Genomic DNA, 57,116 nt, shown 5'->3' with positions numbered 1-57,116 from the left:
CTTTAAAGTGGTTTGAAAGTTATTTACATAATCGACAGGAATAGAAGGTTTCAAATCGGATTATAAGGTTGTAAAATGTAGAGTCCCTCAAGGTTCCATTCTTGGCCCTCTTCTCTTTTTGATTTACATATAAATGATTTACCAAACTTTTTTGCTGACGATACAAATATTTTTATGCGTAACAATGATCTATCATTATTATTTGACAATATGAATATAGAATTGGAGAAATTAGATGCATGGATGCATCAAATAAGTTAATTTTGAATGCAGGAAAAACTAATTTTATGATATTTGGGACTCGTGAGTGTACTGATAATTTCGTTTTATATTATAATAGTGATATGATCAAACGTGTAACAAATATAAAGTTTTTGGGTGCTATGTTGGATGATAAACTGTCTTGGAATAGCCATGTTAATATGCTCTGCAACACACTGTCGAGAAATATTTGTATATTGCGAAAACTGAAATTTTAACCTAAGCACGTGTTTGTTATATCATTCTTCCATTTCATCTCATTTGAGTTATTGTACTCTCGTCTGGTGCCATTCAACTAAAAAGAATGTTAAACGTATTCATTTGTTGCAAAAGAAAGCTATTCGTATCATAACTCACTCACATTATTTGTCACAAACTTCTGCATGTATATTCCAAAAAAATGAATATATTACCAATTCAAGATATAATCTGCTTCCAAACAGGAATTTTTATGCAACAGTATTTATTTGGTGCATTACCAGCCCCCTTACAACTATGTTTTCATCTCAACAGCAGTATTCATTCTTATAATACAAGAAACCAACAAAATTTTCATCCTACGCTCTACCGAACAGAATTAGCCAAGTCAACAATTTTTTACCAAGGTCCCATTTTGTGGAGTACTTTAGCAAAGGAACTGAAAAATTGCAAATCATTACAGCAGTTCAGAAACAATTTTAGACGCACTTTCCGTATGTAATAGCAACATGGTTTTGTATATTCTGCCAGTATTTTACTCTTTTCTTTTTCCTTCTTCATCCTGCTTTGATTGTGAACCATTTTGTGTCTATATATTTTGTACCTATATGTTGTAAGTTGAGAAAGTCTTGTATTTACTTTTGGGCCTATTCCCAACAAGCCTGAAAGGCTTTAATTGGTCCCCCACAATGAATATGTTTATACTATGACTTGAAATGTAATGATTGTTGTTTTTAATGTGGAAATAAATGAAATGAAATGAAGTGATACCCCTTAGAATTGCATGCTCTTTGTCATCTAGAGTGGTTTCTGAATATATCGCAAAACGTCGACGTTATCAAAAGCTAAATCCTGACCTCAACCAGAACTGTGAACACCCTTTAAAGTGTTGTATGTAAAGCAAGATATCATTGTATCTCTTTCTTTTCTTTCTTTTGAATTCATCTCAATCGAGTTCCCATCAAGGCTTCTGAAAGCTTAAAGAGGAAATCCACCCCCAAAATAACAATCTTTACAAGAATGAGAAAAAAAAAATCTTACAGAACTGTAGTTACAATTACAAAAATCGGATAAGAAATAAGGAAGATATGACATTTCTAAATTTCATTTTTTTTAAACGTTTCTTGACCAGTTCTTATGAATAGGTCCCACTCGAATAAAAAAAAAATGAGCGAGTCGATCAGTAGTGCCCTTACAACTCTTCATGTAGGGCCTATGTTTTATATGAAATTTCGGGGAAAAGGTTATTTTTAGCTAGCACAAATAAATCATAATCCTCTACCAAAATATGTAATCGTTAACATTAGGTTCTTATTCATTTCAGGTGGTTTTGAGGCAAGTTCTGTATCCATTAAACTGAATTGAGATTTTTGTAATTTATGTAGCTATTGACAAAGAAATTGTGACGGCATGACATCGTCAACTTGCTGACTTGAAACATGTATAGGCCTAAACGACAGTATTGATCAAGAAGTGGTTTCCGAAAAGTTTTGATATTTCAGAATGTCATAGCTTCCGACTTTGATCATTTTTGCACCATTACTCTGTGGGTTTTCTTTCTCTCTCTCTCTCTCTCTCTTATGAATTTTTCAAAATTCTGCAGTGTATTTCTTCCTTAAAGCAACAACAACAAAGATTGATTGTATATTATTAGTATGTTCTCACAAACAGAATGACGTAAGGGTCACATGACTAAGTGTTTGACAGCCCCGATCTGTGCTGAGGATGTTAGTTTGTTTACTTTGAAAGACATACGTTGACAGCAGAACGTGAAGGCGGCTTAACTATCAAACACGTGAGTTGAGTGCTCCAAATGCCCCTGCATACACTTGACAGAATGAGATCGGAAGCTCCAGGCCTGATCACGAATTCGCCGTAGGGGGCAGTGTTTCACAGATCCGCGCAGTGCCGGAGGTCATATTTCTTATTTGACTTTTTAACATGTGTTTTTGATGATATTTGTCCCTACATCATATGAGAAATTACACATTCAAGAGTTATAAAGCTTCCCAAAGGAACACTTTTGAAAATCATGCCCTTTGGATTTTTTTTTTTTTCAAAATAAATCTTGCAGTGTTGATCAGTTCTTCATAAGATGAATACATAGATGCAGGCAGTTATCCTTGATTATGGGGGTGTCATCATCACCTTATTGCCTACAAAGTACTTTGAAAGACTTTGTTTTGTCAAACAGACTAACTTTATGTATTTTGAGCTGTTTCAGTGGTAGCCAAAACAAAGAAACACATTAAAATAACACAGTCATTCAAAGTTTGGTGATACTGATGACTGCTATGTACAAAGATCTAGGGCCTAGTACCACAACAACATCATATTAAGAAAACAAAATGTAGTCAAGCAGGGTTGGGGGGGGGGGGTAGATGAGAGGGGTGGGGGGGGGGGGTGGGTAGGAAGGAGAAGGGGGAGGGAGGAAGAGATCTGACACAATAGATCAACATAAACCAGCAGAGCTTGTATGGGATGAATACTTCCCATAGACTTGTGTGCATTGCGTGCATTCTCTATAGGGCTCATACGGGTAAATAATTCCCCATAGAGACGTGTGTTAAAATTCAAATTTCAAAAAATTATGTAAAATGTAAAATTTTCACTAACCTGAATAAGTGAGATACCCTTTCATCCATCAAATTCCAGGGTGGATTCTTCGGCTCAAATTCTGTCCAATGGTCCGCAAAGCCAGACTACGAGTTCTTGTCACTCAAAAAATCACCTATTTTCCGTACACGTACCCAATGAAATATAGTCCCCTCAAATTCCATCAGAAAAGCTTTCATCTTCCAACCAAAATGCAGTATGTAGAGGAATTCATACTCAATATCTACAGCTATTCAGTTTTTTGCCAAACTACATAATTGATTTTAATTATTTTTTTTCTTCATGTATTTTAGTATCTTTGGTACGAATTTGTGTAGGGGTCTGGGACAGTCCATTTTATTTACAGGTGTGAGCCCTATAGTGGAGGTCATATTTCTTATTTGACTTTTTAACATCATAAATGTGTTTTTGATGATATTTGCCCCTACATCAAATGGGAAATTGCACATCCAAGGTTATAAAGCTTCTCAAAGAGATACTTTTGAAAATGATGCCCTTTGGAGTTTTTTTCAAAACTAAATCTTGCAGTTTTGATGAGTTTTTCATAAGATGAATACATGGATGTAGGTAGTTATCCTCATCACCTTATTGCTTACAAAGTCCTGTAAACCACTTTTATTTATCAAACATTAACTTGATGTATTTTCAGCTGTTTCAGTGGTAGCCCAAACAAAGAAATACATTAAGATGACACAATCATTCAAAGTTGTGTGATACTGATGACTATAGTTTCTACCAAGATCTAGCACCATAAGAACATAATAAGAAAACAAATTGTAGTTAAGCAGAGTTGGGGGGGGGGGTAGAAGGGGGGAGGAAGGGATCTGATACAATAGATCAACATAAACCAGCAGAGCTTGTGTTGGATGAATACTTCCCATTGACTTGTGTGCATTGTGTGCATTCTCTATAGGCAGATAGGGCTCACACGGGTAAATAATTCCCCATAAAGACGTGTGTTAAAATTCAAATTTCAAAAAATTATGTAAAATAGCTGGTAGAAATGAGGTGTTTCATCTTCACTAACCTGAATAAGTGAGATATACCCTTTCATCCATCAAATTTCCAAGGCAGGTTCTTCGGCTCAAACTTTGTCCAAGGGTCCGCAAAGCCAGACTACGAGTTCTTTTCACCCAAAAAATCACCTATTTTCTGTACGTGCAGCCAATGAAATATAGTCCCCTCAAATTATATCAGAACAGCTTTCATCTTCCAACCAAAATGCAGTTTGTAGAGGAATTCATACTCAATATCTACAGCTATTCAGTTTTTTGCCAAACTGCATCACTGATTTTTAATTAATTTTTTTCTTCATTTATTTTGGTATCCTTGGTACGAATTTGTGAAGGGGTCTGGGACATTCCATTTTATTTGCAGGTGTGAGACCTATACGGCACTGGAACCGCGCGGCGACGCAGTGCATAAGACCTACGACGTCATAAATATTTTTCACATCTATATTTTCACAGAAACATGAACGAAGGAGATTATCATTATAGGCCTATATAACTGTGTTGAATTCATCAAATCAACTCATACTAAACAAACTTTCCTGTCAGTTCAAATTAGCCTGTTGGAAATAATTGTAGTAGGCTTACTCGTCGCTTGAATATTCAAGGACAAGTCCACCTTTTTAATCATACATGTGGATTGAGTGAAGGCAACTATATTAGCAGAACACATCGCTGAAAGTTTGGGGAAAATCGGACAATCCTTTCAAAAGTTATGATTTGTTTAAGTATCTGCGTAGTCACTGCTGGATGAGAAGACTACTTCAGTGTATGATGTCATAATGTGTACAACGATATAAGGAAAATAAAAAGAGAATTTCACAAAATTTTGCTTCTTAAATAAAGTGCACATTAAGGGTTGTTTTCTTCGACTTGTTACTGACATAATAGGGTAATATCATTCCCCCTGCCTTCTGAAAGAGAGAAGTCGAGTGTTCTTTTGTTATGCGAGAAAAGTGAAAATATGTTGAATTTTCTTTATTCTTTCTTTATATCGTTGTACACATGTGACATCACAAGCCAGGTAGTCTTCTCATCCAGCCGTGACTGAGCAGAAACTTCAAAAATTCATAACTTTTGAACGGATTGTCCCATTTTCCTCAAACTTTCACTGATGTGTTCTACTAATGCTGCTGCATTCACTAAACCCACATGTCATATGAAGGTGAACTTGTCCTTTCACTTAGAATACTTTAACATACATGCCGATTATAACGATGAATACTGTAATAATTCAAAGAAGTTTACCATTGTAATAAACCGATGTTTGCAGTAATTTGCACTCACATCTTTCTTTCTTTTTTATTCATAGGACTACTTGAAATTCTCTGATTTTGCGATAATTTCATTAAGAAATCAATTGGCATTACTTTAATTCAATATTATATAAGTTATCATAATCGTCACTTTTACATAGAAATCAAGTTTTAGTACCAGGTCTGAAACTGCCATAATTATTATCACAATTGAGATCCAGGCTGGAAAATTTCTAAAGCAGCAAGACCTGAATTCAATTATCGGGTGCATGTTGAAGGCTTCTTTTACTCTCTTTTTTTTTTTTTTTAACATAATGCTCATTGGATGTGAATGTGCTGAACAGAAAATTATATTTTGGTGTGATGGAAAAACGTGTGATTGTGCCAGGGACACGTAACACATTATACCCTTACCTTCAATGAAAGCCAAGCAACAAATCGAACATCACCAAGTTAGGCAGGCAATGGAAACTTCGTGTAAGCGCAATTCGTACTTAGGCTATTGAAGTAAAGTAGCTACTAGTATTATGAATTAAAGCAAAATATATGTGACCTTGCATCACAAAACGAACAAGAAGTCGCACCCCTTGATTTTACGTGAGAACTCAAAAAAAGGGTGAAATGGGTCAATCAAGTCAATCTTGAGTTTTACATGTTTTCTGAAAGAGATATCCTTCTACGTTATTCTTAAGTTTGGGATCATAACATGAATGGGAAAGTGTGTTTTCAGCAGTTTTTCTACAACCCCTTTTGGGTGGAGAGTAAAATGATCAGGTATGTCTTAGAGCTACTCCCTTTTCCTTTCTTGAAATCCTTTCCATACTCTTCACTTGCAAGTCTAATAACTTTTGAAAGGATAAAGCTACTGCTTTGAAAGTTGGCATTAATCATGGACAGAATGTGTTGATAGATCATGCTCAATCTTAGCTTAATCTGATAATCCCTTCATTGTTGATGCTCCGGCTGTGTACATCTTGTGTTTTGTTCCATTCATCGCACACAGCCAGCAAGGCTTGGTAAATTAAAGCGCTTGAATAGACCGTATACTTCAGAGCCCCTTTTCTCAGATCAAACGTTTCATGAGTATGTGCTTTCTTTCCAGTATTTAGATAGGTTATGCCCGGGGAGTCCATTTGAGCTGAGTTATACATCATTTTAAAGCTTAGAGTCTGCTCTTTCTGAATCTGCCCTTAATAAAAATCCATGTCTGGTGACTTTTTGTTGGTTTTGATTTTCAAAATGATTTTGAGTATCGATATCGTAATTGGCTGCGGTGAATATTTCAGGAGCTGCTCGACTCAGTGCAAAACAGTGTATTGGAAAGAAGGACAATGGGATGTGTAATTCGTTATCGAAATCTGAAATTATTTTTTGGATCAAAAGTATGTTCTCTATTGTTTATTGAAAGAACTGTTACACGTAAGATCATGCATTTCAGAATGTTGGCATGCTTGACGCTCCATATACTGTTTGTGAAAGGATGTATAACATTGTGCTATAGGTGTTTTGATTGAACAATGTTTAGTTCCGTGCATTTTTTTTTAAAGTATCCATTCGATGTTACATGAATCTAATGTGTTTTTTCAAGTCGTTGTCAAGATATGTCCTCAGTAAAATGTGTGACAGGTCTAAACTTCAATACATTATAAAAATTATGTTGTACAAATAAAAAAAAATGAGATGAATGATTATCTATCATATTTCTTTATTTTTGTTATCTTTATCATTATTTACGTAGAATTGATATTGCGACGATATTATGATCATTATTATTGCTCTCAGTTCTGTATATCATTATCAGCATTATCAATAGTCATTTTCGTATCATTGCTATCATCAGTCCTTACTAATCGGTGCATGCTGCCAGGAGTCGCCTTAAATGTTATTAGGGGTAGTTAATGCAAATAAATATACATGAGTGCAAAAAAAAAAAAAAAAAAAACAGCATTAAAACTTAAGAATAAACACAACTTTAACAAAACACAATTATTATGTCCATCAGAATGTCTACATAATATAACTTTATTTTCTTGTTTATTCAAACACGTGAACCATTTGCTCCTATTTACAATATGAAAGAAACCCCAACATTATATGTATATCATTCGCGCAACATGTATTTCCGATCCCATTGTATACAGACGCAACGGTTGTCCATAGCGCACATAGAGCACACTTACTAGCCCCTTGCTATAAAGGTCAACAAACTCATAGTCGTTACGCTTGAACGTAAATTTAACTGCATTAATCTACAAGCAGACTTTTCAAACGGCCAATCATAGACTTCCCGACCTGATGCACAATATAAGGATACACAGACGGTATGAAATACATGACAGACATTAACGCCTGTATCAGAAGAAAATAATTAACAACAAGAAATGATCATTTTAGTATCATAGGTAAGGTAATCGTGCAAGATAAAAGCGAATACTCTGTTACATTAACGATGTAAAACAATGACTACTTTAACACATTAGTTTACGTCAACAGTGAGCTAGCCATGCAGCGATAATCAAGCCAATATCTTACAGATAATAAAAGTGATATCCCTGCTCATGGCCTTTGTACAATAAAAGTGCATAGATTTCGAAGAAAACGTATTTTTCTTAATATTGACATCTTATTCTTCCGTCTACATAATGCTCTGCGTGATTGCGTTAGGATTAATACTATTATTATATGAGACTTTGCAGCAAGACCAATATTAAACACAGTATGTATTGCACATTAAACATTAATCATCATACTTAGTATCTACAAGCATGCTGTTTGACTGATTGTAATTCAGATATACACCCCATTGTTTTACTAACGACCAAAGGAGACGTACTGGTTTCATACACACAGCACCATGGAGGTATGAAACTACCGGGAAAAAAAAAAGAAAAAACAAAAACAAAAGCAGTACAATCAATGCGATATTATGTTTCCGGCTTAGATCAATGTAGGAGTTTTTGAATAGGCCCTGCAAGGACCACTCTGCAAACAGAGTCATCAAGAATTTTGCTTTTGCCTTCAAAACTATCAACCTTCTGTCAAAGTTAAGTCCCCTCGAAAACAGGGTGTTTGTGAGGCAATGAACTGAATACATGTCGTACTTAATGTCGATTTCTGCCTCGGTCGAACAATCAACTTGCACAGCGCCCTCTACCGTTAAAAAGTGAAAATGCCTGAAAATAATAATGCATAAAGGATTGTGAGGATACAGACAAAGAATCTGACAACACTGATTTAATACAACTCTTTTCAAATTATTAAAGTCTGAAGACTGGTCGTGATATAGCGATTTATGCGTTTGATTTTACGTTGGTATAATAGTTTGTTTTATATTCTGAGAGAGAACAAGGCAGCGCCAAACAATGCGCAGTTATCTCGAAATACCGCGAAGTACAGCTGTATACTGATGCATCATAAGCCTGTCGCAATGTGCCGTGGCATTCCACACTGTTCCTCGATATGCAACACCTCACTTTAACTTGAAATACCATAATCTACCTTGCAATATTACTATGTACCCATGACCAGGATCTATTGTGACGTGTCACAACATAACTTGATGTGATCCCATCGGTGGTCAATATCCGTCTTATACGCACGCGCGTGCATTCTATGATTCAGTGTCGGCAAACGCAGAACCTCGCTACGGCAGTCCGAAGTGCCAGGTCCCTCTTCGCGGTAGTAGGTGAAGACTTATGAATAGTAGGTTTTGGGTTGGACCCCTGGGAGTTGTGTTGACGTCATAAACGGAGGTGCATTAGATCATACAGGGAAACGAAGATGAGGCAGCCGTGTGGTGTATCGAGGGGGAAACCCCGAACTGTGGTCGTAGTTGCACCTGTAGCTGTGAAACAACAATGGACAGAATGAGATGAAAGGCAGTGAGTCGAAAATACAAAAAATTATGACCTCTTTATGCAAATAATATAATGCAATAATGTATTTGCTTTTACATGAACTGCAATTCCACCATTAATCCTTCAATATGTTTGTCTGGTCTGGTTATATATCTTTCCTTATTAAAACTACGTTCAAACAAGTTTTTGTTTTGTTTAAAACTACTTCATTTTTCTGCAATTCATAAAATCAATCAGCAAATCAATATACATAAGGTACATAATCATGAACATGTGGGAAATATACAAAGTGAATTCAGAACAGGGTCGTTTGACTTGCATAAACAAAGATATAAAAGGAAATTAATGATGATACTGTATGCATGTCTATGCAGCGGGGATTACAACAACAATTGTAGTTAAGAAGCGATTATGCAGAGAGCCGCCATTGTAAGCATAGCTTGAAAAGATGGCCGGCCCGAGGAAAAGGTAGGGACGTACTAGATTCGTAACAGTACAAATTCTGCTATGTAATGTGTGTTATCGTAAGCTTATTTTTACTTCATCTTTATCACTTTTGTTTTGGTTTCGTTGTAAACAAAGAAGATAAAGTGATAAAGACACGTGGCACCGGATAGAATGCAGAGGATAGATTAGATTTTATGCCCAAGGAAACAAACAAACAAACAACAACAACAACAACTTACTGGTGTAAAAGACAATTCATTGCAACGAATCGTAATCACAGATGCTAACAATAAACCCTGTACGTATAAAAATTTGTTGCCTGCTCTCTTGTACGAAAACGTAAACGAGCCCGGAACATCATGACCTTGTGTGTAAGGTAAGCAGTAAAGTTGAACACTTGAACAACTGAACAACTTTCTTATTCTGCAGAAAACAGATTTCAGCTTAAAGGGGATGGCTAGTAACTGATCAGTGGGAATCAGTGGGAATGCTGGAGGATGATTGTGCCAATCCTTGTGGGATTCATTTAAGAGTACATTATATATCTACTGTTGTGTGAAAATTATTTGCTTCAGAATGGTCTCATATTCACGTAATGTGCAGTTTAATGTTTCCAGGTTAGCGTGCCTGGTCAGTGACGGGGCATTAATCTGCACATTACTTGAATATGAGACCGTTCTGAAGCAAGTAATTTTCACACAACAGTAGATATATAATGTACTCTTAAATGAATCCCACAAGGATTGGAACAATCATCCCTCAACATTCCCACTGATTCCCATTGATCGGTTACTAGCCATCCCCTTTAAGGCTGTGTAGTCACCTGACCAGTGCCCTTGTTTATCATTACTGCGGCGGATGTTCTCACATTGAAGATTAAAGGGGCATTCCGGACGATTTTCATAATTTCACATCATGTAGTACATAAATCAACAGCTCCATGTATAGATTTGTAGAATTTATTGTGGTTCTTGAGCAGAGAAACAGTACTTTCAAAAACCTTAAACAAATTACACTGAACAAAGATGATGACATAGGAGCCTCACATATCTCAGAAATGTAGCAGTGTCATTCCATTACAATACCGCATGCTTGCAAGCTCACCTGTGTTTAATCTATGCATGCCTTCTTCTTTTGTGCTGCTTCCTTGAGCCACATCTCATGCATTCTTATGGTGAGGCTGCCATGTCATCATCCTTGTTCATTGCAATTTGTTATAAACTTCGAAAACATTCTTATTTTTCATCCCAATCATTATAAATCCTGAAACTCTGTACCCAGTGTAACTCATTTATATATGTTCAAATGTAAAAATTTGAAAATCATCCGGAGGTCTCCTTTAAGATTGATGGCAAAAATCATAAGCTGACTCATTTGACTGCAAATTTCTAGATCCTGATTGATACTCGCATCTGATTGACATTCATTTTGCTTTGATATCCGCTACTATTACTACTGTGGTAAATAGGAGTTATGTGTATACTAAGGTGCAGGTGTCTTAAAGTCCTATAAGTTTACGGGGTCCCCTGGATTCGTTTTCGTTTTCTTTTTCAAGAATATTAGTTTTTGCCATTTTTCTACGAACACAAGTTTTAAAAAGGAAAATACTCATTTTCTTTTCTTTTTTTCAGGAATTAGTTCTTGCTAATTTTTATGAACACAAGTTTTAAAAAGGAAAATACATATTCAGGGATATAAAAGTAAGGGTGAACTTTGATTTGTGATGTAGTGTAACTTAGGCTCCGCTTGTCAAGATCAATGAAAATTATAATTATCGATTGTGTTTTCCGATGTTTTCTTACGTTTGTGCGGTTGATACACACAGCAGAGCTGATAGAAAATGCGGCAACCCTTAAAGAAAATTTAGTCTGTATTCATTTGTAAGCTAAATATAAGAGGTGTTTAAGTGTATTGCGGGGAGGGGAAGGGGGCGAGGCTGGAGATTCGTACATTACTACGGCATTCTGTCTCCGTGATGGGACGGCCTGTGCTCCTTCACACGCATTGGTTCTCGGCTGCCATGGTGACGGTCTGGATGAGGCCCGGGGCCACGCTCCCTCGTGGGGCCTCCTTCTTTGTGTTTCCTCCCGTAGGGTCCGTAGGGGCCCGGGGGCCCCTGTGGCCTCTCGTGTAACTCCTTTCTAGGGGAATCCCCCTTCACCACCGGCGGCTCTATGGCGTCGTGTGCAAAGGGTGGCTCGATGGCATCATGGCCAAAAGGTGGCTCTATGGCGTCATGAGCGTAAGCGGCCGCATTAGGTGGAGGCACTGGGGGTCCAGGAGCGAATGGAGGGGGGCGATTGCCGGGGAAATGGGGGCGGTGTTCTGGAACAGGTGGTGGTGGTGGGGGTGCATCTACACCGATTCGGATGGTTGGATATCTACCAGGGAAGGGTGGTCGTGGGCGAAGTCGCTCAAACAAGTGATTTCTGGAGCCGTGGTGAAAGTCAGGCATCTCTTTTTCAAAGTAGCCACCGACTCGAACCGGAGGCCTGTAGAAATCTGGCGGATAGAGGGCGTCATTGCCATACTGCAAAAGAAGCGCAAAGGAAAAGTTGTTATCAGCACAGGGTTATAACTACAAAGTTGAACGTTTTCCCTCATTAACTGATCTGATGTAGCGGTTATTCAATGATAAAAGTTTAATACAATATCATAATTCGCAATAATACCCAGTTGTTGTTCTCTTTTTTTTTTCGTACTTCCTTTAATCAATAGGATTGACGAGCACAATTTATTTTTCCATTGTCAAAAGAAAAGCGAGCTATTATAATTATTGAGTGATGCGACAATGATGATAAGCAATATCAACACGTAAAAACGATCCATTTTACAATATTGCAATTAATTGCGCTTGGCGCAGGTAACAGACCATTTACGATTATAACTGCAATATCGAATAGATAGACATTTTAGAATTTATGAATGTATGTTTTAACGTAAGAAAATATGCATTAGTCCGCCATTAAGAACGAATACAGTGCAAATAGAAATAATTGCATGTATGTAGGCCTAGGCATCTTAAGCTGAAATGTAATTTATATTATCAGTTAAAGGTTCTCCTTACCGTTGGGAGCAGTAATAAACTTAAGAAATGTTCAAGATATCACATTTGATACATATGTGTAGGTTTGTTGCATCACATAACACCTTACCATAATACAATTTTCACAATAAAGCCTAAAGTATAAGGATATATCACTATTTTTTTCTCTCATTAAACCACAAATGCAGACGGTTTAGTCTGGAAACATTTTTATCATAACTATTGCTCACATTCCATGTCTTTCAATATACTTAATCGATTATATGGATTCAAATTTTTACAGTGGTTGTTTCTATCCCTAACTCACATTTTAGAACTATTTTAAAGCACTAAAGCTGGGTTTTTGTTTCATCTGCAAATGGTAAAATATGCCTTTCAGAGATTTGGCAACACAAAAACAATAACGACAACAGCGACAAAAAAAAAAAAAGGAGCACTAAAAGAGCACTATTAAACAGTACAGAGCCGTAAATACGGCTCTCCAGCTATACAGTATGTTCAATGCCGCCCCCTAGTGGTAGCATCACTCACGGGGTGTCCACCTTCAGCCACGATAAGTGTTGGTTCGTCTCGCTCGCTGAGATGAAGGTAGAGTCCAATTCCTGCTCCGATTACACAGGCTAAGCCGACCAGGATGATGATCAGTGCGCAGGCGCACCTCTGCAAAGTGCACACCTGCGAGTTGGCTGCGATGAGTGGTTCTTCGTCATCAAAGCCTGTCTTATAGGGCGCCACCTGTTGGAGAAAGAGTAACACAGAAAACGAAACCAACCATTACAAAATTAATACTAGTAGTGAAAGCAAAATATCCCCCTTTCCAAATAAACACAGTAGCTGGAGGCACACACACACACACACACATACACATTTTCGGAGTGTTGATTCTCTGTTTATGCACCGAACATTATTATTCAAATTCATGAAATTCTTCCGTCGAGATGTTTTCATTACAACTGATTGACAAATTGCCATACATCGACGTAAATAAACACTGGATTGATCAGTGTTTTAGTAGTAGCCATAAAAAAAAAAAAATCATGTTCGCTCATATTTTTTTTTTTCATCATGGCTATTACTAAAAAACTGATCAATATTATTCAGTGCTTATTTACGTCGATGTAGGTGTACGCCCATTTTTTTTTTTTAAATCATGGCTACTACTAAAACACTAATCAATTCAGTGCTTATTTACGTCAATGTAGGGCAATTTGTCAGTCAGCTGCAACATTATTATTGATTACTAGATATCTGTAATGCTGTTAATTAAATTTCTCTTGTCGAGCTTTAATCTCTGTGTTGTTCTATATGAGTTCGTAAAGGAGTCAGTGAAACTTCCACTAACTCCAGAAAGTAGTGTGTGTACATTACTTGTGAAATTGAATCATAATCCATAATTTGCCATCAACTCAAAAGGGTGTCTGCTGCCCTCCCATACCATGACAGTGTGAGCCGATGGACCTTCCGCGGACACGTCTTGACTGACTTGAGGCGAATCAAAAGGGAGTCGGTGTCGCTCGGTCCTTCTCCATACTTTCGTTTATTTATACACAGACAGCAATTGTGTCTGTAATAATGTTGTATTGGTAAATTCAATAACTTTCTCCCAAGAACTCGCTACAGTAAGCTCGATGGGATCTTTGAAGAGAGAACGAAAATTCACTATGTTTATGTTGACTTTGTGAGAGAGTCACAACCGTCCAAAAAAAACCCAACAACAACAACAACAGAAAACAGAAAATGAATGATCCAGCTTTATTCATGCATTGTACAGAGTAGAGTGCATAATCCGGTGACGTTGTCCGCCCAAACACTTAGAGCCAGACAACAGCGGAGACAAGCTGCTAGTGCAGTTCATGATGAACTATCCAGCCATCTTCTCCGACAGAAAAAATGAAAACATACAAAAAAAAAATAAAAATTAAACAAACTTCAGTGAAAATCCGTGTCATCAAACGCTCAAAATTATTGTGAAAGTTTTTTTTTTTTTTTTTTTTTTTCAAGTTGAACAGAAAAGAAAAGAATGTCTTGGAATCTGAAAGTTTTGTATGCTTACCTCATTTATCATCTCATTAACGCTTTCTATGCCAATGAGACAAATAAACACTAATTTCACACACAATGGACAGGAAAAAAAAAAAAACGTGGGACACAAAGTGTTAATATTTAACCTCATACGTCTTCAAATGCGCCTTACAGATAGGCCAACTCCTTCACAAAAAAAAAGTTGGATTCTGACAAAATGTGACCCGCGACAACGGTTTCAGGCAAAAGTCGGGCATTTTGAAAATTCATTTTTTCACTGAATCACATTGCCCATTTCCTAAGCTTTGCATTGATATAAAACACTTGTATTCTTCGGCACCATAAGTGGGCATGGAAAGCGAAATAAAATGCACTTTTTAATTTGTTAGCCTGACAAAATTGCGAGAAAACGGGCTTTGAAGTTTCACCTCTTACTCAAAGACAATATCCGAGTGGCGATGCGAGGTGAGAATCACCCATCCGTACGATGGTGCCAATCGATGTTAAGCTCCGCCTCTAGCAACCACATCGCCTTCTGATTGGCTCACTGAGAGAGTCAAATTTCCCGGGCACCCTTCCTAGTAGCTCAGCGTATGGAGCCGAAAAACAATGCGGTTCGCTCGGGTTTGTGCAATACCAGTACGTCTTTCAAGATGGCGGATACGATAATTGCACGTATGGTGTACATTGTGTATGGTGCACGCATTACGCAATGGCATCCACACGCCATGACCATGTGCATGTAACAGGAGCGGGTGGCGAATCCATACATTTACAAATCGCGTTTTCATTGTTGTTGATTTGACTTTATCATTGGCGACCCTTTTGAAGGCAGAAAAATGCCAGTGCTGGCAAGGGTCACGATTCCTGTTTGTTTTTCTTTTACAAGCCGTGCATAATAAAGTTGCCTTGTTCGGTGGTGTTGATTATATCAAAACAAACAAACAAACACGTACGACTCGTTAGTTTGGTGCGATCTTGATGTGTAGTATTTGAATATAACTGGTTACATGTGACCTCTCCTTTCCTCTCATCATCCTTCCCTTGAGTCAGTCTGCTGTCATAATTCTTACTACATGTACAAGTAAACTATTTTTTTTTCTTTTCACACGATTATGTCGTGCTACATGATTTTTGTTTCTCTTCCGTTGTCGAACAATGCGGTAGGATAGTTTGGATAGAAAGCCAAACGAAGAGCACGCACTACAGAGCGAGCGTATAAACCACTATAGCAAGAACAATGGAACATGCAATTATGCACGCGTGGACAAAGCATTCCCAAAACGCTGCAACTGGTGTCTCCGAAGGCCGAATTATGTAAATGTGTGCGACGCACCAGCCAATCGCATGCGAGACCCTGCGCCGTAGCAACGCTGGGGATATTGGCGCGGCGTTCGAAAGAAGCTCGAAACTGACGAGTGCGATCCAACATAGGGTGCTTGAAATTCAATTTTCGATAGGAAAAACGTAGTTTTATGCTATGAAATTTAGTGTACATGTAGAGAACATATCAAAGATTTGATTTCTGCAAAAAACCCAAATCGACAAAAATAATGGTAAAGATCTTTGTACCCCGCTTAGGAGGGAATTTGCTTTTGCGACTTTTGCCTGAAACCGTTGTCGCGGGTCACAAATGAATTTGAATACAATCTTTGAATACAATCATATCATTTTTTTTTTAGACTGTCAAAATCTTCCTGTGTTGGTTGTTCCTAAGGAGATATGAGGTACTAAGTTTTCGATGGTTGCCAAATTGAATATGCCATTTGGTAAATTTTGGTTTTTCTATGTTCAAAACAGTTGGAGAATCGAAATAAGTTATTAACGTCATTATGCTTATCAAATTTCCACGAAATGATTATGGTGAATGGTGTACGTTTGTATTTTATGGGAGATTGTTTCTGTCCCTTTCTTAGTGCATGATGATAATACTCATTGACTGTTTTGACACTAATAATTACAGTCACCTTCAACATCAAGTGACTCTGTTATATTGCGTTGTACTTGGTTTGACCTAACTGCATGCGACTGTCACAGACACAAGGCCTGTCATTCTATCCCTGGGAAAGATTGTTTGCCTCTAAGCAGACAGGAGACGGTATACGAGTGTCTCCAGGTGGTGCCAATGGGGCTCGAATCAGGAATCTCTTTTGTCTTTGCCAGGCGATAACCCTTGTCATCGAAAGCAAGGCAACCAGTAAATAGATAAATGAATAAATGAATGAATGAATGAATGAATGAATGAATGAATGAATGAATGAATGAATGAATAAATAAATAAATGAATGAATGAATGAAAAAATGAATGGATAGATAAATGAATAAATAGATATAGATAGATAGATAAATGAGTAAGTGAATAAATAGATAATAAATAAATAAGTGAATAAATGAATAAATACATATATAGATAACTTCGTCTCTTCCTCTTCTCCTCCTCCGTTTCTTCTTTCTTTTTTGTTTTCCTTTTTTTCTTTATAGCATATTTTTTTTTTCAGACAGTCCAGCGTCCTCCATTCTGAAAACAATCGTGTTGTGCTCGCCTCTTCCTTTTTCTTCTTGTTCTTCTCCTTCCTCATTCCTTTGCCTTCTCTTATTTCTCCTTCTCCGCTTCACTCTCTCCTGCTCCTTCTCCCTCTTCATCCTCCCTCTCCTGTAATTTCCTCCACTCCTTCTAATTCTTCTACCTCTTCTTCACTTAGTTCCGAGTCTTTGAAAGCTAGCGATTATCAAAGACGAAGATTATGATGTTCTTACTGTTAGCGATGGGCGTGACACTTCACATCCTGCACAATGCACCGCTGAACTTTTTTCTTCTTTTTTTTTTCTTTTCTTTTTTCCTCATTCTTCCCTCTCTCTGTCTTTATCGCCAGTCAGTGAGTGGTGACTTGAAATATTCTTACTGTGTCGTATTAATTGTTTAGACAATCATTTCTTTCGTTTGCTTATGATGATGGTCTCCTGTATTTCTGTTACATCCAACTTTGGTTAATTTGTTTGCATAAATATATGCATACAATCATGCCTGTTTGTTTTCATTTTGCACCGTTTTAGAAAGAAATATTGGAATTTGAATTAATCATTTATCTGTTTTAAGAAATTATACTGTGCGCAATTGGTTCGTTCAGGTGACTTTGTATTTCACTTTGTATTGTATCGTATTGTATGAAAAAGAAAGTCAGAAATCAAATCAAATCAAATCAAATCAAATCAAATCAAATCAAAATGGGCTGTGATGAACTTTGAAAAAAAAAACCCAACTCATCTTAAACGGAAACGGGCCGAACAGTGCAGTAATAAAGAAATGCGAATTATCATATCCAGAAGGCAAAAAGCAAAGATCAGAGTGACAATCAAGACAAAAACAAAAACACAGACTTATGGTGTTAACATGTTGGAGTCATTAACAGCTTTGTCCAAAGTCATGTCGTCTTGCGACAGATGCAATCTACTTTTAAAATTCAAATTGTCCAAAACTTTGGTTTGAATTTTCAATTTTGTTACCATTTATAACAGTAGAACAGACTACTTAAGAAATTATGACAATAACGATTGCTGATAGTAATGATATAGCTGGTACCAATATTACAATTTTTACCATCATATTAAGTAAGTACTGTACTAAGTATCGTACGTATCTTGGTTTCATGATGTAGCAGTAATGCTAGTATTCGTTTTAGCATAATTATAATGATATGGTCAAAATAATGACTGAAATAATGATTTTTATAGTTTAAATAATGAAGAGCTGAAAAAGTAAAACCAAAAAGAAATGAAATGAAATTGCAAAAAAAAAAAACAAAATTGTATTAGGTCCTAATGATAACAATAATGTAAACTGCGATAAAAAAAATGATTAATCAAAATTGAGATAATAGTGAAAAGAAGAAGCTGCTTAGTGAAAAGGAGAAGAAGAAGAAGAAGAAGAAGAAGAAGAAGAAGAAGAAGAAGAAGAAGTAGAAGTTCAGGACGGGTAGAAGAAACATAAATCTTACAATAGTTTTCCTTTTTCCCCTGCAATTCATTGATTTACTTTAGGCACGACTCTGTCAACACAAGATAGAGGATTTGCTTTATTGCCTGCAATGACAGATATAACGGCTCTTTGGCGGATATTTTGTGAAAGCTTGCCAACGTGAATTGTCCTCATAAGCTTAGTATAAGCGTGCCTCACTGTTACTCGCCCATATAATGAGTAAATTAGGACTGCTTACAGCGTGAAATGTGACGGTGACAGCTACGGTGGGGGGGGGGGGGGAAAGTCGGGGGGGGGGGGAGGTGTCAGAGGAGGGGGAAACGAGGCAGTGCGAAGGAAAGAGAGGCTAATTAGCCAAATCCCGACTTGCTGACTCAACGAGTACCTCGATCAAGATTATTGTTTTGGTTGCCATGGTTACATTGTCAAGAAGACCTCGGTCAGACACCGAGGGGGAATGGTGTGCACGAGCCTGACTCATTCACGGTGTAGGGTGTACGTATAACGGGATCTGGCAAGTTTTACAGTGAGTCCCTGTCATAATGGGGGCTAGTCCGGGATTAACTTTGAGAAATGTTCCTACTGAGAAATCTTTCTCTATCTGATGAAGATTTCATAATGATGAGCTCTTATTAAACATTTATATTGTTTGCAAAGTTTGTTCTTCTGCATAAAGTGTCTTTATCCCTCTATGACATCACCCACTATAAAAGTATAACGAGAGAGGCCATAACGTATTTAAACTTAACCTGTTCCTTACTGGAACCTGGTGACATATGTAATATGTCAATGATGATTTAAGAGTTCAGTATGGAAAGGGTTAATGGAGTTTATCCTGACATCTTGATAAAGAGGTGTGCAATTAAAGTCTGCCTAAAGACTGAATATGATCAATACTACCTAATTTCATTTGATATACATTTAGACATATTTATGTCGGGTAGGCCTGGGACAAGTATTCTCGTCTTGTCGTTTCTATACTGGCAAAGTTTGTTGTAAACGTATACATTTGAATTTATGTAATTAAAGCAGGTTACGTATTATACGCTACTGAGCTACTCGCATGTTGGTGAATTGTAGGGCATGCAAACAGGATTTGTGTTTGTGTGTATGTTTGTTTGTGTGTGTGTGTATGTTATGTGAGTACGTTTTCCACTTCAAACTTGAATCATTCCCAAATTATAGGTCCCTTTAACAAGCCGTAGGCCATCAAAGATTAAGAAAATTCGGGGCTCTTTAAATCCAGTGTAAACGCATTCGACAAAAGCAAGAAAACGAGGAATGAAACAAACCAACAAGGACGAAATGACGTTCTTACGTCTTTCAGCTGGTCATGTGGTTATCTTTGATCTGTAAATCGTGATCTTCTGAACAACTGCGTCGATCTTAACCTATTTCTCCTGCTGTAGATATAATGTAGAGCAGGGAAATAACACTTTGTTTTTCTGAGTGCTTTCCGTATTCTGACATTATTATAATGACGAAATCTGTATTTTTTCCTTTTTTCTTGCTTTGTATCCCAGGATATCATGTGTAATCAGCATTTTTTTTTTTTTTTTTTTTTTGCGAGTCGTCTGGAATAGCACCACTTTGGATGTAAGATACCCTATTGTATCATTTTGTAGGAGTTCTCTTTATATTCATTATCACTATCCCAATATTGAAAATATGCGTGGTTAAAAACAAAGTATGAGAAAAAGATACACGACGAAATGGAAGCGTGATGTCCACTGTATTTAATCACGTAATGTTGAGCGCCTGAAGCCACATTGGAGGAAATGACAATGTATTATTTTGTATTCACGGTGTCTACCCAGACAGGTAAGTTACAACCTGAAGACTGCAAGAGAAGGAATTTACTTAGTAGTTCATTTCGCAAGACTGTCTATTTTGCTTTTTCACCCAAAGATATAAAAATATTAACTAAACACAATGAAGAGGAATAAATACTAGATTCTGGTCATAATTTCGGAGTTGTTTTGACACAACATTGAAGCATTTAGCGAGATACACAAAAAGTGCGTCATAGCCCAAATGACGAGAACATCAGGTTAAAGTACTATAAATAATGTTGTACAATCAGGTTGCCAGTAGCAACAAACAAACAAACAAACTACTTCCTTCATAGTCTTATGTGTGTTAATTATTCAGCAGTGTTTGAGTCTTGCTACCAGGTCGTATGTCAAAATACATCACTCTTGGTTGTGACGTTTGTCTAACAATCATTTTTTTTTTCTAAAACCTTACTTTTCTTACTTGACATAAACGAAAACATCGCATGTTTTTATCAACAGTAAAATGTAATGAGAATATTCAAGGATTCCATCTAACTCCGCACTAGCCAACCTGTGGATTGTTTGTGATAAATTTTGAAACTTTCCTCGTGCTTGACTTGCACTTAGTCGCAGTGAATTCATCTATTCTTTTCGAGGACAAGGTGTGACTTTGACTTTGCAAACTCTTTGTTGATTTGTGAAACTCAGAGACAGTGAGTTGAATGAGAATTGAATGAAAAACAAGTTATTGGAGACTGCTACTACACATTCTGTCCACACTTGCCCATTATTATTTTTATCGATAACGAATCAAATGTGCACACGTATTGGAGGCCTATATCAAAAGAGTATTTTGTGTCAATCCATCTGTGTCTTTAGTTTTAGATTTCTCATTAATCGTACAAAGTACTTAAAATCAATGCTGACAATTTGCACTGCAACTAAAAAGCTTGTAGAAACAAGAAACGAATGCTGTATCAAGTAGAACGTCACCTTTAAATATACAAGTGTGTAGATGCGCAATATCGTACTATTGTATTGTATTGTATTGTATTGTATTGTATTGTATTGTATTGTATTGTATTGTACTGTACTGTATTGTGTTTTAATGTATTTATCTGTGGCACACGTTGTGTATCCTAGCCTAAGCCATTGGGCCTATACAATAGAGGCGACTATGACGGGCTTGGAGTGACGAAATTCAACACAACTATACAACTATACAGCCATGGAATGGATGTCAGGTTTTAACCAATCAGAACGCAAGAAACCGTACAACTATGCAACTGTGCAACTATACAACTGTGCAACTGTACAGCCCTAGAATGCCTGTATGGTTGTCACTCGTACAGGCCGAAGTGCCATTAATCGAACAATCATGCATCCCTACATGCATTACGGAACGCCTGTCGGGTTTAGCCAATAAGGACGTGAAAACCCGACAGACATACATAAATACATGAGTGTGGGAACGGCTGTAGGTTTTAGCCAATCAGGACGCGAAAAACCCGACAGACATACATGCATGGGTGTGGGAAAGACTGTAGAGTTTTAGCACACCAGAATACATTAAACTCGACAGACATACACACATGCATTAGTGAGGGACGGTTGTTGGGTTTTAACCATTCAGCCTTTCCCTCTGCACGTAATTAGCCTTGGGGCTCTGCTAACCACTGAAATCCCCTGACAGATTTATTATACCGTTGGTGCAATGGTCTCCATTCCTTTCCACATCAAGGGTTCATGACCTGCCCTCCTAAGGCAGGTGTGGACGTATACTCAGGGAGGTGCTTGGAGAGAATGAAACTTTACATGTGTGCATGTGTGTATATCTGTCGAGTTTATTGCATTCTGGTGTGCTAAAACCCTACAGCCATTCCCACACCCATGCATGTATGTCTGTCGGGTTTTTCGCGTCCTGATTGGCTAAAACCCTACAGCCATTCCAACACTTATATGTATGTCTGTTGGGTTTTCGCGTCCTGATAGGCTAAATCCCGACAGGCGTTCCGTAATGGGATGCATGGACGTATGGTTGTTCGGTTAATGGCACTTCGGCCCGTACGAGTGACAACCATACTGGCATTCTAGGGCTGTACAGTTGCACAGTTGCATAGTTGCACAGTTGCATAGTTGTACGGTTTCTTGCGTTCTGATTGGTTAAAACCTTACATCCATTCCATGGCTGTATAGTTGCATAGTTGTACTAATTTTGACTCCTCTCGCCCGCCATAGGCGACAGCCTTGCATGCAGTCACTGCATTGTGACGACACAAAGCAGACAACAGGTGGTGGACACACGATATCATGTCGATATGTTGCTGTGATCGGACTGCCCTGGATCGAATTGACCCGGACGGGAGGCCAACACACAACACTATTACACTCGCCTTGTGAAGTCATCTTGACACATAATCATTCTGCAAAAACGTAAATGAATCAATCTACGACATGGTCGAAAAGAAAACATGGTATAAATATATCATGAAAGATGAAACGATAAAGAATAATTTTCATAAAAAAAAAAAAATTGTTGAGAACTGGAGCTTTGCTTTTGCATCGATACAGGTATGAAAAGACACATTTTTTTTTTTTTTTCAATTGGTGAAAATAGAAACCTGCCCCAAGACATGAAATATGTAATGCATCCGTGCATTCACTTCACAGATGAAATTTCCAGATTCTTCTTCTCTGTGTATACTATGTGGGTTTTCATTTTTTTTTTTTAATTCCCTGAGAGCAGCGAGTTTCTTTCAGACTCTTACACCCCCTCCCCCCCCCCCTCTCTCTCTTTCTATCTTGTGCTGGAGATGAATAAACCCTCTACAACGCATGTTATGCACTGCATCTATCTCTCGTCTGACATAACGTAATTTTCTATTCCGTGCTTTCCCGGATAGCTCTGCCCTCTTTTCCGACCTACCCGACCTACCCCTCCCCCACCCCCGCCGCGTCAGCACTCTCCCTTACCCTCTCTCGTCCATAATACATGTAACCCCATGCTCTCTCCTTCTCCCTACTCAAAGCCAACTTCTCTATCCCTTATTTCCTGACCTGATCTTTCTTTCTCTGAAGATCTCCTCTTTCTAAGACCCAGTCCCCGCATCAGCTTTCTCCTTCACCCAGAGCCTCGCGAATTCTCTCCTCCGTACAATCCCACAGGATTCAACAAAACTAGTCGATTTAAAATATGCCCGCAAACAAATTTGTGTGGTTGAAAGTGGCTCAGAATGGTCCTGTGGACCCTTAGCAATGCTCAGACGAGAGGTCACGGGTTCGATTCTCCGTCCGCTTCGCTGATCCTCGAAGAAACAAGTTAATAAACAATGTCCTCCTCGATCCAGAAGTAAGAGAATGTGTGTCTTCGTCCAAAATAAGGTATGAATGTCTGATACAGAGGCAGTGGGTCACTGTGATTATACGCTCACGTAGTTAACGTACATGGATGTAAAAAAAAAATGACAGTGCTAATAATAATAGTGATATTGTGGATGATGACATTGATTACCATATACAACTATGATGTCATTGAGTATCACTATACAATAATGACGTCATTGAACTGTTATTGTTATCATGATTTTGATTAATACATTGATCGCCCTTTTCATCATCACTGTGTGTCTGTATAATCATTTTCAGGACGAAGAGTCCATACCCAATAGCCCTAGTTCGTTTCCCGATTCACAATAATAATAAGAATGATAATAATACTGATAATAATAATAATAATAATAATAATAATAATAATAATAATAATAATGTCAATAATAATAAGAATAAGAATAAGAATGAGAATAATAATAACAATAATTGCATTTATGTGGCTCTTCATACTTTGTTTCTAAGCGCACAAATCAAAACGATGTTCTTTCCATAACATCAAGAAATTTTATTCTGATAACAAAGAAACATGTTGTTTGTGCGAAATTGTCATTCCTTGGTAAATGATTAGATATAGCTGGAGAAGACGAAATCCTGCAATGAAAGAAGACTATATTCTACATATTCTCTCTTTCTCTCCCCGTCCCCCTTCCCACACCACAACTCCGTCTCTTTAGCTGTCTTAAGTCAAACTCGGTAACATTTCAAGGTTGCTGTGTCTTATCTACCTCGAGCAGCCAACCAAAAATGGACCCAAAGTAGCCACCAGCAAGGCATGACGGACTGGGTGGACTCTGGCCGGAAATTCCGACACTTTCCACCTATCCGTGACAGTGACAGTGCTCCCGATGGTCTAAGATTAAGTTTAAGGACGACATAGAGCTTTTTGTGTACCCATTCAGCAGCCTATCTACCCCAATCCACTCCCTTTGCTTGTTATGGCATGTTAATCCTAATCATGATTGATATGGCATCCTGGTAATAAGAATCACAAGAGCCTCCATCCAACACCTGTTAACATTGGTATCATTATCACATCATTATTATCATTATCATTATTATGATCATTATCAATAACACCTTTAAAGAAAGACTAAAATTTATTTTGATTGTTATTGGCATATTATTTTTTAAACAATCATGTTGATAATAATAATGATGATAAGAACAGTAAAAACGATAATAATAGTAATCATTATCATCATCATCATAATGGTTATGCAGTGCTATATCCACAGAAGTGCTCAAATCGCTAAACAGAAGTAAGAATGGAAAATAAAACAAGGAGCAATTTATATAAAACAATTTATATAGAAAAAAAAACAAACTAGTTGTATGTGTGAAATGAAAAAGATGCGATAAAGGGATGCTCGGACGTAAGATAAATGGAAATTTTCAGATAAGAGAAACCGGTAGAACTTTCATTTATTTTTGCTATTATTAACATCATTATCATTTTCATTTTAGATTATGAGCCCAACATTATCTTGTCTTTCTCCTTGTATTTTTAACGATTGTACCTGTAGGGAAGCTTGAAAATTCATTTCACTGCCATATCTTCAAGAAGTTGAGGACGGTTTGATTTCGCTATCACGCATTTCCCATAGACGCTTGCCCGAGTATACATGTACTCGTCCTCAAGGGGTTTTAATATAGGATAAATGCAACATGTTAAGTCTGTACTGTATTCGAGTAAACAGCATTTGCTTCGTCGTCATATTACAGGAACAGTGTAATATGCACATCAGATTGAGGGCGACTGTGTGTTACGTGACTTTGATAGTGACGATTTTGCTCTCTTTATTCACACATTATCGATATCTTACACTCTGGGACATAAGACGAGAGACGCAGTCTGCGATCGATACTAAGTATCGTTTGTCTTTTCGCAGACGCCTACATACAATCAAATTTTGAAATGCACCCTAGCAGAGAGCCATTTAATTTTAATGAGCCGTACAATGAACTCGCACTAATACACAACACTTTCAGGCATATCATACTTACACTGCATATTATAGCTCACGCGTTGTATTGAAATAATATGTGTGTGTGTGTGTGCGTATGTCTGTGTGTGTCTGTCTGTCTGTGTGTCTGTCTGTTGCATGCAATGATAACAACTAGCATTGTACACTGTTGTATCTTAACACCGATCGACCGCTGTTGAACTAATACATTGTGAATTATGGACGGTCTGTAGTGACAAGGGGGAATAGCTTAGACTATGGAAAAGAAATAATCATAAATCCCGGGAAGCGACAGAAAAGCCACGGACATCTAGCTTTACAATGATTCCGCATACGGTATGCTCATACAGTAGCACAGCTACTACAGAAATCATGAGGTAGGATCTTTGCTTTCTTTCCCGAGCTGTGCTCAAAGTCTGACGGACACGTTTTCGGACACGTGAGCTCGTAGCAAGCAGATATTGAATTATTTGCTGAAAATATTTTTCAAGTATACTAGCCCAAAAATATACATCTTGACAAGGTAGACGTGGCAGAGTGTCAAGAAAAGTCTGGAAAAGTGAATGTAACCATTCACTTTTGGAAGACAAAAATCAATGTGTCTATCGTATCTATCCATATTCCATTAAACATATCGTCCAAAATGAAAGGAAATTCCTATCTTGATGAATTCCTCGATCTTTCGGAACCTCTGATAAGTGGTAATACACGACTACAGAAACATGTAGTTGTATACAAGACAGCGGATATAACTAATAAAAAAAAAGGACGGAAAGATGTCGAGTACGTCAGAAACCCACAATGAGTTATTAGTTTTTTTTAGGTGCGTCTGAACGGCTAAATAAAGGCATTATTTACCATGTGCAGATGAAACAAAAACCCAGCTTTAGTGATTCAAAATAGTTTTAAAATGGGAATTAGCGATATATCGCTAATTATAGAAACAACCAATGTAAAAAAAAATGAATCAATATAATTTATGTTACGTATCGTTAAATGTACAAAATGTGAACGATAGTTATAATAAAGATGTTTTTGGAAAAAGCCGTCTACAGCCATGGTTTAGTGAGAAAAATAGTGATATCTTCTGATATTTTAGGCTTTATAGCAAAGTCTTTACATGGTAGGATGTTTAGGGATACAACAGACCTACACATATGCATCAAATGTGATATCTTGATTTTTTTTTAATCACTGCTCCCAATGGTAAACAATACATTTAAATAAATGCCAAATGGATTGCTAATATTTCATTGTCGACAATCCTAAGTTTTTCATCATATTGTACTTGAATTTTTCAGATTAGCAGATATCTCAATAGAATATATCTATATATGTAAGAAAGTATAAAAGAAGAAGAAGAAGAAGCAATTCAATAACACAATGTCGCATAAAAAAAATATACAATCTTTCCTTTTTCATTTTGGTCATGTGGAGAGCTTTTGTGAGCAAGCAATTTGCTTTGTAGAATTTGTTTTGTTACCAAACACATCTGATATATTACAAATCCAGTCAAATCCATTTTTAAATCCCACCTTTTCCGTCTTACTTGATTAAGATAAATATCAATTACCCTTTTTGTTAATTCATGTATCTATTCTGTTGACTGTTAAACTGGCTAGTCATTTATTTTGTTTGTTTATAGTTTGTGTTTTTATTGTACAGCGTACAGAGAAGCAGGTGCTTATTATGTGCTTTATAAATGTAATATCATTACTGTCATATGACTGTACACGCAATTTGCTTTTATGGGCCCTTTATAAATTGTTTTGTTTATAAGTGCAGTACTAATGTAAAGTGCATTGATAGTTAAATAAATTTATAGATGAGCTCTTCAAAACATATCATAATCATCATAACTACTGTTATCATTGTTAGTCGTAGTAATATTATTAACATTATATATCAATATCATTATCGCCATCATTTCAATTATTTCTTATCCTATAGTAGTTAATAGTATAGTAGTATAGTAATAGTAGTAAAAATAAACTTAATATCAATACCATATTATTGCAATCATTACCAGTATCACTGTTATCATAATTGTCATTCTAAAAATGATTGTTACCATTATCACGAATCTATGTTTGTGAATTCTTCGTCATCGGACAACTGTCTTTCCCACTGTGATTATTCTCACCACGTAGACGCATGCAGATTACGGAGTTTTTCTTTTTTCCACTGAAGCAATTTTTGTTCTAGCTCTCAGGATGTCATCATCAAAAGTTTGTCCAAAATGTGATATTCGTCTCTAGGATCAACCGGATGTAGATGGGATTGTGGGATTGTAGGGACACCCTGAAATTAGGGAGACTTATATAATTGAACTAGCTGTCAGACCGAGTTTTGTCACTTGATTTCGGGAAGTATTTAAAAGTTAGTCTGAAAGGGCAAAAGTTTAGATACGCTTGAACTCTTCACATGCTCCATGGGAGGACTATATACAGGCAGTTAAAAAATATAGTTCCAAAGTTTTGGGGTTTTTTTTTTTCTCTCCTTTTTTTGTGATAGAAAAAGCAAAAGGGAAGCATATGAAGAGTTTGTTTGCAAAAACCGATAAGTCCATATTTGCCAAATGGAAATATTTGCGATTAAAGGTCAAGAAAAATAAAGAGAATAATAAGAAAAATTTTGCTTCTTTTGACCATAACTTCAAAAATGTACCTCTATATGTAGTGACCAATATATCGTATAAAAGGTATTATTTTGTACTTCATAACAGCGACCGTACTTCAAAATCTTCAAAAATGGACTTATCGGTTTTTGCGAACAAACTCTTCATATTATATTATGCAATGGTTCACCGAAAAAAGTGATTATAATCATAATCTGTAGAACTGTGTCTGCGGCAATTAAATTTTCACATGGAAGTAAATAATATCATACTACAAGAAATCATTTTGACATTGATTAGTGACCTATTGCATACAGTCAAGAACAGGGTAAAAATGTCGGTTATATTATTTTCTTTTCTTTCAACTCGGTAATATCTTAGAAATTTCAATACAAATCATCAAATTTGGATTTTGTGTATTTAAAGAATAATCGTGAGGAAATCAATCAAGACTAAACTTTTAACATAATATGCTACGTCTGGCCTCAAGATTTTATAGTACTTCAGAAAGCATTAATACATACATGTTTCTACTTATGTAAGCCAATTTTATGCTTAATGTTCATCATCCCTTCTATATAACTGTATAATTGTACTTTTTTTCTCTCTATGTTTCGGTCATTGTTGTACCCGTGCTCCCCATCTTAATCTTTAACTCGATTTTAATTGGGACCTACGCTCAACAAGCTCGCTTTTTAGTAGGTTCCTTCATATTTCTTTAGCATTCATTCACAGATTCCAAACCTCATAGATCGACCACTATATGTTTGATATATTTGCAATATTTTATGTATGTCTCCAGCTTGATATCATGTACTTCATTTAATTTTGTTATATTTGATGTATTTTTTTCACCGAGAAATATGAAAATAAATTGAAATTGAAAAATTGAAATTAAACAAGATTTAGCTTTTACTAAATGAATGCTAGAAAAGTTGACTTCCACCTTACTTTATTTGTACTTTACTCATGTCAAAAGATCATAGAGGGCCTACGCTGCATTTAATTACACAAAGAATGTGAAACACAATCTCCCTCAAACTAATCGGCAATTCGTGAGACAGGAACAACAAAGTCTGCATGGTAAATTACTTTAAATGATAATGAGTTTAAAAAATGTATGCATACTTGATTGTTTATCAACATTTTGTACGATTAGATGTTGTTGGATGGTAACAACGCAATCTTTTCTTTCATCGTTTATTTATATAGAAACACGCACACACAGACATATATATATATATATATGTATATGTACATATATATATGTATATGTACATATATATATGTATATGTATATGTATATATATATATATATATATATATATATATATATGATATGTGTATATGAAGAGTTTGTTCGCAAAAGCCGATAAGTCCATATTTGCCAAATGGAGATATTTGCGATTAAAGGTAAAGAAAAATAACGAGAATAATAAGAAATGTTTTGCTTATTTTGACCATAACTTCAAAAATGTACCTTTATATGTAGTGACCAATATATCATTTAAAAGGTATTATTTTGCACTTTATGACAGAGACCGTACTTCAAAATCTTCAAAAATGGACTTATTGGTCTTTGCGAACAAACTCTTCATATATACATTATAGAGAATTAAATATATAAACATATATCTATATATATATGGTATATACAGAGAGAGAAGGGAAAGAGAGGGAGAGAGATAGAAGAAAAAGGAGTACCCTCTTATTATTATTATTCAAGTCTATGAATTGGACGAACATACATGTGACATACAGATTATTTATTTGAATTGATTCATTGACCTCCGTCCGATGAATACTTGCCCCCTTTGCAATCACTATACCTCGTCACCCGGAAGTGATACATAAGCCAACTTCCTCTCAGTGAACATTGTTACTATGAATCATCTATCATGACGTAAATGACAGGGTCATCTGCCGAGTCGTAAAAAGGATAAACACAATGCCGTCAGACCGAAGCCTTCCACTGAAAGGAATTGAATACTGAGTGCAGACGTCTCTCTCACGAACAAGATATAAAAGCCGTTAGCTCTACTTTTATAAATATTTGAAACGTTTGGGATTTAATCTGCTAAAAAAGAAACTATTTGAAATATGTGATCATTTAAATAGAATGTAGAAAAGATATTTATTGTTATGCAAGAGTGCAGTCAGAGTTTTTTTTTCTCTATTTGATGATGACCTTACTTAAAATTTCGTTTATTTTTCATATACATACAAGTACTTTAACAAAGTATTCCATGGCATGAACTACATTGTTTTTGATCCTGTATGGCAGATGTTCAAATTGCTTAAAAACCCGTATGGCGTACAATTAGAACAGCAGGAGAAAAGGTAATCATTATTAAGAGCCAAGATTGTGGGAATTCTCCTGAGAATGTCTGCTATAAGAAAGTCAATTTGAGCACGCTCAATAAAAGATTCAAAAGAGATGAGAAACTATGAGACGTTTTTGTTAATTTTTTTTTCTTAATTGACCTCTCTTTTGTTCTGTTCGATGTATGCTTTATTTTCCCAGGTTCGTGTTCCTACCGCAGAATGCTACCACAGACCCTTTACCGTAGAGAATAACAAGGAACAAAAGACGGGACGTATCTGAATCATTCTCCAACCCACATCATCACATTAATCCGTTCCGTACTGAATTCTGAAATTCCCATAGACTTAATACACAGGCCACCAGGATCCCATATGGAACGGATTAACACGTATACACCGTACCTTTTAATGGTGTAATTTCATTCATATTCTTTTTCCCCATCGCTGCCAAAGTTAAATCCGCAATGCTCAATTGGCAGAGAGCTTTGAAACAGGTCCTTATGAGGTTTAACCTTTGAGTGCAGATTGACACAGAAAACCGCCTATAGGAATCTATTATTAACGCCGTGAACACCCTGTCCAATGTCCCTGGCACAGAAATGTTTAAACAGTTATTTCCTCACATGAATTCTCTCAGATCAAAGCCTAGTGCTAACATTAATCTCTCCCTTTTTCTATTCCTCCTCTCCTGGCCCTCTTGTATGTCCTTATCTCCTATGTTCCATCCACACTCGACTGAAATCTTAATTAATGCTTTCCGTCCTCTTCACATTATAACGAACTGTGGCGAGATAGCAACTGATCGGAAGCCATTGTAACTTGTTTTGATTGTCGAATCGTGCAAGTTAGCTCACGCAATCCTTATAATTACATTTACCTTCATTCCTTCATTCTTCTTATGTGGTTAGACACCATTTCAAAAGACCTGATTTTGCGATATTGAATGGTTACTCACAGCAGCAGCGCACAACGATCTAAAATCGACTGTATTCATGTAAGCTGCAGAAAAAAGCCAAACAACATAAAGCAGCAAGAACCCTTTTTAAAAGCCAAACCAATCAAACCAATCAAAGCAAACCAAATTAAACCATACCAATCAAAACCAAACCAAACCAAAGCCAAGCCAAACCCAACAAAACCAAAACAAATAACAATAAATGTTTGTAAATTCAAGTCCTTTCAACTGTTAATGGGCCTTTGACGTCATGAGATTCGATGTTACCTCTTTTTTACTGTCTTAATTTAATTCAAGGAAGCTGTCACTGAGCGCGGGGGTGGGGGAAGGAGGGGGGGGGGAGGTGCTTCCATACAGACTGAGGGAGGAAAAAGGACAATAAATCGATCTCGTCTTACATATTGACTTCAAAATGCATGTTTACAAATATTTTCCTCAAAAGTAAGCAGTAAGAGCTATCTTAACCCCCAGCGACTTTCTGACCCTCCTTCCCACGATGCTTTGCCAGGGACGGAAGGGAGCTAGCTCAAGAACAATCCTTCAAACAATCGATATTATCATGCCTTATCATGTCGATCGACGGATTACGTAAACAACAATAACACCAACAATCAAAGACTTAACTGATGAGTCGTAACAGGTGTTCCCATTAGGTAAACATACATCAGTTGTTATTGTTGTGTGTTTTTTTTTTTCATGCAAGAAGTGTGTGCGTGCGTATATATGTATTTTTTTTTTTTTTTTTTTTTTTTTTTTTAGAGACAGGCTTAAACCGAAGGTTATGCCATCTACCTGCTTGTTTCCTAGCACTATCCATTTTTTCTCACATTTCTCATGGATGTTGATGTAATACTATAATGCTTTCACATAGCCTTTTATGTTTGTAATGTTGTTTCTTTCTGTTGTATGCTGATTTTCAAGGAAGTGTGAAATAAACCTGAGCCTGAATCTGATGTGGGTGTGTAATATGTAATGGTTAATTGATGTTTAGCCTCTTGTCAATTCTCATCTCAAAGTAAGTACAGTATAAGATGCCCACAGCAAAAAAACTGAAAACAGACGTCAACTCCTTCCGAACCTTGAGACAAGATTATATATCTCATGTTTGCTGGAGATCCCTGTAAAGGCCACAAAATCCTTTAAAATTGTCTCTTTCCCAACAGTTGCCCCAGGCGAAGAAGGGGATAAGAAAGTCAAAAGTGACCATACACAATGAAAATAACATGTTATGATACACTCACAGGACACAGACACCGTCATGGCATTTTGAAAACACTTCTGTCGAGGATTAAAGGCTTTGCTTGCCTTCGTTCTGCGCATTGCTAGTCCTTGTAGTGATACCACCCTGACTTTGTACAACAAACCGAAATGGCGATGTGCGAATTGTTTTCCCTTTTGACTTAATCTATAGGACATTCAACAACGACTTTAGACAATCGTGCTTCTTCTTCTTCTTCTTTTTTTGAAACGTTTTGTAATACATTGTTCAGTTCCTTCACTCAACGCCAATGTAAAATGTCTCGGAATTTCGTGACCAAAATTAATGAAGAAGACCTAGCGCTGTACGAATGATTAATTTTGCACCTGTCCAAGACATCATGTCTTGACGTAATGTCATCTCCAGTAATCTCTTGGTATTAGCAGCTTACCAGTCCTTTCGAACATTGTTTTTTCTTCAATATGATTGGTGTGGCAAGGACTCTTGGTCCTAGTATTTTTGCAAACACTTTAGTTTTGTAATGGTCGTCAATAGTACTACTGTCACTATTATCATTGTAAGATTCATTTGGTTTAATGAAATTTCTCTCGAAATGATTACCTTGCTAGGGGTTTAACACCGCCTAGTTATACTTTGACTTAATATGGAAGCAATGACATTAAAAGCAATAACATTTTTATTTAAGGACAGCTGTTCCTTTTATGTTAGCACTTACAGTCCCTAATAGTTCTTTTTTTATATAAATTTGGATTTTATACACTCTGAAAATCCTTGACGGCCATCTGGTTAGAGGGTAAAATCTTCAAAGTGAACACGGAAAGTCGAAAAGGGCGTGTTTTTATCCAGACGAAGCTCTCTTCAGACCATCTTAATCTTAGGTTCGAATGTCCCAGAAAACCGCATTAGATCAGATTTTATGTTACAACACGAAATGAATGCACCATTGGTGGCACAAGCATACATGCATGGATTTGATAAGTACCTTGAAAGTCTCTCTCTCTCTCTCTCTCTCTCTCTATCTCTCTCTGTCTATGCTTTGCTTTATATACATATGAATATAAAGCAAAATTTCGAGGTGTATAATCCATATTATGATATGTCGTAAGTTCTTCATTATGTGTTGGTATTTTAAACACTGTTTCACAGTAGTGATACATTTTATTAAGGAAGCACGTCAATAGGGTAAAATGTTCAATTTCCAAAGTCAACACTACCTCAAGGAAATTATTTGATTTGAAATGCTTATTTTGTAACATAAACCATCACTATAATATGAATATATAGCAAAATATCGAGGTGTATAATCCGTGAGATATATCTTTAGTTCTTCATAATATGGTGGTATATTAAACACTGTTTCATAGTAGTGATGCATTCCATTATGGAAGCACGTCAATGGGGTAAAGCGTTCACTTTCCGAAGTCAACACTAACTCAAGGAAATTATTTGATATGAAATGTTTATTTTATAACATAAACCATCACTATATCAACAACTGCAAGTATATCACATGCCAAAAAGAGTTAAACAGCAGTAACCAACGATATTACTTTAAAACTTTAAAGCGTTTCATGGGATAAGTGTCAAAAAGAAATCACAAACGGCAAAAAGTTGATCTTTGGGACTTAGTAATGAACACGGTCATCACCCTCATCAGTAATGAGTATTAAATAACATTTTAAAGAACAATCGTCAAATATGTCAGATGGCAATCCTGAAGGATTTTTTGGTTATTTGTTTCTTTTTTCTTGACTGATGTAAAACCAGCATTACTGTTGCTGAAGAAGACTCAACTTTGTAACGTTATTGACAAGATTTCGGTGATTCTTTAAAGGAACTGTTTACCATTGGGAGCAGTTATTTAAGAAAATGTTCCAGGTATCACATTTGATGCATATGTGTAGAGCAGTTGTATCACAAACTATCCTAACATATACATATTTCACAATAAAGCCTAAGATAGAAGGAGATATCACCATTTTTCTTACTACACCATGACTGCAGACGGTTTACTAGCCTGAAAAACAATTTCATAATAACTGTTGTTCACATTTTGTATATTTAACAATACTTAACATTGCTTATAATTATTAAAATTTACACATTGGTTGCTTCTATCCCTAACTCAGATTTTAGAAGTATTCTGAAGCACTAAAACTGGGTTTTTGTTTCTTCTGCAAACGGTAAACAATGCCTTTTATAGATTATAATCTGCCGCTCTGCAAGATTCTCTTCTCCCTGTATCACACTTTATCGCAGTCATTCTTGGTAAGAAAAATCATTACAAGGCTTATCCACTTTTACTTTTACTTTTACATCGGCAGAATGCGCATAACGTGACAGTAGATGACGCACACACACACATATTCGCACACACACATTAACCCACACACACGTACACACACATACATACATCATATCAAGCAGTGATATATTAATGATGTAAATGTCAGACATAGAAAGTATCGATTGTTAAACACAAAGAGTTGATTAGATTCAATATGAACCCTTGATCTTACCTCTTTCACGGTTATGAGATGCACGTCAGTTTGTTTGTTCTTTTTGGGATCCTGGTCAACGGAGAATACCGTTGGCTTCACCATTTTGCCTACTTTTTCTTGAAGAAAACTCTTTCCACTCGCTTATATGACTTCAATGTCAATCCAGAAAATGAATCCGGGGAGTCGGAACGAGTGCGCGGTAAGTCTTCATCGGGTAGTGCTATCGAATCACACACACAGAGTACACGCACACACGCAGACGCACGCACATCAAGATTCACACCACAGAGTAGCACGAAGTAACTTGAAACTAGTGATTCTGCGCCGTCTCTCAACACAAGGCTTGTAAGCGAGGTGAGTAGTCGTCATATCTAGACCTAATTTACACCTTCCTTATTCACAACATTACTTTCGCTCAGTCTGAAAACGCGTGTAAGATTTTTAAGAGCTCACTATCTACTAGTATCCGATTACTTCAGCAAATGATAAGTCGACACGAAATCACTTCATTGAAATGTGTACCCGAACCTACATTAAAAAGAAAAAGATTGTCTACAGAGAATTCTAGCAATGAATGATGACATCTTTGCTTTGCTCGAGACGAAACGGCAAACGTCGATTTTGAGTTACTATGTTGACGGTCACGTGACTCATAACAACCATGCAATCAAGCAAACCTCTGTAACTAACTTGTGTGTTTGATAGCATGTTTGTGACCTGCTACAACAAAAGGATCCGAAAGTCGAGGGAGGATGATTTTCTGAAAATGACATGACACTATTTCCTTACTCTTCCGCTTTAATGTCATATATAACACGACTCGACATTGGTGATTTTATGAGAGTCCATGTCGAGTGGTCTAGCAAGTCGACGTTTCGAGAAAACCGGCTTCAAAGTTTTCTTCCCGACGCAATGTTGTGATCTAGGGGAGGTTAGACAGTTTTCATCTCTTGACAATAGAAGGTGTCATAGCAACCTCCGCGATGTTCATTCAAGCTTAGCACGGTCTATGCACAACCAAACAGTAACCAGGGTGCCACACAGTGACCAATAAGATCACTCCCTCGTTGCTGGGGCGGAGTCTATCTGCGGCGCTAAATCCAAATCTTCGGACAAAACGTCGGACACGTTTCTGTTTCGTTGAAATGTAGAAAATCACTGCCCAGAAAAAAAAACTTTTGTTTTTCCTTTTCTTTTATCATTTAACTTCGAAATTCGGGCAGATGATAAACGATACAGAGTAGACTATAAAATAGTGCCAAAAATAGAAATCCGAACGTTGTGATGATTTCACTTCATAATCAGTTTTGCCTCGGTTCAGCCGTCAGCGACTTTAGGATCATTTTTTATTCATTTATTTATTTTTTTGGTGGTAGGTCGTGGCGTAGATACCATATATATATATATATATATATATGGGCGGGGGGTGAGTGGGTGCTAGTTTTCATGCACTTAAATATGTGCATATTTGTATAAGATTTATGATTATGACTATATAGAGAGATTTATACATGTTTTTTCTTTGTGTGAAGTAGGTGGTACTACGTGGTACTTTTTTAAATATACTAAAAAACAATACTCTGAGATACTGCCACTTCTTCTCTTGTATAGAAATTGTAAAGTTTATGTCATGTCAAGTGATATTTAGATATAATTTGGAAAAGTCAGTCCAGGTTCTCGTTTCTTGTGCAAACAAAATATTTCATATCGTCTGATTTTTCCGTAGACTCAAGCTGACGCGTCGACCAAGGGTACAAAACGTATCAATTACTGGCCACTGATTGTTTGATAACCGAATAATAGCATTTATTGGCTTGCATATCAAAGCAATCAGTCTGTTAAATCGTACGTGTTTGCGTCACTATATTGCACACACACACAATCACACACACGTGTATGTGTTTCGTACAAGGAGCGAGTGGGATGTGAATGAAAAAAATGTGGACTAAAGTAGATAAATCCATAAGGAGTCTCATGAAATCACAATCTTTTTGCACATGTCCATCGATTTTTTTTTCCAGACCATCATATAGGCCTACCTGCGTCCCTGGTTACATTAAACAATCATATTTGTTGCCATCCATTGCTTCTCTGTAATGTAATATTTGTTAGTTTGAATACTACTTCAGAAGAAAATATTAATTTATCATCACTTCTTTCAGTTTTCTTGTAAACGCGTTAAAATGCAAATTGTTCTTTATGGTTATGGAGAGCATTCCGCACATAATTATGACCTATAGAGTGTTTTGACTTTTGATATTAAAATGACGATTCCAAGTCGTGATAAGCGAGCCACTTTCAGATTGAAAAGTAAGATAATGAACTGTAAACATCAAACTATTGATCCTGCTGAAGGCAGAGAAAAAAACAACAACATATGCATGATGTTGATATCTCAATTGATCCGCGGTCTTAATTTCAATTTTAATTTCAATATATTTTCATATTTCTCACAAATAGCACAAAGAGTGTAATTATACAATACGAAAATTGCACCCCCCCCCCAAAAAAAAAAAAATGAAATTAGATGACACTTCACCAGAATGTACAAAAGTTGGTCTTGGTGTAAACACAAGGTCTGTATACATGAGAGTTTAGCTATGGTAATAATGAGAAAAATATGATGGGGCCTGCGTAAAAGCAATCTTGTAAGCCGCAGGTCCCGTGATAAATCGGATTAGGGGAACTATAAATTACATTTTTTTTAAAACCATGTTTAACTAGGGGAACCGATTAAAGCAAAACAAAAAAGGTCAAATTATTGTTACTAAAGAAAATACAGAAATAATACTAAATAAAATGTAGAAGTTAATCATGTGTTAAATCAAGCCATAACGAGCATAATGTAGCTGAAACTGATGAGAGCGAATTATTAGCTGGTAGGTAGAATCATAATGTAAAAGATATGAATACTTTAAAGTAAGTATGTGTTTCATGACATACCTATACTTACTATAAGTGAACAAGAACGTTTTTTTTTTTTTTTTTATTAAAATACTGAAAGAAAGCTTCAATAAAAGTAATTCTGTATTGTGGTAAAGTCATTCGTGTTGGGCAAGATGTAATCCAAAATTAATTATCCGATAATATTTAGTGACTAATAGTAATAATCCTAACTTTATTATTACATAATGAATAAAGACAGGATTAGATATCGTGTTTTAGTAAATCATTCTTGCTGTCTTGAATCGCGTCTAAACTCCTCTCGCTTAGAAGGTGTGTGATATCCGTCCATGCGGAGCCCGACTCACTCAGCCGGACGTGTGAGTCAGTCGGGCCACGAGCGAGGTTACTCGCTACAGCCCTCTGGCCGACACCCCCTGGCCGAGGACGGGGCGAAGTTGAAGGGGGAACGGAGATGCGAACCGCGCCTCGTCCATGCAGTGTGCGTGCGTCGAATTGAAGGAAGCAAGCTAATTCGTCGCGTATGTGGTAAACGCTATACTTAAGATTAGAGTTGGCCCCTTCACTAACATAGTACGGTCGACGATATAAAAGTGCACTTTAGTGTGACGTTACCGTTGCCAATTTTGTTGAATCAAACTGACTACTTTTTGAAGAGAAATCAGACAGAAATCACTTTAAAAAAAGAAAGAAAAAATAGAAACACCAGTGATGACCATGTGCAATCAAGCAAAACTAAATAGTATTATGAGAGGGATTTTGTATCCTTTTGCTGTGTTTACAGGGATATACAATTATACATGTGAAGAGTTTGTTTGCAAAAAACGATAAGTCCATATTTGCCAAATGGAGATATTGCGATTAATGGTCAAGAAAAATAAAGAGAATAATAAGAAAAATTTTGCTTCTTTTGACCATAACTTTAAAAATGTACCTTTATAATATGTAGTGACCGATATATCCTAAAAGGTATTATTTTTTACTTTATGACAGAGACCGTACTTCAAAATCTTCCAAAATGGACTTATCGGTTTTTGCGAACAAACTCTTCATGTATATGTCTTTGTCTCATTGGTATTTTAACATGATCCGCGAGAAACACCAGACAATGTAGGTGATGCACATGGTTACAATTGAACCCGATCTGCCTATGTGATTTTTTACCACTACATATAGAATGCTTTTTGATAGTGGGCTCATCAGACAAGAAATATGTAGTGTGATACTTTACATGCATTTGTCATAAATCTTCAATGCTCTGTTTTAGCAGCTTTAACTTTGCCATCCAATTTTACCATCGAGTGATAGTCATGCTTAGTCTTAGATAAGGGAATCTCGATGATATGAAGTCACATAAGCCTTCATTCTACTTTCTGTAATTCTAAGGAGCATTTAGATAATGAGTGTCATTACGACTAATCCAGACACTGCTGTCTTGACCACTTCAGTGCATTTACAATATTTACGTAACATAAAAGTATAAAGGATCTTCATGCACGATCTTAGAGAAGTCAGTTAAAAAAAAATGATTTAGCAGCACAAGAGAGAAGAATATTGTTGTTGTTGTTCATAGGGGAGAGCGGGGAGAAGTGGGACATTATTTCAAGTTCGCCGATTTTCTTCTTATATCTTTTTATAGAAGAGATGATTACATTTCCTTTCGGGCTTGCATGAAGGTTCATATGGTAGGTTACATAAAGAGCCATAAGCTGGGGGTGGCACTGTTCTCAATTTTCTGCAGTTAATGAAAAGAAAAAACCTTATTTTGGGGGCGAAGTTGACCCACCCGTAGGTAAAGTGGGACAACGGCAAGGGAGAAATGGGACGGTGGGGGTAAAGTGGAACATCCTATAGAAATGTCAAAGTTGGAAGGCGTAATGAAACATTGGTAATGAAAACAGTCAAACATGCTTTAAAATGATCTTTATTTCAACAAAACAAGTTTGGACAACATGTTTAAAAATCTGAACTGCTTTTGTTTCCTGAACAAATTATGCCCAGTAGTTAATAAATATAAACTTAGGCCTGCTGTATCTCCATTATCTTTATTGGTCTTTGCATTTTCTTTTCAGAGTACATCAACTGTGAATTTGGGTAATAAATTTCGTTTGATTAAACTTTCATCTTAATATGTCTGTTGGTTTTGTATGAATTCCAAATACATGCAATGGTATTATGAGGGACAAATGGGACACGTTGTCCCAACTGTCCCTCACATAACATATACATAAATATGTAGGACTACTCAGTAACTATGCAGGAATTTGTCAAAACAAGTTATATTAGTTGCATATCAATAAGGCTCACCACCAGCTTTCAATTGTGCCCTTGAAATCATGAATACAAAGACAACAGGTTAATTAACCTGATATCAATATATATATATATATATATATACATTTTGGGGAAAATTTTCAATAGCAATTTATACATACTTAGAATTTGCCGAACTGCATGGCTTTCTTAGTGTGATGTATGGTTGCTAGGGGCTTATTGTAGATATAAGCCAATCGCTGATTGGTTGAACAGTTTTTGATTCAGAGAACGTGTCCCACTTGACCCGCGTCCCAACTCACCCCGCTCTCCCCTATTAATTTCATTGTTATCATGGACCTGATATTGAATTAGATTAAAATAAAGAATATCATAAAACAAAAAAGAGACATACAAATTTTGATTTAATAAACCAATTATCTGTTTGATTTTATTCCTTCGTTAGGCAGAACCATCCATAATTTTCCTGCTCGGCTGCCCATTCTTGAGAGCACATGATACCATAATGACTAAAAAAAGAAGATAATGTTTTGAAAGTGCGATCCAACACATTTCCTGTCTTTATATCACAAACTTGCTCATTTCTGTACTTATCTATTAAAGCATTCAAAATCTATCTTCTTTACACGTAGTCTTTCGGTCTATGGATTAAGGTCCATCGAGAACTAAACATTCAGACGAGGCATAATCATGGCAAATGGTTTATATATGATATCATTATCATGCTTCGATGAACGCAAATTTTGCATTTTCATATTGTTTCTGTTTCATTTCTTTATTTGTGCAATGTTTTGTATATTGACTCTCTTTGTTGAAAATGAAAAAAAAATCAAATCAAATCAAATCGAATTTCTGTACCTATGAGATCATTCACAATCTATCTACTAGTCTTTCTGTCCGTGAAAGAAAATTAGTGGAAGACTTGAAGATGGGATGTGTATTGGGAAGTCTTCCCTGTTGATGTAGCTATATGATAGTGTTGGTAATTCGTCATTTATTGGACAACGTTGGACGTATCGTTTTCAGTAATCATTTTATTGTTACAGGTTATTCAAAAACATACGTACAAGTATTCAGTCACTCTTTCATCTATTCGTTATTAGTCACATAATTTTATATATAGACTCATTACAATGAGTACAATCATTTGGGTAGATAAACTCATTACAATGCTTACTCATTGATTTTTAGTGATCATGGTTATCCCTCCCAATTTGTCTGTATGAATAGCGCCATCATGCGGCTCGTCGTATCGCTTATTGGACGCCTGTCAAGGCACGTCCAATTTCTTCAATGGCTAACATTTATTTTTACAGTTACTATTACAGTTTACTATTGTTACAGTTCGTTTTTTCAGAAGATTCGTTATTCAGAAAGTTCGTTAATCCAAACAAAAAAAGTAAAATGGCTAATCGCTTCTCCTAACCTCATTTCATTTTCAAACTACATGGAACCCTCGGAATAATGAATCTTACGAACATCACCCAAGATGTCTGCTTCGATTTCAGGTCGGGTTGGCTGTATTGAGAGTGTCGAACCAATAACGATTTCTACATGTTTAGCAGACTGCAGTAACATCATCAATTCATTACTGGCATTAAAGTTTATTGAAAAATCTTATGCAATTTTATGCCAGGTTGACCCATATCATCTATTTGAAATAATGACACAAAGCCATGGTATACAACTTTTTGTTGGTTTTGTGATGCACAGTCACATATTATTATGTTGTTATTGTATGTGATTAAAGCGGTGTAAATATGATAATTAAAGGATGACGAATATGAATACCACTAAAGTCATGTAATTGAGTTAGTTGTGCTTTACTTAGCTCCTGTGAACAACGAATTTATATTCTATAATTGGCAACGAAATGAAATAATTGATAAATTGACGAAATAAGAAAACAATGCAATTGTATGTAGGAAAAAAGAAACAACATATTCCGAAACTGAATGAAATGTTGAGGGGAAATACGACAGAATAAATTCATATCTACACATTCGTTGTTGACATGAGCTGATTTTTTTTTTTCTCTCAGTATAATGATACGAATAAATTTGTAATTCCATTAATCATGAAACAATTGTTTGGATGGAGCAGAGTTAACCCATTGTGTACTTTGAGTGCTGATTGACACAGAAAACCCCATAGCATTGTACACAGAAAAGGTTGAACTGTGAGATAGGTGAAAATCTGTTATTTTCTTTCGACAAATTTTTAAATTAACTCGATAAAAAGGTAATAATTGTTGCAGAAATATGACTTAAACGTTTTCGAAGCCGAATAATTTCTAGTAATGGAAAGCAGCTTTAGGAAGCATTAGTCCTACCCTAACCCACTTTCTTGATAGAAAGTAAACTGCAATAACTGGTTTTGAGCCTTAACAAAATAAATCATTTCATTACGTTACTTTCTTACGTTAGGTTCAGTGAATAGTCAGGCTCATTAATTAACTACAGCAGCAATGATGACAACAGCAACAACATTTTTCATGATGAGTTTCTCGAATCATTGGACATAAACACGAACCAGTTCGTTTAAGAGTTTAAGCTTAAACTCTAACTGCTTGGCGAGGTCCAGACTTAAGAAGACAACCATGCAATTATATCACCGAGTCGTGTAATTAGGGAGTGAAAAACACGCCGAAAATCCGGATGCATCCAGCCGAAGAGAAAAGGATTAATGCAGTCAGAACAGCTGACGAAAGCATAGCAGTAGGCCCCGGCTATTTCGCTGCCTGTGATGAATACACAAAGAGCCATAGGAAGAAGACAAAGCACAAATACACCTGCAACAACCACCATATTCCTTGTGATCTTGGCCTCCACAGCAAGATTCCTCTCCATAAAACACACTTTAGGCCGAATTTGAACGGATGGGCTGCCGGTGGTCTCACTGTGGTCCACTGCGCTGCTTTGATGCTGATCGACTGTGCCGCCATTGTGACGTATCCGCTTGAAGTGGCGCTTGAGGAAAAGAAGGATCTTGCCATAGCACACGCAAACGATTATCAGGAGCATCAGAATGATCACAGCGCAGGTGTAGTTATAGCAATCACTGTGGCGGAAAAAGCAAATACTGGCGCTATTTAGGCCAATTTCAGCTAGATGGAGAATGATGAAGATGAGCGTGACTCCAGGAGGAAAGAGAAAACAGAATCCAATCATCATGGCTATTTTCCAGGGTGAAAAGATGGTTTGAAATGTCTCCGAATGTTTCGTTATCTTCACGAATCGACAGAGAGCAATGAATGTGATAAGGAATGCGTTGATTTCGACGAATGTGACCGACGTCGCACCGACTATCGTACACGCTGTCATGAAAGCTTTAGTTCGAACTCCAACAAAGGCTGGAACTTGAATGATGGACGTCACTGAAGCAATACAGCTGTTTGCCGCCATGGCAGCAACAAAGACATTCGTGGTAGTTCGAAGTTTCTTAGAGACGAACAAAGACACAAGAATAAAGCCATTGCCAACAAACCCTACCACGGCGAGGATAACGTAGATCGTACACAGAATAATAGAGTTAGTGTTCATATTTCAAAGAGAATTCATTTCGATAGACCGCTGTGAGAAGGTCTTGAAAACGTAAATGGTGGTTTCTCGACTTTCACAACGATTGTAGCTAAGAAACATTCTTTCTCTATCTCATAGGAATGGACTACAGAGAAGCTGATTTTGGAATTGCTTAAAACCATCTGAAAACTTCAACAACACAATCTAGAAATTGCCGGTAATAAATCATCATTTCTAAGTGTTTCAGAGCCACAGACCATTAATATGAGATATACGCAATCGTTTCGATAAGAGAGATGTTTGATTTGGTCGAATAATATCTGCTTCATGAGAAAGGAGATTCAGAGCTTGATGTATATTGAAATGAATGTTCACCCATGACACGAGAGGAATTTCATATAAAATAGACACGTAAATCAACATACATGTGGATTGGCACGTGAGATTTCGTAGAGGGCGGTATTTGGATCGTAAAAGCATCATCATTAACCTGCAAGTATTACATACCTGACAGCTCGTTCAACTCAATATGATATATGAGAACACCGTTAAATACTGTTATTGACGTTGCAACATTTTGAGCTACTGGGGTATTCTGCCGCGAGTTCCTCTATACCTCTTAAAATAACTACCAAAAAAAGATTTTGAAATTAAATTCCGAACTCGACCTGGGATCCTCACCCCCAAGACCAAATCTGGAAGCTTGTAATGGTTCAAAGGCGTGCCGCTCGGGTCTCTCTGGGAGACTTCTACCCTCGACACAGTGTCAATGAAAAGCTTCACTCCTTAAAATGGCAATCTCTTGCAGAAAGAAGGGTCCAGCTGAAAGTCATCATGGTGTACCCGAAGGTACCGCATATTACATCAGTTGATTGCTATTCCACCTGAACCACCTTACATTTACCCGATAACCCGATCATCTGGACGAAGACATACTCAATATCGACAGCGACTCTGCAGGACCTCTTGGTTTTAAAACTCCCTTTTCCCAAGTGTCTGCTTCTGGAACCAGTTTAGGAGGCAGCTGGTTGAGTTGACACTGCGTCAAATCTAATTGGAAGAGGAGCTAATTTTACTTGCACAAAGAGCAATTTTTACTTCTTATAGTGTGTATAAATTAATTGCAACAAAACAGCATCAAACAATGCAGCATGGCCCACTACTTTCAACACTGCACAAAGTATGAAAATACTCTTCCCAGAGGTTAGTACTTCATCTGGAAGAAAAAGAAGAAGAAGAAGAAGAGGAGGAAGAAGAAGTAATTCGAAAACTTTGACACTAACAGGTGTGATATTAGCATTATTCTGTATATATGATAATAATTTCTCTGAAGACTTCAGGTTAGATTTCTTGTTCTTATTTGATAGAAGACATGCATGATGTTTCTGATCTGTTTTAATGCACCCATACTTGTGTCTATACTGTTTCATCAGACGACGTGATAGAGTGAGAGGGTGCTACTAAACTTCGCTTCAAGCTGCTGATTGCAAGTTGGCGTGCAATATTCTTTGTTACGACCACAGAGCTACCAAGTCTCACGTATTCTGCGTGAGACTCAAGCATTTAGGGTCTGTCTCACGATCTCACGCGTGGCACCCATTTTTCTTACGCATCTGGTGAAGTCTGCAATTTGGGCCAAAAATAAGGAGCATAGCTCAAAGGATTAAAGTGATAGTTGCAATTGAAGGTATATTTCCCTTTTGCCTTTCAAAATTAGTAAAAAATAGTCACTTAAGTATGCACCAGATAGCATCATTAAGAGCTAATAATTAAAAAAAAGCTCCCAACCATGGGAGGGGGACACCCTCCTCTTTCGCGTGCGCATGCGCGCGAGCGCCGAGACGCCGAGTCATAAAAATCTCACTCATAAAAGTTTTTTGAACTTGGCATCTCTGCGACCATACCTAACGAAGCGCCTTGTTGTATACCGACTGCAACAAAGTTGGCTATACCGCATAATATACAGATGGCGCGGGATAAAACCACGACAACACAATTGCCTACTAGGTCATAACTCAGTGATGGCGTCGGGCCAATTTGCAGCCCGCTCGGTTGCCGATGGAATTCAGGCATCGCTCAAAAGACTTTCGGAGAAGTCCCAGCGAGGCCGGGTGATCACGCGGGCCTCTTTCTTCCATTCACTTTCAGAAATGTAATTCTGTTTAGATAATAATTATATTCGGTACAATGTTGACTCATTGACTTTCAGTGTTAATAGGAATACCTTTCTTTCTCTCTATCTCATTCTCTCCGTATGCATAGCGCCATCACGTGGCTAGTCGTATCTCGTAGATATAAGTAAAAATTCGATGACAGTTTATTGTTATCCGTAAGTTGGTTATGTAGGGTTTTCATTAACCCCAAACAAAATAAACTGTATTTCAAAGGATCTAGGCTATAGTATGAACCTAATTTCATTTCTTTTCTTTTTTTTTGACGACAGCTGTATAATGTTATCGAAACTTCGGAATAATGAATCTTCTGGTTACCGAACATCACCTATAAGGATGCCGGATTGGCTTTTCAGGTCGGGTTGGATGACTCAAGATGGCCAACCTAATATCATGTAGCTACTAATTTCTCACGTTAGATGTACATATTTAGCATATCGCAGTGACATCGTTTATCAAAAACTTTCTTTCATCAAGTTTTGTAGCAAATGAACGTCCAACACAACAGTATGTCTTGATGACACGTCATTATTCTAAGTTACTCATACATAATGGAGTATAAGACTATGACGTAGTAAGGCACTGTTGTAAGAATATTTCAACGTAACTTGGCACCATAGCCACATCTTCACTTAATTTAAATTTAGGATGGATGTCAGAAAGAGTGAAAAGGAATTACAAAAAGAAGAGATATTATCCAAACCGTATTCGCACACGATATTACTACTACTTGTCAAAACCACTGATTTGCCTGTAACCTTAGTTAAGTAAAGTTCCCTATTTATATGACATTGAAATTTGAATCAAATCTGCAGAGTTTGCAGTATATCAATATCATGGGTATGTGTGCCTGTCGATTAATATGCATTACCATGTAGCTACTGCACAAACAACCAAGAAAAAGAAAATACTGAGATGGACTGATTTCAAAATAACTGAAGAACTTTAATGTTTGTTAGGCACACACTTCTCTGTTCAAGTTCAAGTTCAAGTTCAAGTGTACTGACATAAAAACAACAAACAATTCATACACTGAAAACAACTAAAATGAAGATATGAATATAACAATATAGGAAGAAATACACACACATACACAGAAACAACAACAAGGACAAAACCGGTACATAATTCCAGGTGAACAAGGATCAACAGAGAAGAACAGTGAGCCTTGTAAATCGCTGACGCCTAGAAAACATGAGCATAATGTGCATATGAAGAGTTTGTTAAAAACCGATAAGTCCGTTTTTGAAGATTTTGAAGTACGATCGATCTCTGTCATAAAGTACAAAACAACACCTTTTAAATGATATATTGGTCACTACATATAAAGGTATATTTTTTAAGTTATGGTCAAAAGAAGCAACAATTTTCTTATTATCCTCTTTATTTTTTTTTTGACCTTTAATCGCAAATATCTCCATTTGACGAATATGCACTTATCGTTTTTTGCAAACAAACTCTTCATATATTATTATCGGGATTACAGAACAGTAGAGAGCTAAGAGGAGAGAAAAGAACAGAATAGAGAAAAATCGAAAGACACATTTAAATGCAATTAAGATGATTATTCCATTTGAGAATGTGAATTCAAAAGTAAGAGTTTATAATTCTTTGTAAACCAATTCAATGGCGGTTTCATTTTCAAATCAAACGGTACTTCGTCCACATTGATGGACCTTTACAAAACTGTAATTTCTAGAGATATTTGTTCTAACATAACGTAAATATTAATCATTGACATGAAAGTTGTTATAACTGTTAACGTTACAATTCAATAAATGTTTTGAAGAAAGTTGCTATTCTTGCTACCTTCTGTCCAAAAGTAAACGTCGATGATAATTTTTAAATTCTAAATATCCGTCTTCCCGAGGTCATGATTGTTGTGCTTATTCCAAACTAAGGCATGTGAATGAATCATCCCCTACACGTTTCACTGCACCGTCTTGTACCTAGAACAGATAACCCAAAACGCGCGTTTGCCTGAAAAAATTATAAGAGAAATCAAAATTAAATGCTTAGGGACCAAACAGTCAAAGATTGAGGGCACCAACTTTATTCGCGGGCATCTTTTTTCCCATCCTGTTTCAATATTTCTTTTTCTCTCTTTCTCTACGTAAGTGTTCGTGTTTGTATATATTTCGGTCTTATAATGTACGACGTAAATGGATCTCAAAGAATAACAAGACAGGTATAGTATTCACAACGTACAACACACATAATACGAATAAATCTGCGATTTTATTGATCATCAAAGCAATTGTCTGAATGGAGGATAATGAAACTGGGTGTCAGGTGAGATTTTGGTGTTTTCTTTTATAAATTTTAGAATTTACTGGATATAAAGACAAACATTATATACTTTCATGTTGTACAAATGTGACAGAAACTTCCGCAACTTTGACATTTTACTGGAGACAAAGGCAGTCAGTATAAACCTCATTGTTGCAGATATATGACTGAAACGTTTGTGTCTTTTTTGATAGATCCAAGCATTCGCTTCATTTTTACACGACACCCATTAGGTCACAAAGGGGCATGGAAGGAGTCATGGAAAACCACTTTGAGAATCATTTCCCAACCCAACTCACTTGGTAGAAAGTAAACTTCTAAAACAGTTTTGCTATTCTAAGCCTTAATGGAATGAATCGGTCCATTACACTAGTTTCTCCTTAAAAGAATCAAAGCTGCTTTGAGTGAATATTCAAGCTTACTGAGTATTTAAAACAACAATGATAAAAAAGAAAACATTTTCCATTACGAAATTCCTTTAGCAGTGGGAGTTGAATACGAAATCTCCGCCTTCCTGAGAAGTTTATGCTTGAACTGTAATTACTTGAAGAGGTGCTGACTTAAGAAAGCAAGCGATATCACCGACTCGTCTGATCAGGGAGTGAAAGACTCGCCGAAAATCCGGATGCCTCCAGCCGAAGAGAAAAGGATTAATGCAGTCAGAACAGCTGATGAAAGCGTAGCAGTAGGCCCCGGCTATTTCGTTGGCTATGGTGAACACACTAACAACCATCGGGAGAAGGCAAAGAACGAAGACGCCTGCAACAACCACCATGTTCCTTGTGATCTTAGCCTCCACAGCAAGACTTCGCTCCTTAAAACAGACTTTAGGCCGAGATTGAGACGGAGGGCTGTCCGTGGTCTCACTTTGATCCCGTTCGGCGCTCTCATGCGGATCCACTGTGCCGCCATTGTGACGTATCCGCTTGAAGTGGCGCTTTAGGAAAAGAAGGATCTTGCCATAGCACACGCAAACGATTATCAAGAGAAGCAGGATGATAACAGCGCTAAAAATGTTAAAGAAATAACTGTGGTGGAAAAAACAAATACTGGCGCTATTTAGGCCAATTTCAGCTAAATGGAGGACAATGAAGATCAGCGTGACTCCAGGAGGAAAGAGGAAACAGAAACCAATCATCATGGCTATTTTCCAGGGTGAAAAGATGGTTTGAAATGTCTCCGAATGTTTTGTAATCTTCACGAATCGACAAAAAGCAATGAATGTGATAAGTAATCCGTTGATTTGGACGAATGTGACCGACGTCGCACCGACTATCGTACACGCTGTCATGAAAACTTTAGTGCGAACCCCAACAAAGGCTGGGACTTGAATGATGGACGTCCCTGAAGCAATACAGCTGTTTGCCGCCATAGCAGCAACAAAGACATTCGTGGTAGTTCGAAGTTTCTTAGAGACGAACAAAGACACGAGAACAAAGCCATTGCCAACAAACCCTACCACAGCGAGTAAAACGTAGATCGTGCACAGAATAATAGCGTGAGTGTTCATATTTCAAAGAGAAGGCAATTTGAGAGACCACTTTGAGAAGGTCTTGAAAAGATAAACGGTGGTTTTGTCGACCTTTCAGTCAGTCGTCACAACGATTGGAGCTAAGAAACGTTCTTTCTCTATCTCAAAGGCATGGACTACAGAGAAGGTGATTTTGGAATTGCTTAAAACCATCTGAAAACTTCAACAATACAATCTAGAAAGTGATTGTAATAAATCATCATTTTAAGTGTAACAGAGGCAGAAACCATCAATCCGAGATATCCACAATATCATTGTTTCTGAAAGAGAGATGTTTGATTGGTCTTATAAAATCTGCTTCATGATAAAGGAATCTCAGAGTTTAATGAATTGAAACGAATGTTCACCCATGACACGAGAGGAATTCCATACGAATAGGCACGTAAATCAACATGCACGTGCATTCAGCACGTGAGTTTTATAGAAGAGGGCGGGATTTGTATCGTAAAAGCATCACCAGTAACCTGCACGTATTACATACCTGACGACTGGCTCCTCTTAATGCGATTCATCATTTCATCTTTCAATATCTGAGTGACGCTGCAACATTATGAACAAGTGGGATATTTTGTTCCCAGTTTGATATACTCCATGCCTCTTAACTCTTTATGTGCCACGTTCGCACGCCCAACTTAGTCGACGGCGTCCCAAGACGACGTGCCAATTTCGCATATTCTGCTCAAATACACGAACCCGCCCAAACCGATCGATAAATCACCAAATGCCAGAGCACGATGAAAGTGTCTCTCGCAATTCCTTTCCCCTCATATTCAACTTGCATTCTATGAGGCAATTTACTAGCAATCTGGGGTGCTGTTCGTTATTCCGAAGGTTCGATATTCCGAAGGTTCGTTATTCCGAAGGTTAGTTAATCCGAAACACACAAATTCCCTATACCTAGAGGTTCGTTAATCCGAAAATGAAAAAGGGTTCGTTTGTCCGAACATTTCTGGCGTTATTCCGATGGTTCGTTATTCCGAAAATTTGTTCATTCGAAAATGAAATTCGGAAAAACGAACCTTCAGAATGAGGAATCTTCGGACTGAAGAGCCTTCGGAATAACTAACCTTCGAAATAACGAGCTGTAACAGCAATCTCTGTTCCCTACTGGATATGTGTGTAAATTCTAAGTTTCCGCCACCGTTTTGTCTGAAAAGTCATGCTTTTACAGAAATGTAGCTAGTGGTTATTTGAAAGAAAAAACAATTATGATTTACCAAGCGGTTTATCACTGTTGCCTGGCTGATATGTCTTCATCTACACACGGACTCAATATGATACACCACACAATTAATCTGTCTGGATACTCTGCAATGTTGGATTAGCTCTTTAACCTGGAAATACACATTTTTATGTGCATCATATTTGCCTGCAACGAACACGTGACGAACATAATTTATAGAGCCCTTTATCACCTATGTTTACTTGCTATCTCTTCGATTGGTAAAGATGGCCCCTTTGAGACCTAGTCCCCTTACGTCTTTATGATAGAAGTAAGCAATAAATAAATCTCTTTGACAATGCCTCATAAAATCGATGGAGATGTTTGGTTTCTCCCCTTCGCTTCAGAAAGTGATATATGTGAATGTTATACCATCAGCGGATATGCCAGGATAAGAACTCTCACGCTTGCACAATCGTGCACCTCATCGCTACAGGAACGCACAGAGTTTCATAATTACACTAGACTTCCGAGTTTGCCTACAAATATCTTGGAATGAAAATTTCGTCATTGTTTGACAGCCAGTTTAAACTCCATCAGAAGGTGGATGAAATAGAGTCCATGTAATATGTAAGCCTATATCCTTGGCTCTGGAACATGAGATCTTTACTTGAGAGAAGAGCAAATCTTTCTGACGGTTGTTCTCTTGAAAGTACTCTCATAGTCCTGTGCCTCAAAGAGTGATCATGGACGTCCATGCCGTCATCCTCATGGTCATCTTCTGTATCCTCGCCATTGTCGGACTCACAGGGAACTGTCTTCTTGTTGCGTCATTCTCTGTTTCGAAGAAGTTACGAACGACCACGAATGTCCTCGTGGCCATCATCGGCCTGAACAGTTTCATAGCTTCCCTAACCTGCCTCGTCCAGTTGCCTGCTCTCGTTAATGTCCAAACAGAAGCATTCAACACAACGTGCATGATAGTGGGAGCGACGGCAACAGTCTTGGTAGAAATCAATGGTTTTCTGTTCGCAGCTATTGCCGTTTGCAGGTTCGCGAAGATTGTCAGATCACCAGCAACGTGTTTGTGGGTCTTGTCTCAAAGAGCGGTCTTAGCCATGACCTTCTTCTCTTTCATCCTTCCGAGTGTTTCAACAGCTATTTTCATGATACTAGGCATAGCGATAGCGGGACAGAATGGACCGTACGTTTGTACGTTTCAAGAGAGCGGTTCGTACAAGTATGTGTGTGCTGCAGGGATCCTTGTGGTATTACTCATTTCCAGTTACTGTTACGGAAAAATTTGCATATTCTTGCGACGTCACTTTCGTCGGGTAGATGGTCAGAAACTTCAGAGATTAGAAGTTCTAAGCAATCAAAGTGAAATACGTGCGGCACCGGGTGAAGATGCTCAATCGAAGTCACATGACTATCAAGTTCCGGGTCATAACCTTGCAGTAGAATTCCAGATCACCAAGAACTTGATGGTAACTTTTTGTGTATTTTTGACTTGTTTGCTGCCCATTGTGCTGTGCATAATGTTGGACGGAAACTCCACGATCGTTGCTTACTGCTTCGCCCTGCTGAATTCCTCAAACAGTTTAAATCCTGTCTTCTTCGGTTGGATGCACAAGGGTTTTCGTCACGTGATCAAACGCATGCTCAGACTGTGAGCCGTAGTGAGTCAACCCACGGCAAAGACAACACGTAGATCCAATGCGATCAAAAGAGACCGACTGGGTATTTTGCTGCGCGGACGTTTGAGACGACGCTTGAGCTGGACGTTCTCCTCGCTGCCTGTGTCGTGTTGGAAAGGAGCTTTAGATTACGCCAGACGCAACCTATAACAAATAAAATGGCGCCCCCAAATGATCGGTGCATGAAGTACCTAGTAGTTCTCTACGTCGTGAATTGTGAGGACGTAAAAAATAGCACATAACGCGTATATGCAGAAATTCAGGCGACGCAAGCTATCCGAAATAGATCGACTGTGATACGCGATTCTGTGCACGAATGTATATTTTTCCCCTTCTGACAATGTCTGAACGTCCCCACTCGTGAAAAAAAAATTAAAGCTCCCTATCAGTGTCACTAATTAAGGGAACGGAAGTAACATGCACCATCGCGCAAGCACACGCATGCGCATACACACAGAGATAACTCAAGGCAGATTGACAGATGTACACACACATGCACACACAAACACACATTACAAACCACATCGGAAATGACGTAACGCAGACACAAGGGAGCACAACATGAAGTTGCACGTTTTGGAGAGTTCAGTGGCAATTACCTCTGCCAAAGAAGGAGGGTATGTTTTCATCGACGTTGTGTGTTGTTTGCTTATTCGACTGCAAATAACTCAATATGCTAGATTTGAATGAAACCTGCGGGAAATGGTGATAATGACACAAGGAACAGATGATACAAACTTTGGAAGTGATCCTGGATTTTTTTTTTTTTTTTTTTTTTTTTTGGGGGGGGGACTTCTTTTTTATATATTATTTTCTTTTTGCAGATGGGGTCAATGAACTTGGGAGTTCAGGATGCGTGTATTTGAGGTTTGTATACGAGCTCTAAACCACGTGCTCTACTCGGCTGAGGAGCCGCGTAGTTGATGACGTATCTGATGACGTAACAAAAAGGCTTCTATGATTGGGAAATTTGGCGATTTTCAGCCTGAATGTATGACGGAGGAAATCATTGACATCTATGGAAGAACAAGATCAAGTGGAGGGAGTTAGCCGATTGGTGGAGGTCTGCCCTCTGAGAGTGCTTTTCCATTTTTTTCCCCATTTTGTTTTGAGGGTGATACTCAGACCTTAGAAGTGTAGCAAAATGAGACCGAAGAGCTCGTGGTCTTAAACATATTCCGCTAGGCTTTGTTTTGGCAATGAATTACAATCAGGGGCGTCTCTCTTATTAAATGTAGATAAAACCAATTATATGTTATTTCAAAAGAAGAAGGGAAATGTGCAATTCATAAATGACATGAAAATATATGGAAAGCCAATAACTCATTGAAAGTCAGTTCAGTTTTTAGGTATTATTCTGCATGAAAATATTGACTGTCGTGAACACGTAGAAAATATACGCAGAAAAGCTGCGCAGTTTATAGGTGCTTTATATCGTTTGAAGTTTGAATTACCATCTTTTGTTTTATTTTCTCTTTACAATTCTTTTATATTACCGCATTTGTTGTATTGTAATGTCGTATGGGGAAACACTTTTAATTCCAGACTTGATAAGTTATTTAAGTTACAAAAGAAAGCAAGTCGTAATGTTACAAAATCTTCACATTTAGCTCACACCTCTCAGTTATTTAAACGATTGAATACACTTAAGCTGCATGATATAAATAAACTTCAAAAAGCTTCCTTGATGAAACGTTCTCACACAGATACACTCTCTCCTTACATCATGAACATGTTCACATTAAATTCAAATATACACAATCATAACACACGGAGTTGCTATAAAGTTCATCAATGGAAATGTTCTAGTACGAAATTAAAGCAAACTCTTCGTCATACAGGACCAGTTTTTTGGAATGCAATAAACCGAGATAATTATAATAAGCAACAAAATAATTTATTTAAGAAGGAGTATAAAAGGCATCTGTTGTCTTTCTATTAAGATTACACTGATGTATTTAACAATCCGTTTTATGTTCATTTCGTGTTTTTTGTTTGTTTGTTTGATGTTCTTTTCTGTATCTTCTGTATAAAACTGATTTATGATTTCTGAAAATAACTAAAATTCCAATTCTACATGATTTGTAACAACGGTGTATGCGCGCCTACAGGCCTTATGGGCTTTTTATGTGTACACCATTTTCCATTTTACTTGTTGCCTGCTGTAATCTGGAACAATTGATGACTGTAATTTTGAAGTCGTTGTGGTTTCTTTTATATGTCATTGTTTTTATGTTCATCTGTAACACTGAATACTTCATGTTGTTTTTATTGTGATTGAAATGAAAATAAACGAATTGAATTGAATTATTATGATAATATTTTCTTGCTTTTTTTGGATAGAAAACTGCCCAAATATTATTTCATCCAAAGTGTGCAACAAATTGCTGCATTTCAATTCTGAAAATGCAAAATCTCTTTCGCGTGGGAGAGGGATACCACATAATATTATCGAACTCCAAGTTTTGCCCCCCCCCCCCCTCCCCATCGTGAAAACAGATCGACGCCACTGATTGCAATATGTTCATTATACATAAACATATCTATATATATTTAGAAGAAGTAATGAAACAAGTTCACGAGGTTAAATGCAGGTTCATCCGTATTTATTGCAACTCTGATTTTCATGCAACCTCCATGAGGTGCAATCATCAGGCAAATCAGGAGGTTGCATGAAACTCAGAGTTGCATTAGATACGGATGAACCTGCAGACAACCGCATGAACTTGTTTAGTTACTTCTGTCTAAAGCTCTTCTGTTGAGGACATTGAGCAGTCTCCATAGTAGGATAGAATCACCAAGTGTGTATATGTATATCTATATATTTCATGTCAACGCTGGGTGAAAGCAATGACATTAAGAAAACATGAACGAGAAATGGAAACATATTCACTTTCTAGCTTAATGAACAAGCAATTCACTTATTTCTTTTAGAAAGTGGGAGGGGGAATCCATGTTTTTCATAAGAAAATAATTTTGTGGAGATCTCCAATAGTTTCTTAATATCGTTGCACATACGTAACGTCACCAAACGCCAGTCTTCTCACTCTGTGATAAATGCATCGAAATTTGAAAAAAGAAATTATAACTTTTCAGAGAATTACCCGATTGTCCTCAAACTCCGTTGTATGTGTTCTACTAAATATTGCAGCATGCACTTAATCTCCATGTATACTGGGGTTTCATTCGACTTAAAAAAACAAACAAACACAAGGAATGTCAGATTAACACTGTTGTCTACAGAAGCCCGTTCAGGTCTGTGAGAAGTCTGTTTCAACTTACCACTCTTACACAGTATGGGATGATATCAAGAATACCTTTTAAATCTCGCATCACCAAGATGGGTTACAGTGTACATGGTGTATAAATGAAGAGTTTTATTGCAAAATGAGCTAAACGCCATTTTTAACAATGCCTCACTCCTAACATTACAAGCAATATTCCAGAAGTAATTCATTAAGATTATCCTGTATTTTCTTACTATTTTCATTTTCACCAACTTTGATCACAAATATATCTACATAACAAAAATAAATTTAGCTCGTTTTGCGATAAAATTCTTCAAATATTTAAAAAACATGGCAACCGAGCAATGCTTTCCAGCAGTCTAGCAACCGCAAAAATCGCGTACCAGGGGCTACCAGTCCACGTCATATCAACGTCACTCGAGAGTCTGAGCTTAAACTTGCTGTAATCATTCAAATTACTGTCATTTTCTACGGATGCATTGCAAATAATTCTGTCGGTGCGTTTGTGCCTTTAAAGATCGGTGTTAGATGTCGACATCTTTCTGAACAATATGAAGATTCATTTTTAATTTGCGTACAACGTTATGTAGGATATACTTCAAGTTTTTTTAACCAAACGAAAGAAATTTTGCGTGATGATAAAACAAATGAAAAGTCAAACCCGTCCAGAAATGCATACACAAGTGTTAATAAGAACTGTATGTTGTGAAAGTGTTGGAAAGTGTAGCTTCTGTTCATGGAAAGTTGATTTTACCGCTTATCCGATTACTTCCGACAAATTAAAGTGGCATTGTAACCAGGTAACAATCATGGTAATAATCATTAACCATGCTTATTAATATATTTACCAAACATATGTTATGTCAGATTTTAAGCGGAATGAT

General features: G+C 37.1%; 1 protein-coding gene across 1 annotated transcript; it reads right to left on the bottom strand.

The window, feature by feature from the left end:
• Positions 1 to 11,599: 11,599 nt before the first annotated feature.
• On the bottom strand, positions 11,600 to 35,591 carry LOC140246939 (uncharacterized). The gene is made up of 4 exons (XM_072326257.1): positions 35,454 to 35,591; positions 13,223 to 13,426; positions 12,007 to 12,175; positions 11,600 to 11,871 (listed from the first exon to the last, which is right to left on the bottom strand). The coding sequence occupies exons 1-4, from the start codon at positions 35,535 to 35,537 to the stop codon at positions 11,600 to 11,602; spliced, it is 729 nt and encodes a 242-aa protein (XP_072182358.1). The 5' UTR covers positions 35,538 to 35,591.
• Between the last annotated feature and the right edge of the window lie 21,525 nt (positions 35,592 to 57,116).

The sequence above is a fragment of the Diadema setosum genome, chromosome 3 (assembly GCF_964275005.1).
Source record: "Diadema setosum chromosome 3, eeDiaSeto1, whole genome shotgun sequence".
Taxonomy (NCBI): Eukaryota; Metazoa; Echinodermata; class Echinoidea; order Diadematoida; family Diadematidae; genus Diadema; species Diadema setosum.
The sequence above is the reverse complement of the archived record's forward strand: the minus strand, read 5'-3'. Positions and strand labels throughout refer to the sequence as shown.

Bases quoted from the DNA above. Each gene is read 5' to 3' on its own strand.
- LOC140246939 (XM_072326257.1), bottom strand. From the start codon at position 35,537: ATGGTGAAGCCAACGGTATTCTCCGTTGACCAGGATCCCAAAAAGAAC. The intron at 12,176-13,222 runs GTGAGTGATGCT...CTTCTTTTGCAG, and splicing joins TGGCTGAAGGTGGACACCCC to TATGGCAATGACGCCCTCTA. The intron at 11,872-12,006 runs GTGTAGATGCAC...ATGACGCCATAG, and splicing joins ATATCCAACCATCCGAATCG to AGCCACCTTTTGGCCATGAT.